Raw genomic sequence first — 65,140 nt, 5'->3', positions numbered from 1 at the left:
ACTGTACAAAGGTCACGTTGTGGTCCACCTGGCACCCTCCCCGCCCACGGTTCTGCGCCCTAGCTTTTTTCTCAATTGTGGGGCAGACACGAGAAAGTTTTTTCGGGCTGAGAACACCGCAGTAACACCATACCTGCCTGCCACACTCCTTAACCCGTGAAATAGCTGGTGTACATAAGGGATTACCGCGTACTTTTTTCGTTTACCTTCATCCTGGCACGTCTCCACTGGTTCTCCATTAGTTTTCACCCATTTCTTTAGCAGCTAAGTAACGGCTAGCAGTTCCCTGTCAGGGTAACGTGGCGCTTCAAGTCTGTGCGTTTGCAGAACGAAGCTATCACACACTGTGTGGAAGCAAGACTTTTTCAGGGCAGATTGCAGGCTCGACTTCAGAATCCCCTGCTTAAGTAACTTCGATTGCCTGAGCTATACTCTAAAAACGGTTCGCATGTGTGAGGCGTATAGGTCCAACAAACAGGCCAGGGTAGAAAACAAAATTTTAAATCCAGGTACTTTAATTGTCCATCCACCGGAACTAAGGACGTAAAGGACAAACCACACCCGGTTTTTTTTCAAAGACATCCAAGATTTTTTGTCTGCTGTCTTCAAATCCTTCCTTCCGTGTAAAGGTGAGGTAATCATCAACACAGCGGTACACTTTTTCTTGCAACCCTGCCAGTTTGCGGTCCAGAATCCTGTCCAAGGTACTCAAAAAGATATCACTTAGCACCGGTACAACACTTGCCCCAATGCATACCCCGACTTCTGGAGAAATTATGGCACTTCTCAACCCAAGTATGTTGAGCTCAAGTAAAATTCCAGCAGCTCCATGAGCTCCAGCACAGAAATCCCATTCTAATTCCTAAAGACCACCTCGTCAGTGTCATCCACAATACAGCTTTTAATACGAAAGTGTTCTATGCCGGGGTCCATCAAGATCTAACTGACATCACATCCGTCACGGAAATGACTTTGCCAGAAAAACTTTGATTGACGCGGCGGCACCGAGATTCGATCCATGAACTCTTCGGTCGCGACGGGAGGTACGAAACGCGCTCCCGACTACACTACGAGCGAACGCGTGAATAGGGCGACAAACGCGCCTTATCTAGGAGAGGCGCCCAGGAAGCCGACAGCTCAATGCCAGCGCCTACGTGTACGGGGGACGCGCAGCGTAAGCTGCGGAGAAGCCGAATTGCTGATGTCGCACTTGCGACGTGACGTGACACGGTCCGCTGGAGCGTGCGTTCACCAAACGGTTCGCTGATAACTCGTTTGGTTTCGTTCGCACGGACGGTTTGCGAGCGCCTGTGGTTTCAGGCGGATTTACGCAATGCTCCGACGCGTGCAATCCAGTGTCAAACGTTGATGCGTCTAACGGTGGCATACCAGCGAGATAAAAATAGCGGCGTGCAAGTTCATACCGACGCACAATAAACATTCAACTGCTCCAGTGAAGGCGCATTTCGCTTTCGTGTTTTACCGGTTCCTATGGAAGAGGGAACAACCACATTTTTACGAACTGCAAAAGTATTGCAAGGGGGAGGGAGTAAAACAGGTCCTGAACATCAACGCTAAATATCATAAATTTGGCGGATGGTGACCCTTCAGGAACGTGACAACAGCAGGAGAATTTGGAACAAGGAATGGGCCAAGCAACTTCAGCTTACTTAGGTGGAGCTGCAGATAGCCAGAAACAAACTACTGCTACGCACCCCTATGGGTGACTATGGCTCGGAATGTAACAGCAGGCTTATGCATTGGCAAATAGCAGCTGCATTAGCAAACCCTCTATCAGACTTGCTGATAGGGAGGTTGACGTTCTGGCCAGGGCAGTGTGATTGTGCAAGCGCAGGCGCGGCCTTGCTTTTTTTCTTTTTTTGCTATCAGTATGCGCAAATGAAGGCGCTATATGTTAATTTTCGTAAGTGTATATATCTCTTTTTCGGCGGATTAAAAAAAAATTCAGTTGCTAGTCAGTGCGTGTCCTGTCTGCCTTCTTTTTTCTAGTTCGTTGTCTTTGCGCTGTTTCGTCCATCATAGAGAAGCAACTCGGTGCACAGAACTATTGCTTAATTTGAGCAGCATTATTTAAATGTAGCTCTGACATGTCTGTGCAGTGGAAATGTTTTCTGGGTGATAGTGTAGTGTTTCCCGAAATTTTAACACCAGGTTTCTGATGGGGTTATGCAAACAATAAAAGAAATGACACCACGGACGTTCCCAAGCAGCCGAGGCCGATAGCCAATGATTGGAAACCCCATGAGTCCCCATTGGCTTCGGAGCCGTCGGCCACTCATCGGTAACTTGGCTGAAAGATTGAGTGAGCGCCAAGCAAACGGCGACCGGAAGTAACGTCACACGGAAGGCTCATCGGAAGCCGAGCTTCAGCTGACGGATAAAAGCGCATTTTGGCCTTGAGCTCGCCGAGCCCGTGACGGCGACGGTTAGAGCGGGTGAACAGGCCACAAAGCAGCAAAAAGTAGTTACCTAAAGAGCCACAACACCGGGCCATGAAACAAAGCGCACTTAAACTAAAGTGCAGCGTATTAAAAAAAGCGTGAGATAGTGTTACACGTTCAGTAAAAATGGGTCATTTGTGTGTCCTAACGCAACGGTGACCGTCGAACTACTTCAGCGTTGTGCCTTTGCACGTTCGTTGAACCCGCGGCGGGGCCGGTGGACGGACGCGTTGCTCCGACGGCTCTGTCTCTTTTGTGGCATTGAAACTGCAGTAGTACTCCTGTACGTGTCTGTCGAGGTGCGTTTTGGTGTCGGTGGCTCTGTGAAGTATACCTGACTGGTGGAATAACATCGTTTGCCTGCTGTGGCCGCCGCTGAAAACATAAGTCACCATTTCATTTTCCCTTGTGCGGTGCGGGAGAGCTCACGCTCGTTCCCGCTAAAACTTCAGCTGTCGTTTATAACAACTGGCGCCCGTGAGTGCTGCTTAGCGTTGTTGGTTCTTGCGAAGAAAAAAAGCGGTCACATACATGTACTTCAATTTGTGTGACGGCAGTTCTCGCTATCCTTTTTCCGGCTTTGTGTTTTCCGAACAAGCGGCCGTGCTCCCACTGCAGGTTCACGACGTTCAGCATGCGTTGAAGCAAGACTCGTGTGTAGTATAAGAGTTGCGGATGTTCTAAGCTGACTTACTTAAACTCTAGCTATAAATGAAGCTTCCGTTTCATTATTTGCATGAGCAAAGTAAAGATATTGTCGAGCGACAAAGTAATTACACTGCCGCTGGGCTTCTCCGTCGGTTCCGTTCGCATCTGGCGCGTCTGACGAGGCAGACATGTGAGCGACGGCGACAGCAAAATTAACACCATAACCAGTTTAATACTTTATTTGTGGCTTTGTTTTGTTACCCCTCAAAATATAACGCATTCAAAGGTCACAAGGTTTGTACTCAACCTCGAAGTTGGCATAGATGCCTTGCAAAAAAAAATAAAAACCTGAACGTTCGTGCGTTCCGAACTCATTGTGTAGTGCGTTGCCTTGTAGTCTCTGGGTCCCGCGTTGTTAGCGAACAAAACTTACGCTAATAAAACGTTGACGGCACAACATTTCAGTCGCGATTAAATGTTTATGGGGTACAGTAGCCACAACAAAATTTCGCGGAACCGCTGCCGTGTTGCTTTGTGTATTGGACTTTTTTAATTACCTTGCGTGACTGCAACAAGAGTGAAGCCCATTTTCGGTGAAATTCCGGACTGTTTTCTCAAGAACGAGCCTAGTAACTGCTACCGTAGAACGACGTATTGAGAAATGAATAGTGCAGTACGTTTTATGTTTCATAGCGAGTGTTAACAAGCTAGAACTTTAGGCACGGAAATATTTTTACGCGGACATGTGGTAAGGCTGGTGCAAAGTGCTGTATTTAGTAAGCAGCGTGCATTTAGCATTATAGTGAACTATTTTTTTTGCTTATTACAGGCGCTACGACGTAAAGGTGTTTCCCGTGGACAAGTGGCGGATGCAGCCGAGACAAGCTTTCCAAGCTGGCCTATTCTACAATAGGGCTGTTGAACAACATATCGTGATCTTGGCAGGTCGGAGAATTACCGGAGATAATGGTCCTGTTTTCATTTACCTGCATGCTTCTGTTTCGTAGGCATCTCAAGCAGTTAAACGAAGCATAATTGGTTCGCGCTTCATGAGCAGCGCTTTTTAAAATTTTTTCTCGACTAATGTGTGTGCTTGCTTTCGTGTTTGTGTACGTATTCTTGCCACTGTTAAGCCAGGTTTCTTGTAAATTTGATATGCATAATAAAAAACTACAGAGAGAGACTCGGCGTGTTGTGTTGCTCACTTGCTTTTGACAAGTCACGTAATTGCTTCGCAAAGTTGATGCAGTTTGTTTATTGTGTCTCGCGGTCCCATTTCTGTTTTAGAGATGCCATTGTACAAAGAATATTTAACGAGTGCGCTATAAATAAATAATGCGCACTCGTTAAATAATTTCCTGTCCAGTGGCATGTATAAAGCAGAAATCGGGCCGCGAGGCAACTCATAAAATAAGCATTGGTCATAAGGACTGGCCACAAAGCCAGAAATGTGCATGAAAATAGCCTGGGGTCCACCTATAGGCAATATCATGGCAACATACTTTGCCAAGCGTTGTCCAATATTGGCCTTCCAGAGCTTGGCCAATTGTTGGCTTGTCACCTTTTCCAAGCGCCAGCCAATGATGGCGGCCGAGGTATTGCCAAGCTCGGACACATTGGCCACTGATGATTTGCCATGCTTGGTATTGGCAATTTCTGCTGCTTGGGTTGTAGTAACGTTCATGCGAAACAAAACGTTGCGTTTTTGTGATGTTCAGGTGCCCCGTAGGGTCTATTAGCGACCTTCCGTCAAAAACAGACGCCCCAGAACCAAGCACATTGAGGCAGCACCGAGGCGAAAATTATTGCACCTATACTACCGCTACTCACATCGCCCCACCCGCACATGCACTACTCACACAGTCAGTATATTATCTCTATGACTCACAGGTACAGTACTCCGACTGCTCAGACTGCCTGATTTGTTCCCCGCAAAATATTTGGATCGTCAGGTGTTTATTGGTAGTGAAGTAATACCGTGTAATTATCTCACATCAAAGAATGCTTTTCCTGTGATGATAGTAATTGGAGCACAATTTCGCGAGAAATTTTTGTTTGAAGCATTGGCGGACCCCAAGTTTAAAGTCGCCCTTCAAACTTTGCGTGCTTCATTCGACCGCCCCCACGCTTTCGAAGCTCGAGCTTACTGCAATCAGTCCCCACGCATTGGCCATACCCATACTGAATACGCCGGTTTCGTCTCCCGAACACGATAAGCGGGACAGGCTAAACTCATTGCAACTGCAAGCAAACGTCTGAACACGAAACACAGCGTAGGGCATTTTAAGTCAAACACGCACAAACCGCAGTAAAAGCAAACATTGCAATTCAGGGCAGCGCTAGACGGTCCACGCTTGGCTAAAAGCGGGTGGCAGACGCCATAAAACGAGACGCCGCGGAGAGCTTCAAGGCCGGATCCGGGTGTTGAAGAGAGTACGGACCTTTACGGTGCCCTCACCTTCCCTACTAACCCTCCCCAATGCAAACACCGGCTTGTTGGCCTGGCCGCTAACGTCAATCTTTGTCTTCGGTATGCGTTTCGTGTCTGTAGTTTTTTTCAGTTGCAGCTGCAGCAGTTTGAAACGTGCCAGGAATAACTTCAGCACGCTCGCTTGCTAATAAACGAGGCGCGGGCGGCGTCCTTGGAATTATCAGTGACGTAAGACTGACGTGTACTTTGTCAAAGCCCGAGGGAAGTAGCGGCATACTCTGGGCGTAGTCTGTGACTCCGCTGTTGACTCAATAGGAGTAGGAGGGCGTTCCGCTAGTGCCGCTAGGCTCCAGACGGAAACTGCGTATGTTTATCGGAAGGCGCGTCGGAAGCGGATACTCGGTGTGCGGACCGCGTGCCTGGAGAAAAAGCAGTCGGTGTGGTGCGGCCTCTCTTCGCCGAGGTAGTTCGTTGGTTTATCGCGGCTGTGTGTCATTTTGCGACTATTGCTACGCGCTGGTGGTCTTTTGGGTAAGTGGTGAAAACGGTTATCTTGCAAGCCAGTCTGTAATGTAGATGGAGCAAGGTTCGCTAAATTTCGGGTGAGCGAGCATGCCTCAGATTTGATTGCTTTCTGTAATGTGTAGACTGCACTTCTCGGCGGTAATCTTGACGGTCCTCTGTGCCAGATATAACAAAATAAAAGACGATAGCTACACAGGTGTGGTCCAGTTAGCAACCACAGTCTTCCTCTTACGTTATTTTTAAAGAAAAAGCTCCCACTTTGAAATGCACTAAATTTAGATAAGAGCGCGGGGCTCAGTTATGATTTCCTTCTGCACTTCTCGGCCCAAATGGCGACGGTCTTCGCTGCCAGATATTATGAAATTAAGATACCTAGCAAGATTGGTTCCAGCTGTTGGTTCCAACCATGATTGGTTCCAAAAGATTAGTTCCAACCATGTTTGTACTTCCAACCCCTCATGTTACACCCCTCTGTGGGGTCTTTAGGGAACTAAAAGGAAGTGAAGTGAAGCTATTGGGCATAGCTTCCTTCTAATATTATTTTTGGTGCAATGAGCTTCGCTTTAGGCTAAACCAACTGACGTAGGACCATTATTTTTTACTTTGAAATCTTTTTGGTACGCGTTAAAAGCAAGCAAACTTTATTTGCGGCGCTTGCGCTTTCCAGAAGGTGGCAATATTGGAATTTTAGACTTGCGGGCCGCGGAATCCACAAAGCCGTCTCTAACGAGAGTCATCTATTTCAGTGAACATTTGGAATCCTACATCCTTTACTGCCTCCACACAGGGACGAATAGAGCGGTAGAGGGAGAGAGAGAAACACGGGAAGCAAACTCCGTGCCTTCTTTTAGTTGGGTAGTTCGTGCACGAACAACTTCCATTTCCTCGTGAAACTAAGAAAGGGCTCTAGGTTTAGGGTCGCCTGCGAACAGACTTATCAAGGTTTGTAATAATACAGAGAGCAGCATTGGCCAATTGTCGACTGGAAGCTTGCGGCCTACTTTCGCCTCCCAAGAGTTTTATGCGGAGAACATACGGGTTGCACTGGGTAGCGCCATAAACGTAACGAACTGCCGCGCAGTTCATCGTAATTACAGATTTCAACTAGTGTTGGCGATATGATAACTCCGTTTGGATGGAGATTCGAAGCAAAGGAATGATTTGCCTTCACACATTTGCCTTTTTGATTTCAGGTCTTACCTTCGGGGTTTCCAGCGAGAATAGGCGGCATGGGAGCTCGGAGCTCTTTTGAGCGACCGTTGGTTGCCTCCACCTTCTGGCTACTTGTGTGCGTTATCAGTGTCGTTCCTGCAGAAGGTGAGCGAATGCACTTCACGCGAAAGATAATGATTTGTGGATGGGGAACAAAGTTACGAAATATTGTAATTGAAGAAAATATCTAAGCGAGTGTCCGAAATTGCACATGGAGCACACTTCAGCTTTTATCATTGCCAATTTGGCCGCCAACCCACAATGTCTTGGAACCCACTTAGTCGTCAAAACATGGTCTTGTTGCACAGCAGAAGTGGGTAGCTCCACCAATTCGCCAAAAAACATGTTCGGGTGATTGTCTTGGGGCCACAAATTCTGTTTGATCGCATCACTTGCATGCGAACGCGCAGTTAAAACACTGATGACAATTTTTCAGTGCTAGCCCATATATGACATCACGCCTGCCCACAATGCATACTTGCGGTGCGAAATTTTGGCGTTTTCAGTATTTCTTGCCTTATTTTGTTAGAAAAAACTTTTTCGTCACCAGATTGGAGCTAAGTGCTTACCTCAATATTTTTGTTCTTGAAAGTGAACAAAGTTGTGGTTTGACTTCATAACCCCATTAAATTTCTCTCCCTGCTGCACTACGTATTGTATGGGCAATGCTCTTCGAGTTCCTAAAAATTTTACTTTAACGTAGTTATGACTTCCGGGCTTCTTTGGAACTCAATTTCATGTGTGATATGTCTTCGCTCGGTTTGTTCAGCTCGCTCTTGCAGGGCTCAAGTGGCGCACGTGCCCTGCGCGTGTGTCCTCCATTCCCCGGAAGATGTTATCTTGCATCGTGTGGAGCGTAGTTTACTGCTGATAGTGCCATGCTTTCGGTAGTTTGGCTGTTCCCTGCGGAGCGGGAATACCTGCAACAGATTTGTTTTATCCTCATCCGGTTATTCTCATCCGGTCTGCACCCATTTAGGACCATCGCCTCACGTGCGAGCGGCGCTTTCGGTAATGCTGCGCGAATTGTCTTCTGTTATGGGGACAGATTACTGATTCTTGAAAAGGGTATCCTGCGATACAAAATAATTGATTTGTGGTCTACACATTTAAGTAAAGAAATTCGACATTCGGCATTGAAATGGTTCAAACTACGACAGATACGTGCTGAATGTTTTAGTGGTAATCTTAAAATTAGCACAGGTCGCGTGAACTTCCTGTCTCTGACAGATGCCTTAGAGATGCACCAGAGTTTTTATATTTAAATGATGCTTTTAAATCAGATGACATACCGAAAAAAATATGCGCTTTTATTATTGTTATTAAATTTAAAGCTTTAGGAAAGAAGTGAACAAAATGCTTCTGAAAACAATGCTGTTGTGCTAACAATGAGCGGGTTAAATATTTATAATGCGTTAGCATAACGTGCTCAAAGCATCCGAGCATGTCTCGCGAAGGCGAAGCGTCCGAAATGCACATTCGCAGGAGGGTTCCGTGTCGTCACCGGAGGATCGCTGGCGCCAGAGATCGGGAGCCTCGAAGCAGAAGCATGCCGTATGCGAAAAGACTACGCGGGTGGCACGGCGTGTTTCTCGTTTGGGCACTTAATAGAAATGGCAAACCATGTGCAAAATATTTTAGCGAGTTGGACAAAGGGGCGCATAACGCAAAACGAAGCGTCCGGCCTACGTAGTAGCATGTGAAAGCATGAACAGTACGATACCCCCAATGGACGGCGAGGCCGAATGTTGAGCACGCCGCACTGACCAAGAACGTTTACGGTGTCAGCGAAAGCGTGATTAATCCGTGCTCACTTGCCTATAACGGATGTGAAACAGGCCGTATCAATTCACAGCGGAGTTTCTAAAGGAAAGGTGCTGAGCAACACTGCGTTTGTCGACGGGGGTCACCAAGAATATTCGCGTCGAGACAATTGGATCTTGCGGAAAAGCCAAGTTTCAGGGGAAGCCTCCGGGGCTCTTAATGAGATGTAGGTAATTTGAAAATAATCAGACCAGACGGGCAGCTTGGGCGAGTGTATTATTATGCCGAGCTTCATTAACTTCTCATGATTACTTAGTTCATAGTGAAGTTGTAGGCGTTAAGAATTCCGGCTGCTGTTAATTCATGACCGTCGACGCAGGGAGTATCGCTACAGAAAAGGGCTCTAATTCTTATTTTGTCGCAACTATAAAGAAACACATTATATGACTTTCATCGAGCAAAAAATACAACATAAAGATGAGGTTTATCCACTGTTCACATTTACCTCGTTCACAGTAAAGTGGTAGATATTGTGGGATTCCCACCAGCTGTCCATTCATTGGCTTTACAGAAGCGAAACGGGCAACACTATGTTCGTCCGTTTGTCCGGTAGATTAAAGCACTAGTCCGTCCGGGCTTGATTCAGGTAATTAAATATGGAGTATGCTGAACCGCATATTACAAACAACGTGGCGTTAATTTAGTGCACTTCTTGTGCTGAGCCCAGCTCTGGTGGTCATCCTTTTTTGCAGAGCACAAAAGCACTAAATTCTTTTGCGATGTTCTTCAATGCTCTTGTGAAATTATCGGCAGTATTTTGTTTCATTTAGTTGTCTCGGAAAAGAATAGTTGTTTGGTTGTTTGGGGCCATGATATGTGCGAAGAACCTTTTTCGCATATAGTTTGCTTCTGTTAACTATGAGCGAAGCCCGGGAACTCAGAATTTCGTATAATGCGGTAGGCAGTGCTTAAAGCGGCCATGCAGACAAAACACAGGCTGGGTTCACCTGAAACAGTGCCTCTTTAGAATCATACTGACACCCCTTTTAACATAAACTTCACTCGAATAAGCTACATACTTAGGAAAAAAGGGAATGACCATGCGACCAACTTGCTCATTTCCCGTAACAGAGCCTATGATGTCATATCCCCAGCTCTGCGGTTGGCTGAGGCCGGCAAAAGCCAACGCAGATTAGGCAGGGCTTGTGAGCTTGCCGATTGAGCTATTGGTGCTTACATTTAGGGCATACTCTTTTTATAGCAGTAAGAATGGCGGGGTGAACAACTGAAGTTGCGAACAAACGCGTATACACCGAAGCACTTATTGCGGCACTTTGCCGGCTGACACTGCCTAACACAGCCGCCGGACGGGTTGTACTTGTCTGGCTCAGCACTTACACACTGACATAAGCGGCACGGTCACTTACATGATCGTGTTTGTCGAGTCACAGGTTACGTTTTAGGAAAAGATTGGTGTGAACCCTAATAAAATACGGCGGGTAAAGAAGTCCAGCCAGAAGCCAAGTGCGAACACTGGCACTTCAACGGTCCCTAGGAATTTCGGTGGTCAACAAGATAACCAAACGGCCGTCTCTGAGATGGTAGCGGCCCTGGCCAGCAGGCTATCTTTAGTTTTAAGGCCTTGCTCTGAAACGTGATTGTCGACGTCACGAAAACACACGATTTAGCGGGAGAATTCATATATTGGTTTGAAATGTTTAATTTCTCAGTGAACGAAGCATCGTTTATTGTCGGACAAGTGCTGAGCGCACTATAAAACACTAAATCTTTCGAATAAAACAAACTTATATTTTGTCTGCATACCCGCCGCGGTGGCTCAGTGGCTAAGGCGTTGCGCTGCTGAGCACGAGGTCGCGGGTTCGATTCCCGGCCGCGGCGGCCGCTTTTCTGATGGAGGCGAAAAGCAAAAACGCCCGTGTGTACGAGATTTCGGCGCACGATAAAGATCCCCAGGTGGTCAAAATTAATCCGGAGCCCTCCACTACGGCGCGCCTCATCGCCTGCGTTGCGTCGGCGCGTTAAACCCCACAATCAATCAATCAATTTTGTCTGCATGTCCCTTTAAATATGCTTAGGCTGAGATATTGTGTGAGGCTACAAACGGAGCAATGTAGTGAAAAAAACACGGTTGAGTCGCACGGTCGGCAGAAAGCAACGACAACTACAACATGACTAGCTGTTCCCAGGTAGCGTTCACCGCGCAATGCAAAATTGGAATGCGGCGCCACGTATCACTAAGTTTGGAAATACCCTGACCACGCTAATCCACTCCCTTCGCCAACCCTGGAGCAATGGGAATGCTGGCGGACCAGTGCTGAGCTTGAGGATCAGAAAAACCTGACCTCCCGGGCTAGGGCAGCGGCTACGGCCTATGGCTCGCTGGACTAAGAAGATGCCACCCACCGTTGTATCTTTCTCGTTTTTTTTTTTTTGCTACAATAAACGGTATTAACCTAGAACAGCAAGTATAGCAACTTTCGAACTTGAAGCCTGTAAAGGAAACGTTCAAAGGACAAGTGCAAAGGAAAAGTTGTGAAGAAATACAGGGAGACAGGAAATAGGGCAGTGTATAGAGAGTAGCACACAAGAAGAAGTACAAGAAGGAGGATAGGGCAGTGCCTCTGCGTATGGGCGTATTGTGCTTTGTTGTATTGTTATCTGTTTTTGTTGCTTAAGGGATTACAATACTTATCTTCCAAGTTTGCGGCTTTCTGTTCTTCATTTGTGATTTACATCATATAGTCCTAATTCACGAGAAGGTTCGCCGAAACAAACGCGGTTTTACTATTTGTGGTGGTGTTAAAGTAACTCGAGACGTTGGTACATATAAGAGCCACCAGCATGACCGCTTATAACGTCAAAAATAAAAACTACATTGTTTCAGGCCGATTTCTTATTAGGTTTGTGAGACTGCCTTGACCCACACAACATATTTTTCTTTATTAGATATAGATGTGCCTCTCGAAGAACAGTGCACACGAATGGCCATCCATGGCTGCTACGTAATCTACGACGAATTGTTGTGGCATCTCGGACTCAGACCAGACCACGACCACCATTTGAACAATTCAGCGTTCCACATAGCCTGCAAGTAAGGCACCTCACATATTTTTAGGTTTTACCTTGTCGTACGCGATAGTGTGTACTTTAATAACGATAAAAGGGACTAGAGCCCTACACGGGCCTGATTTTAGGGCGCGGGCCCGGTCCGAGCCCGCTTTATGATGCCCGAGTTAGACCCGGGCCCATAACACGGGCAAGGGTCGTATTAGTGTCCCATCATGGTGGCGATTAGAGCAGTCATACTTGATTTTATCTAAGCGGCAGAACCGCTTCCGCTCACTGACTAGCCAGAGTCAGTGTTAATTATTAATAATAACTCTGGCTAGTCAGTGAGCGGAAGCGGTTTGGCCGGTTGGGTAAAATCAAGACAGGCAGGATCAGTTTGCAGTTGGGAAACGACACAAGCGAGAATCGCTGTACTGGATGGGAGCAGTCTCTCTTGATTTCTACCCAAACGGCCAAACCGCTTCCGCTCACTGACTAGACAGAGTCATTATTAATAATTAACAGTGACTGTGGTAAGTCGGTGAGCGGAAGCGTTTTCGGCCGGTTGGGTAAAATCAAGTACGACTGCTCCCATCGCCACCATGATGCGACACTAATTAGACCGTTGCTTAACACCAAGCCCGGGACCGGTCCGTGCCCGAGCGTCCATAAGTGAGGCTGGCCCGGGCTCGGTCCGGGCCCGTCGCCTCAAACCCAGGCCCGTCATTGGTCCGGCCATTTATTTTTAAGCCTAAGAAGGATGCGCGTGTGCATGACCAGGCCCGGGCTTAGACGCTGAAGGAAATTTATATTTGGTTGAGTGTATTTGTTGCGGGCAGCAGGTTGCAGCGATGGCGTAGAGGTAGAACACCCGCCTCGCGTGCAGAAGGACCGTGGTTCGAATCCCGGTGCCGGACAATGCCCACCGGATTAAAAAAAAAAATTCCGCGTACTGATGGAATTGCACAAAGGGGCTTGGGGTGCGGCCTGACCCCGGCGACCATTGCCGGTAATGCACTCCCTCACCAGAGCAGGATTGGCCACCCTGGTGTACTAACGGCCACAACCTCCCGTGAATACGCCAATTAACCCTCGGTCCTAAGTCCCCAGCGGCTGCGAAGCAACTGACCACGGCGGCGGTCAGACTTGTGACGCAGCAGAGGGTGCTAATAATCCCTGGATCAGGACAGGCCGCCAATGGAATCTGAACCTGGCAACGTTTAACGCGCGAAGCTTATCTAGCGAAGCAAGTCTCGCGATGTTGTTCGAGGAATTAGAGGGCATTAAATGGGATGTAATAGGACTTAGCGAGGTTAGGAGGGCAGGCGAAGCCTTTACGGTGCTGAGAAATGGACACGCCCTATGTTACCGTGGTCTAGAGGACAGAAGAGAACTGGGGGTGGGATTTCTAGTCAATAAAAGCATAGCTGGCAACATAGACGAATACCATAGCATTAACGAAAGGGCAGAAGGTCTTGTAATTATGCTGAATAAGAGGTACAAGCTCAAGGTGGTGCAGGGCTACGCGCCCACATCCAGCCACGACGACCAAGTAGTGGAACGCTTCTATGAAGATGTGGAATCGGCAATGGCAAAGTAAAAACACAGTATACCGTAGTTATGGGGGACTTCAATGCTAAAGTAGGCAAGAGGACTTCAATGCTAAAGTAGGCTGGAGACAAGGCAGTTGGGAACTATGGTCTGGGCTGTAGAAATAGCAGGGGGGACCTACTAGTTGAGTTTGCAGAACGGAATAACCTACGCATAATGAATACCTTCTTCTGTAAACGGGAGAGTCGGAAGTGGACCTGGAGGAGCCCGAATGGGGAGCACAAAAATGAAATAGACTTCATATTATGCGATAACCCTGGCGTCGTGCAGGATGTGGAAGTGCTCGGAAGGGTAAGGTTTAGTGACCACCGCATGGTAAGATCTCGAATTAGGCTAGATTTGAGGAGGGACCGCAACAAGCTAGTACGAAAGAAGCCGATAAATGAGCTAACAGTAAGACGTAAAGTAGAAGAATTCAGGATCGCGCTGCAGAACCGATTTTCCGCCCTTAACGAGGAAGCCGAGCTTACGACACAGGAAGCCAGCGACAACCTTACACGCATTATCACGGAGTGTGCAGTAGAAGTGGGGGCACTATGGCTAGACAGGATACTGGTAAACCCTCACAGGAGACGAAAGATCTAATCAGGAAACGGCAAACCATGAGAATCTCCACCGCAGCTGACAGAATAGAACTAGCCGAGCTCTCAGAGTTAATCAATAAGCGCAAGACAGCTGACATACGGAAGTGTAATATGGAGAGGATCGAATACGCTGTAAAGAACGGAGGTAGTCTGAAAGCAGTGAAGAGACGTCTTGGTGTGGGGAAAAATCAGATGTATGCACTTAAGGATAAGCAAGGCAATGTCATCACAAATAGGGATAAAATAGTCACAGTGGCCGAGGAGCTCTATAGGGATCTGTACAGCAGCCGGGACATACAGGATAATGCCGAACGAGACAGTAGCTCAGAGGAGATAGACATCCCACCAGTAACGACCGAAGAAGTAAGGAAGGCTTTGAAAGAAATCAAAGGGGGCAAAGCACCTGGTGAGGATCAGATAACTGCAGACTTCTTGAAGGATGGCGGAGAAATTGTACTTGAAAAACTGGCAGACCTGTATACGCAATGCCTAATGACCGCAATGGTACCGGAATCTTGGAAGAACGCGAACATCATCCTAATCCATAAGAAAGGCGACATGAAGGACTTGAAAAATTACAGGCCGATCAGCTTACTTTCAGTCGTCTACAAGGTATTTGCCAAGGTAATCGCTAACCGAATCTCTGCAACCTTAGATATCAGTCAACCTAAAGAACAAGCAGGGTTCCGTAAAGGTTATTCAACAATTCACACGATCAATCAGGTGATAGAGAAGTGCGCAGAGTATACTGAACCCCTATATATAGCCTTCATAAATTATGAGAAAGCATTTGACTAGGTCGAAACCCTAGCAGTCATTCAGGCATTACGGAACCAGGGGGTAGATGAGCATTATGTAAGAATACTAGAGGATATCTAAAATGGGTCTACAGCTACCATCATCCTCCATAGGGAGAGCAGTAAAATACCTATAAGGAAGGGTGTCAGACAAGGAGACAATCTCTCAAATGTTATTCACAGCATGCTTACAAGAAGTATTCAGAACGTTGGATTGGGAACAGGTGGGAGTAAGGGTTAATGGAGAATACCTCAGTAACCTCAGATTTGCTGATGACGTTGCCTTGCTAAGTAACTCGGGGGACCAATTGCAAAGCATGCTTTCCGCACTGGGCGAACAGAGTAGAACCGTGGGCCTGAAAATTAATATGCAGTAAACTAAAGTAATGATCAATAACCCCGGGACAGCACAGCAGTTTGAGATAGGTGGCGAGGCAGTGGAAGTGGTAAGCGAATATATCTACTTAGGCCAAGTTGTGACCCCAGATCCCAACCATGAGGCAGAGATAATTAGAAGGATAAGAATGGGGTGGGGTGCATATGGCAGACATTCTCAGATAATGAATAGCAGCCTACCATTGTCGCTGAAGAAGAAAGTGTATGACAGCTGCATCTTACCGGTACTCACCTACGGGGCAGAAACGTGGAGGCTCACTAAGAGGGTTCAACTTAAATTGAGAACGACTCAGCGGGCAATGGAGCGGAAAATGATAGGTGTAACATTAAGGGACAAGAAGAGAGCCGAGTGGGTCAGGGAGCAAACTGGTGTTAAATACATATTAGTAGAAATTAAGAAGGAATGGACGTGGGCAGGTCATGTAATGCGAAGGCAAGATAACTGCTGGTCATTAAGGGTAACAGAGTGGATCCCTAGAGAAGGCAAGCGTTGCAGGGGGCGGCAGAAAGTTAGATGGGCAGATGAGATCAGGAAGCTTGCGGGGATAAATTGGTCACAGTTGGCACAGGACCGAGGTAATTGGAGAATAATGGGAGAGGCCTTTGCCCTGCAGTGGGCGTAGATAGGCTGGTGATGATGATGATGATGATGATGATGATGATTTGTTGCGGGCAATCAGATGGAGCCTCTAGTCTGTACAGAACATCATGGATTGAAATACAAAAATTTAGGGTTAGGTAGTGCGCGTACATTAGCTTCCACCGTCTGCAGTTAAAGTCTCATTGGCGTAATAATAGCTTGTACTTTTGCATCACAGACACCATCCCCTTTGCAGATCATATCCTTGTCAACGTAACCTGCTTGTCTCGGCCACAAGCTAATGGGCTGAAATTTTTGGTGCCGCGTTTCAATCCACGAATATGTCAGTGGATTCTCAGGAATTGTTTCCTTAGCCCGCCAGTTCGATTCCTGGCGACGGAAGCCACATTTCGATGGGTGCAACATGTAAAACACACGCGTTCACAGACATTTGTGCAGAACTCCAGGTTGTCCGAATGAATGCCTTCCCCGATACGGCATTCCTTATAACCGTATCTATGGTATGTGATACCCCACAATGTAAAATGTTAGTGCAGTACATGAAATACCATTAAAAGTACAGTACAGTGACTATTAGACCTTGCGAAACGCATTTGAAAATTAATGCATAGAACTAACGTCAAGAGGCGCATGAAAATCTACTCACAACATTCCTTTTAATGCTGTTTTCTACTCTTTACGTCGGAAATGTTAATCGCGAGGCCCATTAATTCAAGCCCAAGCCCGGCGCAGTGCCACGGCCTCTGCCCGAGCCCGTCCCAGGCCCGCCGATAAACTAGTTCGGGCGGCAGTGACGTTTTGGCTGGTTTTACTTGTCCAGGGCCGAACACCTCGAAGGAATTACGCAGCGACGTTTGGGCCGGTGTCTATGCCGTCTACGGATGCGCACATCACCGGTCACCCCTTTCTGCTTGCTTGGTAGTTTAGGAGAGGGGGGAGACCAGAGGTTTTTTTTTTATCGTGAAGTTTTTGTGACAGTGTACAGCTTTTTAGTGCAGCCATACAGCTGCACATCAGCCAAATTGGAAATTTTGTCCTAGCTTATATTTTCTTCGATGAAGCCCAGGATATATGCTGAATGAATTCCGATGCCAAGAATTTGTCTATTTAAAGTTCAGATGGCATACATTTAACATTGAAATTATCAGAAAGCCAAAACGTATTGCCTTTTGCTGACGAAAAGATAACGCTAAAATAGTTCAGTCAGTGCAACTGGCCGAATAGTAGGTAGACATCCTGACTACTTAAAGCCTGTAGGTCGTCCACTTGGCTCATAACAAAACGCTTCGACTGATTCAATACATTTCCCCGCCAAATTTATTCTGCAATGGATTTGTTTTGTGCTTTTTTATGCAGTAATATAACAGAAAAAATACCATGCCACAAGTTAATCGCCAAATGCCCTCAAAAGGCTGAAATGGACATCACCCGACTGGAAAGAGGTTACCAAGTAATGCGTGAATTCATCTGCGACATTGAACTATTCAAGGGTAAGAAGTTTTACGTTATTTCGATTGGTATGAGTGTGGGCATAACGTCAATGTAGCCTATACCAAAAGCTTTCTTAACAAAATCGGTCTGGTGGCATCACCTCTGTGTCCCCTTTGCGGTGTACGAGAGGACAGTGGACACCTGTTCTGTGTTTGTCCACATTTAAGCTCGGCGCGAATAACAGCGCGAAGTTTACTACGGGTGAGAGCACTCAGCATGAATGACTTTTTGGGCCCCTGGAACAGCGAAGACGGTGCGGTGCGGGGTTTTAAAGCCGTTGTGCGTTTTCTTAGACTCTGGACTCGACTCCAGCTTGTGACTGCCAGTGCGGTTTTTTAATGTGTGCGTGTGTCCGTGCGGTGGATTTTCTTTCGCTTTTCCTTTTTTTATTTGTAATATTCGTGTTAGCATTTAACCCTCATCACATGTTCACCAACCATCTCAAGTAGCAAGACCAGCATTATGCAGGGCGGACCTCTTTGGTCTCATTAATGAATCCTGTCTATCTGTATCGTTCATACGCATTCACTCGTCTTATTTAACTCCCACACTAGCGATTAACACTATTGCAATTTCCCGCAAGAGCAAGCTGGAGCGCAGACTTCTCCGTCAAGGCCGTGAGGTATGTCGAGTGAAAGCTTTGTTACAGTGCGACCAGATAAAGCGGAGAATAAAAAGAACCCCTGGACGTTTAAATGCAAGGGCAGTTTTGCCTTGCCTCGGCTGCATACTTCCGCTACATAGTTCATGATATTTATATAGTAAAAAATGATGACCTTCCGGCCTAACGCTCCGTGAAGAACGTGGGGTTTTCTAAAGTTTTGGCTATGGTTGCGCCGACGTTTTGTGTTTAGGTGTAGAAAATCGCCATCAAGGTCGTTTGGTAAATCTGACGCAGCATACCTTGCGGCCTCATGGCTCAGCAACGTCGCTCATAAATGTTAAACTATGGGGAGAAACATGTGTCGCAGCACCTCGTATGCGAGGTTAGAGCCCCTTTAAATGCGGTGATTGCCACACAACAATGCCTTTCCAAGCGGCTCCTCGTTGGCAGATAAAAAAAAAACGTATTGAACACAACGTTTCAAACCCGAATAAACAAATGAGCACGCGTCCCAGCCAAGGGCGTGTGGCTGCATTTCAGGTTTCATAGTACCAAAGATCCTAACTGACGGCGTGCGAGCTGTGCGAAGGCGGGATAATTGAACTGACTTCAGCAAACCTCCACCTTGTTTACCGCGAGAGGAGCGAGACGGGAGGCGTGAGAGGTGGGCGGGGGAAGGGGGTGGGGAGAGAAGGGTTGGGTTTACGTGCAAGGACGGCAAAAAACTATTGTTCCTTGACAACATTTGCAGCAAAGTCAGAAGATACGCAGCCATTTTTTTTCTTTCCCTCCAATCTCTTTAAGCTCTTCAATCCTTTTCCTCCAGCCCAGAGAAGCAAACCCACACCTGGACCTCATCATCCTTCTTGCCTTTCTGTCTCTATTCTTCTCCTTCTCCTTATAGGTGATGTTCCGATTGCAATGCTTCGAACACATCTGTATGCTTGATACTTGAAGATTATCTATTTTTTGTAATTGCTGATTCACCCATGATTCCAATATTTCGTGCGCGTTCCGATATTCCCATTGTAAACAACTCGTGTGACCATGAAATTTAAGACCATATGCGGCATTCCTGTGTTACGCCATTGGCTGACCTGTACTTTTGTGAATGCATTACTGCTGTATTGATTGCTTTTAGCACCACTGTATTGATTGCTGTATTTATTGTATTGACTGTCTCTTTTTTTTGCTGAGCTATTCTGACGGTGCTGCGTGATGCCGCCTGTGGGAGCGTGGGGCTTCGTCAAGTTGCCCTTGAGGCAACTTTTTCCTGGCGCTTCCAGTGTCATATGACATCTGTCTGTAATATGACTCAAATACACTTCAACTTCAACTTAATGATGTGCATGCTGTCAAGATCGCTAATACGGAACAAAGGCTGCAAGTGCCTCGTTTGTGGTGAGTTTGGAGGCCTTTGTCCTGCAGCAGACTTAGTATGTCGTTGTTGTTGGTGCTGATGATAATGGGTGAACAGGCACTTTCGCTTCAAATCTTCCCTCTATTAAGCTCGGCGTGTGCAAAAATATCGAAGTGCACATTTGTCTTGCGCAGATTTTCAAAGAGCCAGGACCTGCGAGGACAACGATAAGATGGTCAAATGCGATCCTCCGCCTCCATCAGAACATGAGCCGAATTCCTACCATCCAAACAGCGAACGCTGCCGGTGAGTTCTTTGGAACTTTAATAGCTGCTGCATAACGATAACAATCCAGAAATTCTGAAACACGTTGTTAAAATTTCTTTGCTAGTTCAGAACTTCGAAAATAGTGCGCGGTGCTTTTGCTTAAAATGACAAAAGTTATAAAAATAAAAAAATGAAGGATCTTATATAAGATGAACGAATCCATAACGTACTTCTTCCTAAGCTGGAGGGAGAAAGAGCAACCGATTTTCTTTCTGGTTGGCCGAAACCGTGCTTGTTTTCCCTGACACCAAACATGTTTACGTGTTAAACAATCTGCGCTGGATGCAAGCTCTGTTCCCGGTGACAGACAACCAGTTTTGGTGGAGTTCATGTCCTCTACCTCGTATGAAAGCCAGCGTTTTATATAGTGGGGTAACCTCAAGGAATTTATAAATAAATTGGTGGATATAATCTTAATTTGGTACTAAACTTTGGGAAGTCTGTAAGGTGGCGCTATGTAGTCTTTAAATGTGACACTACCGTACACTACTCAAAAGTGTTAACAGTAACGAAGAAGCGAGTGCCGGCCTATGCACGGAGCGGCCGATTACGCTAGCCACCTGCGTATCTTCGGCGGATGATAATCGGAGCTCACCAGGCTGACTTTCTGCACTCGGCAGCTCCAACCACGGTGTAAGAATATTCTTACACCGTGCTCCAACGCATGCCCACAACCTCGCTGATTACCTAGGGCGCTATACCTCGCTGCCACTTTGTGCATACGCCGGAACCTCATTCTTTGTGGTTGTTCACACTTTTGATGACTGTAGGTATACACACAGCTCTGCCGATTTCAATGCGACATTCAAAAACCGCACAAAGAAATAAGAAAGAGTACACTTTATGATTATTTTAACTGGGGACAGGTTTTTAACTACCGCCTTTTATCTCACGAACAGTCAGATATATGTTGCTGCGCGGTTAAGTATCATGGTGGCCAGCATTGGTTTTGGCGGTTATACGCAAAGCTGGTGCGGCTAAAAATTCCGCTTTCAAACGTTCCAGGTGTCTTAGAAAACTGTTTCGCTATTAAACATATACCCCACAAGAATTTGTTGTCTGTCCCGTTAATGTAAATGAGAAGCTAGAAATGCACTACCGGAGAAAGGGCAGCGCCCATGTAGAGTATTTCCCCATGCGAGATCACGTTTGAATGCTGCAAATAATTGGAGATTAAGTGTGCAACCGTGTCAGGTCCTGCAAGCGCAAATGAAGAAACAACGAAACTAAGAAAACGTAATCGACATTACGCAAGATGAGCTACACACAATGCCATTATCGCATACGTTTGTTGCTTGCTAAAGAAAGAGACTAGCCCAACACGAAGACAGGTGCTTAATGACGGGAAGGGTAATTTAATAAGAATAAAGAAGTTGCAACTTAATGATGATTGCTGTTTGTATTGTGATACGTTTTTCATGTGATGAGGAGGGATGAATTAAGAACATTTGGTGGCAAGAGTGGTTTCCGACAACTCCAGGTAGGCAGCTGGAAGTCGACGGGAGGCGAGATTCTATTACCTTGTGGATACAAGCCCGCCACGTCCTGGACGCACCCAGCTACATATCGGTTCACTCAGAACGCACTTTTTATCGTTTTTAGAAACTGTAAATGAGGCCCGCTGTTCAGCCGCAGTAGCCTATGGGTGAATCGCTGCTTTTCACGCCAATAATTGGAGTGAAACGCCAGCAGTGCCGAAAAGTTGCAAAAGTTCCGTGATTTTTGTACTATAAAATGTCGTTCTGCTCAGTTGTGTGCTTTATTGTCGCAAACTAGGTTGGTTTCGTTGAATTACGGTTGATTTGGGGGTGGGTGCGGCATATCAACACGTGTAATTATATTTCTGCGTAGCAGCGGAAGTGTTTGGTTTGTATCTAGTTTGGAACGGAATATCTCCAACGGGAGAGGCCTTTATCCTCCAGGCCTTTATCTGACCACTGGCACATCCCCAAACCACGAACAAATCAGGGACCCCAGATGTTAAAATACTCTTTCCCACACATACTAAATAAGTTCAAGCTTACAGAACAGTACTGGCGTCTCATTTCAGGTAGTGATATATTAAGAATGTTTATACAGTGAGAAGTTGCATCGAGTCCTTGTAAATGCATGCAAATTCCAACAGTGTGCTCCTTTCTGGTATCGTGTCTTACTGTGGTATAAATCGCCTTGTCGACATTTTTTCGCCTTATAATGATTTTATGCTCTTGTAAACACCCAAGTGTGCATGTAAAGTGTACTTGAAAAATAAGCACTGGGGTGTTATTTTCTTTTTTTGCAATCATACGTGAAGACCGTATGGGGCTGGTTGTGCCATTGTTCTGCTGCCTTTTACGCATGGGAGGTGGGGCTAGTCAAGCTGCTATAGCGCAGCTTTTTTCCCACTTTCCATGCCACAACTTTCTTCTAATTTGTGTAAACCACAGCGTATCGTTGTGGGGAAATAAACTTTAAGCTACAAAATTCAAATTTCTTAAAGGTCATCAAACAGGCTGCTGCTGCTGCTGCTGCTTTTGATGACGATGAGGATGATATATTGAGGACCATGATGAAGGGTTTTCATTCGTATTCTGAATTTTTGCTTTTCCGGGATCCTACGCATGGCGTAACTTAGTGGAAACTCATATTGACCCAAAATTGACCCCCTATATTTGTGAATTCCACTGAAAGACTATTCTTCCACTTTGCGCGTACGCAGATTTTATTCGCACATGGATATTTACGGCCCAAGACAAATTTACTCCATGTCCGTTTTTCAGAATCACCATACGTCGGTGGGAATGCCGCGAAGAGGCCCTTCGTCCCGAATGCTCGGTTCCTCTGACCAGAGCGAAGGCGGCGTACTCGAAAGCTCGGGAAGCGGTGGCGTTCCTGACCGGCTGCGATTACACTTCGTCGGCGGCTCCTTCCCTTGTGTCCAAAAGCTTCTTAATGTGCATAATCACCGTTTCCTTCCTGCGCTGGATGTACTCTTCATGATAATGCAACGAAGAGACTTTACCGTCGCTCGGAGTCTGCACCAGGAACCCGAGTTTGCTTCAGGCTTTCATCATTGAGCTGGCGATACGTCTACAGAAGAACAGTGGCGCTACCTGGTGGTAATGCAGTCAGTGGGGTAGTACCACTTGCTGTTTGCTGCAGTAATAAGCACTACAGGCCTCCGTTGGGTGCAGAGGCGTTAAACGTACGGAGGGCCTCTTTCTTGGGAAAGAAAGTCATGTACAAAATGGTGCGCAAAATGTGCCACGTATCGTAGTGACTGCGTCGCACATTGATTTTTATTCTTCACGCCGTTGTCGGTTACACTTAATGAAAACAGAAAATAAAGGCGCGTAAGAAAATGGTGTTAGGGGAATCAGAATGGCTGTCTCATCTGTTTAATGCCTGGGCTGTACGGCAACTTCCGATTGGAAGCTGAACGCTCAGTTGCAAATGCGCCTTGTGTAATTACGATGGGGCATTTAATAGACAAATAGGTTCAACGGCCTTCGGAAGGCTTTTGAAATGGCCTTGTAGCACGGGTATTAGACATAACTTTTGTATGGCTCTTCAATTCCGCCGTTGAAAATGTGCTGCTTTTTTGCGTGGATTTCAAGCAATGTAAAACCTGTTTGCTGCTTGGAAATAAACTCTTCACTCGTAAAGTAGGATTGTATACATTTTTGAAAATCATTTATGCGATTGAGGTGGCTGTATTGAGCCGGAAGAATTTTGGCGCAGAAATTTAGCCACCCGTCTTGAAATTCTTGAGATGTCTTCAGCTATTACCCAGTCAGTTTATTAATATAAGAGTACCGAGTGTTGTGCAAGTGGCGTGCAATTTAAGATGTTGCCTGAGGTTAAGCTGCCAAGTAAAGGAACGTTCGAAGTACACTGAGTAGCATTTGTGTTGCTTCGCTTCGCTCGCGTTTCCTATCAGAGAATGTGGCGTCAGAATGACTCCTGCGGAGCATTTCTGCGTACGTACATACGCACGTGCGCTGCTGACACCCTCGAACATAGCGCAGTTTCCTCCGAAATACGTGCCCAGTGAGGCGCAACGAATGACTACTTTTAATGCAGTGAACTATCTTGGGAGTTACGAGGCTGCACAAGTATCTTATGAATGACTTATCGCGACCACAAGCTGCTTTCATGAAATAGGGTTTCATCATAGATGACGCCAGCCTAGCTCAAAGAAAAATTTCTGAGTACGTCGGTACGTCTCCATGCATGCTCATCGCCATTCTCCTTTCCAGGACCAGCCAAACGCGCGTCAGTTGACGATCTTGACACACACTCTCGAAGTTTGTACAGGTTGTATCCATGCTTTGCTGGCCCTAATCTGGCCGGCCACCACATCTACCGCATAGCTAAATAATATAATGCACCCAGAACACTACACTGAATAGCGCTTCGGTTCGAGGTCACGCAGGGTGTTCCCGGTAGTCAGGGAAGCCAAATGAAGTACGTCCATCTTTGTACATTGGGCGTGCACAGTGGGAACTTAGTCAAAGCAGCGACTATACGCCTAAAGACATTGCTTTCTACGCGACATCCTTCGCAATGATCCTAATCTTGAACATGCTCTTTTGTCTTTGTGAAGAATGTGAAATTGTGTGCGGAAACTGAAGCGTGCCGTTATTCCACCTGGCTGTGACGGAGGAGAGCAGGCAGATTGAGAGATTGGACAACTGCTTAGGGAGACCGGTTTACCTCCTCCACGTTCGTCTAGGTGGGCAAAGGTGAGCGCAAGAAAGATTCTGCACGACACGACACAAACTATCCCCGACTGAGTAAGTTCTCTGGACATGCGGCTCGACAAGACTGTTTTTCACACCTCCGGCCTGATTCATGTCTGTTGCGGCTTGTCACTGAACGTCGTTTATGCGCTAATTTATGACCTGTGGGAGCCTCTGCTCAACTTCTGCAGACCTTTTGGTGGCGCACGAAAGATGCTTTTTCCAAGGAAATTTGCAAGAGTTTCACCGTCATAACCTTACCTCGCCATTTTTACGACACTCCTAAATCCTGGATTGTGAAATGAGAACGAGCCAATACAGTTTGGAAGTAATGAAGGTGTTTCCAGTCGATAAAGAGTCACAGGTATCTACCTGACGCTCGCTTTGTGATACGGGGGATCACGAGCTCCTCAATTACACGCAGATACACAAACACCAGTTGAAATGTGTTTGTTAGAGCAATAGATGGTAATGGGGCTGCGGGCTGCTCTACCGCACTTTTAGATTCACTCGTAGGATACTGTGACGGTTCCACATTTAGTTGAATACAGTGGAGCGCCATCGTCCATTTTCAACAACCGGATTATGGCTTCTCTCTCAAAGTTGGTTAGACTGAGCCTGCTGCGGCAGGAGGGAAAATGAAATTGTTTTTAAACCGGCATTGGTTTAGACAAAATGGAAGAAACATAGAATGGGGAAAATTATTAAGGTAGCAGTATTTGTTTGTGATAGAGGTGACAAGAAAAACGTTTCGTAACGAAGAACAAGTATCTTTCACTCGGTCTGAGTGCGTGGAAGGCTCAGTGAGGACTGCAGAGTCTTGCACCTTATCTCAAATGATTAATACCGACAAGGCATTTAACATTTGGGATGAGCATTTCCCTGCCTGCATACCACCGCAGAAAAAGGGGTTCCAATGGTAGTGCTGATGTGGTTGCCTGCGAGTCTTCGTACTTGGCCAATATTGTATTCCCCTGCCGCCGAAGTGCGCTGTAAGCCTGTTTCCACCGGGCAACGAAGTAATCCCCTAAGTCGTATCTAGGGCGAACGGATCAGTAAATAGGAGCAGTGGCCTTGCAGAGTGGTGTCCAGAGTACAGGTAAAAGTCAAGGACGTTCTGGAGGTGCAGCGGGAGGCGACGGGGTGGTATGCCCATTTCGGCCAGCTTAGGATCCTTGCGGTGTACGTATACAGACTGCAGCTCGGGCGAAGCTAGGGTAAGCTGGTCTCGAAAATTAAGCCGATAGGAGGCGAAGCGTCGTTGCAATTCCAATCAAACACGAATACGATGCATGGCTTCACGGGAGAGGATCCTTGCCAAACACAAAGAAAGAAGAATATCCGTAAAAAGTGCCCTCTAAGCCGCTGCTTACACCACCCCCGCTTCGATGAAGCAGATCCTACAACCGTCGCCAAACAGGCCAACGCCAACAGTTTTAAGGCCAGAACCACGAGGATTTCCGGCACTCTTACCTGCAGTAAGCGTTTCCGCAAGCAAAAAAGGTAAGCACCTTTCGTCAATATCTCTACCACTGGTTCGCTTGCTTCTCGTTTTTCTTGCGGTGGGAGCAGTAGTAATGTTTTATTTAGGCAGGAAAAATGAAGGGAGCTCACACTAACGCGTAAGACTTGAATGTAGCGAAGCTGTACGCAATGTTCACGGCCATCACGACGGTTTAAGACTACGTTTGCAGCCGAATTGCTTGTTCTTCACCACCGCAATGTTGTTTACACTTTCTGTGCTTCTGTAACGACAAAGAAGAAGCAAATCGAAGAAGCAGAACGAACGAACAGAACGCGCACACCTAAACTAGGCGCCCACAGGTGCCACGTGTAACCTATCACGAGTTCGGCGTCGAGTATTTGGCGTGATTCCCCTCCGAAGAGCCACAGCCGAGTGCATAAGCCGTTTGTCTTTGGGATACTAACTCACGGTCATGGCCGAGTGGGTAAGACGACTGACTGTAACACCTTTCATCTACCAAACACAGGTTGGAAGCCTGCGGGTGCCGATGCATTTTTTCTTTATACTGAGTTTTCGGAAACGCCGAATAAACATTTTTCTAAACAGCTTTGCTGTTAAAACTGTCACAATCCGCCTTTCCGAGTGTAGGGAATAAGCCGGGCGCGTGCGATCTTTGCTTTATTACAACATGAGACCGCAGGGAGCTTGTAGATGGAAGTCCAAAAAAAGGGATGTTTCCGTGACATCTTCTGCTGCTAGCATGTGACTCCGCAGTTGAAAGCAAATAAAAATCTGTCGCCAGGAGAGAGCTATACACTAACATCGGAAGTTCAGGAAAAGCTGCTCTCGCTCTTCTCTCGTTGGAGCGAACATGGCGGTCGGCACCGCAGGAGATCGAAGTGGGCTGCTTGCGTTGGGCAGTGTTGGTTCTCGACTTTGACGGGACGATGGTGACTTTTAAGGTGATCTCAGCATATATTTCTTTGGGAAGGTAGGTTCTTACCTCGCACGGAGTGAGCTGCACTATTGAGAAAATAAAATCCGCCTTCGATCAAATTGCCTTGAGTAAAATACCGGCGGATATTAAAGGGGCTATGAAGACAGTACAAGCTTGGTTCATTACAAAGACTGCTTTATCACAATAACAATGGTAGCAGTTTTATCGCGAATTCCCTAAAATAGCGCAGATATTAAAGAAAACTTGTGGAGCAGTGGCGACGCCCTAGACAATTTCCGGCAACTTTTCTATGACGTCACAGATGTGATTGCCGGCCGCCAACCATACCCATTTTAAGACACATCACAGGCCTATTGTAGTGGGGCGAACATACCGGACTTTTCGTATCCCCGTCTATATAATCAAGATGCTATTCTTTTGCGTCGTCTTCGGTATGGGCTATCTCGACCCCTGTCGACTTTACTTTGTAGGCTGTGGTTGGGAGTGGACTGGGAAACCTCGCAAAATTGGTTTCACATACTAGCCACAAGTTTCCTCATAGGTGATTTTTTTCTGGAGGCGACCTCCAAAAAGAAGGCCATCCAGCTGACAGGATGTTTTGTTGGTTTCGTTTATCTTTTCCAGAAAGTGGCTATTTGATTTTGTTTGCAAAGCACCTGGTGAGGATCAGATAACATCAGACCTCTTGAAGGATGGCGGAGAAATTGTACTTGAAAAACTGGCAAACCTGTACACGCAATGCCTAATGACCGCAATGGTACCGGAATCTTGGAAGAACGCGAACATCATCCTAATCCATAAGAAAGGCGACATGAAGGACTTGAAAAATTACAGGCCGATCAGCTTACTGGCAGTCGTCTACAAGGTATTTACCAAGGTAATCGCTAACCGAATTTCTGCAACCTTAGATTTCAGTCAACCTAAAGAACAAGCAGGGTTCCGTAAAGGTTATTCAACAATGGACCATATTCACACGATTAATCAGGGGATAGAGAAGTGCGCTGAGTATACTGAACCCCTATTTATAGCCTTCATAGATTATGAGAAAGCATTTAACTCGGTCGAAACCCTAGCAGTCATTCAGGCATTACGGAACCAGGGGGTAGATGGGCATTATGTAAGAATACTAGAGGATATCTACAATGGGTCTACAGCTACCATCATCCTCCATAGGGAGAGCAGTAAAATACTTATAAGGAAGGGTGTCAGACAACGAGACACAATCTCTCCAATGTTATTCACAGCATGTTTACAAGAAGTATTCAGAACATTGGGTTGGGAACAGGTGGGAGTAAGTGTTAATGGAGAATACCTCAGTAACCTCAGATTTACTGATGACGTTGCCTTGCTAAGTAACTCGGGGGACGAATTGCAAAGCATCCTTTCCGCACTGGGCGAAAAGAGTAGAACCGTGGGCCTGAAAATTAATATGCAGAAAACTAAAGTAATGATCAATAACCTCGGGACAGCACAGCGGTTTGAGATAGGTGGCGAGGCAGTGGAAGTGGTAAGCGAATATATCTACTTAGGCCAAGTTGTGACCCCAGATCCCAACCATGAGGCAGAGATAATTGGAAGGATCAGAATGGGGTGGGGTGCATATGGCAGACATTCTCAGATAATGAATAGCAGACTAGCATTGTGGCTGAAGAAGAAAGTGTATGACAGCTGCATCTTACCGGTACTCACCTACGGGGCAGAAACTTGGAGGCTCACTAAGAGGGTTCAACTTAAATTGAGAACGACTCAGCGGGCAATGGAGCGGAAAATGATAGGTGTAACATTAAGGGACAAGCAGAGAGCGGAGTGGGTCAGGAAGCAAACTGGTGTTAAAGACCTATTAGTAGAAATTAAGAAGAAGAAATGGACGTGGGCAGGGCATGTAATGCGAAGGCAAGATAACCGCTGGTCATTAAGGGTAACAGAGTGGATCCCTAGAGAAGGCAAGCGTTGCAGGGGGCGGCAGAAAGTTAGATGGGCAGATGAGATCAAGAAGTTTGCGGGGATAAATTGGTCACAGTTGGCACAGGACCGAGGTAATTGGAGAATAATGGGATAGGCCTTTGCCCTGCAGTGGGCGTAGATAGGCTGGTGATGATGATGATGATGACTGGCGGGTCGTGGAATGACTTAAGCAGACTGAAATTCGCAATCCACCTTAGCAAGCATGTAGGTTTCCTTTGTCGTTTTATTGCCTGGACGTACTCAAACACGCATGTACAAATACACAGGCACCGGTAACACCATAAAGAGAGGGAGAGAGGTTGAGAAAAAATTACGCCCACCTCCCCTCGCGGGAACCCTGATATGATGCGACGCTGAAGAGGGTTCCGTTGGGTGTTTCTGTTGGGTCGATGAGTCAAATTGCGTGACACGCGTAGTGAACGTGAATTGCGTTTCAATCACATCGTTGGGTTCCACGTGAGGGGATGCGGGCGTAATTTTGAGCATGAGAGACGTTGTTGTTGTAGTCGTTAAGACGGAGGATTTATTAAAGGAACCGTCGCATCAAGCAATCGTCGGTACTGCGAGAGAGCAAGCGCAAGCGCGGGTGACCGTCGACTGAGAGACCGGCCGGAGCGCGGCAGTGCACCGGAAGGAGAGGAGACCGCGGAGAGAGAGAGCATTGAACATGCGCACAGCGCGCAGCGCCGCCCACCGACGGAGAGAGAGTGCGCTGCGCGACGCGCCCGCAGATGTTGGGCTATCGGAGAGCTATCGCTATCGGAGAGCGGAGAGGGGGTAGCGGAGGAGAGACGCAGCTGTGCGGACGCGGACGACAACTACGACGGACGCAGGACAGGGCCGCCGGCAAGAGATGCTCCTCTTAGCGTCGCATCTAAAAAAGTAGTCAGAAAGCAGAGAAAGAACGAGTTGGACAGAAGTCTCGCTGCGTTAGTTCACCCAGGTGGATTAGTTTACGATGAGTAAAGTATGTTTGTTGGTGCAGGCAGCGAACAGTCATGCTGAGGCTGGGAACAACTGTAACAGGACGGCTTTAAAGGGACCCTGCAGCACTCTTTGAGCAGTGCAAGTAAACCTGCGCGACGTTTTGATTACACTGTCAGGAATACCTGAGCCAATATTATACGTCCACGTGAAGCGGTGGGCGCGCAAATCGCGGTGAAAGACTCCGAAAACAAACTTCAGTTTCCCTCAATATGCACCCCTAGGATGGCCTAAACGACGTCATTGAGGTTATAGCTGCGTATTGGCTGTGGCTGGTGAGCTTCGCGGCTTATTTCTCGCATTTCCTGTGACGATCCGCCGTTGTCGGCGCTGTGTACCAACCTCTTCTATACATGAGCCTGTACGCACAGTTTTGACGTTTCTTTTGAGTTTTCAGTGCGCGTGGAGTTTGAGTGACGAACTTAATACTCCCCTTTCAGCCAGATCGCATGACAACAAACGTTTATTTCTTGAAAAACGCCCCGCCACCCTGAGCGCGCGCTTGCGAACAGGCAGCCATGCTTGCTTTTTTTGTGGCACCAAACCGGAAATAGACCCCTCCATGTTGGGAGAAAAGGAGAAAACTCCCCGGCATGTCATATATCGAAGGGCGCCGGAGAAGACGCCGCGAGCTGCCCCCATCTCCGGGAAAGAGCGCGCAGCTTTCGTCGCGTTGTCCGCGGTCAAATTGAGAGGAAAAAATTACTCGCGATTTCTCATCGAGCGTGCTTTTGGGGATAGTGAACGGATTTTCATATTTCTTGCGGGAGGATCGAGGTTGCCGGGACAGTAGACTTTACCTTAAAATGCATTCCGAGTAGTCGATGGTAAGTGTTGCAGGGTCCCTTTTAAGTAGGCAGAAGCAGTCCTCAACCCACGACACCATGCTCGCCGCCCACTGCCTCTTCCAAAGGTCTGCTCTTCAGGCGTGCTTTCACACCTGAGTAAATTGCTGTAATAATTGTTCTGAAGGGAAGTTGTTTTTGCTGCTAAAACTTTTTTCAATGGTTCCTTTTGGTGTACACCCGTCATTGAGGATGTAAATAAATAAATAAATGCGGTCTTTGCAGTTTATGAGATCACGCGAACGCGCTCGGTCAATCTGACTGCCTCTGGTCGATCACAGTCATGCATCTTTCGCGTCTGGTCATGAACAGATATTCCGCGCGCCGTTCACGTTCATACACTTGAGCAGCCGCAGTTACGATCCTGGGTGGTCTCATGCTCACGTAGCCTGCACTGCATCAGGTGTAAGAGCATGTGGCGCAATGGCATGATCTCTTCTCTGTAAGGGCTTAGCTGTGTGAAAAGGCGCATAGCGAGCAGATCGCATTGGTGTTGTGACGTAGCTATGGGTGCTCCGCGGAAAGATGCCATGAGGACTTTGACTGACATGTCCCAGGGCCCACACACCGCAACGTCGCCCTCTACCCCACCACATCTCCACCTAGAAGGCCTGAGTTGTTCACCTCGGCAAGACTACCTCGTCGTGGACAATCCTTCTTGACCACATGGTGTGAAACTAGGGGGAAGATCGTTTGACTTCAACCTGCGGCCACGGACATGGGTTGTGAAATAAATGTTCGCTCTTTCTTTCGCCCAGAGACGAGCGCGATTAGCACGAGTAATGAAGGGAGTATAAGCAGTTTTTGAATTAGGTGTTAGAATATTTCGGCGACATTTATGACTAATTGCGGCTTCAACAACATTGAATTCGAGGAAGCATACTTTCTGATCCAGGAAACAAAGTCAGCGTGTCTGTTTTGATGCCATTTCTGAAGCCATCATAACAAATATCTGTGGAGCGCAGATATATTTGTTATGAACAAAGGCTGATGTAAAGGCGAGTATTTTAGTAGTGCACATATCGCATTGAAGATGAAAAGGAAATAAAAGAACTCGGAGGAATGGGCATGGCATAAATGTAGTTTAGCTTGGCTAAACATTCATTTCATGGGGAATCACTGGTTCACAAAATTTTGATGACACGCTAGAGAAATATGTTATCGTCACAGAATCTTGGCGAAGTGCACTTTGGTTTGATTTTCTCACGGCTTTCAGGGATCGCTTCCAGTTTTTTCCAGCACGCCTACTGCCAGAGCGAAAAAAACTAAAACATGGCGATCCTGTACAACGCGTTAGCAGTAACAATACACGACCGAGGTTCCATTAACAGCTGGCAGAAGCCAAAAGGCTCATGTACGGCCTGTCGCCAGTTGGCTCACAACGTCTGAACTGTTCGGACGCCACAAAAGTCACGTGTTTGTCAGGTGGCGTAAAGAATTAACCGTCCATTTAAAGAAACCGACGATTTAACAAAGACTCCTGGCATTGCATTGTAAAAGCATTCAAGGTACAGCACACTGCGCAGAGCCGACCTCACGTCATTGTGCTCTGCGGGCGTCGCGCAGCTGTTGGTCTGCAACCGCCTTGGTGGAGACGACGCCTTACGTACACAATGCAGGCCAATGACGGTCCTGCTGGCAGACCGTTGTCGCTTAAGTGGCTTACTGCAGCAGAGGCTTCACATGAATGTCCACTTGCAATGCAGAAATAGTTCGCCGTAGGGGTCAGGAATCCCAACCGCGGGCCGAGATTGTTCGAGGATGCCAGTTCCTTTGGAGGCTGCATAGTTGAGGCAAGGGTTTCACATGTCGCTTCACATGTTTTCCGACACTTAGAATCAAATAATTTCTTCTTTCAGAACCAACACGGATTCCGAAAGGGTTTTTCTTGCGAAACACAGCTGCTAGAACTAACAACTGAGCTGCATTCCAATATGAACAATAACCTTCAGACTGACCGTATCTTTCTCGATTTTTCTAAAGCTTTCGATCGTGTAGCCCATTGCCGTCTGATTTCTAAATTATCTGCCCTCCGATTAGACTCTCTAACCCTATCTTGGCTTCGTAACTTTCTTTCACTTCGTCAGCAGTTTACTGTAATTAACAATTCGCCTTCCCCTCTTTTCCATGTAACCTCTGGCGTACCACAAGGGTGCGTCCTCGGTCCCCTATTGTTCTTAATCTATATCAATGATTTGCCAAATAACATATCATCCTGCATGCGAATTTTCGCAGATGATTGCATAATATATCGTCCTATATCATCCCCCGACGACCAATTAACTCTACAAAGCGACCTTCACCGCATTAATGACTGGTGTAACAAATGGTTAATGTCCCTGAACACGGAAAAATGTAAAATAATCTCCTTTACGCGCAAGCAAAACGTTTACACCTTCCGCTACACTATCAATAATTCCGCACTGTCACAGGCATCTTCCTATAAGTACCTTGGTGTCCATTTCACACCCAATCTCTCCTGGTCTCACCACATCACGACCATTTGCGCGAAAGCTTCCAAGTCTTTAGGATATCTACGCCGTAATTTACATAGCTGTCCCACTCACGTCCGTCAACTAGCCTATCAAACCTTTGTCCGCCCACAGCTTGAATTTGCCGCTCCTATCTGGTCCCCTTATCACAACTACTTAATTAACATGCTTGAAGCGATTCAGAATAGGGCGGCCCGTTTCATTTCACGCAATCATGACTATCACAGCAGCATAACGCAAATTAAAAACAACCTTTCTCTTCAACCCCTGAGCACTCGTCGCGACATTTCCCTTCTCTGCCTCTTTCACAAATACGTGTACACCAACAGACCCTTTCCACTTCACCTCGATGTTCCTTCCATTACTTCACGTAGGTTGCATAATCACTTCAGTTCCACGCGATTATACGGGGCAACTGATGCGTTCAACTCATCTGCCCTTCCTCGCGCCATACGTTTGTGGAATGGTCTTCCAGATAACATCGCATCTGTATCAGACAATAATTCTTTCCGTCAGTTGCTGCTTACTCTCTTTTCGCAATAAGGTCTTACCACTGTTCTGCTCATTCTTTTTTTCTTTTTTTTTCCTGTCATGCCCTGTATCCCCCCCTGTGCACCCCCCAAAAAAATGTACCTGAAGACCACAGAACCTGTTGTCTCTGTTGCACAGCTAGTGCTTTCTTATATTTTTCTTTTCTTTTTTCAGTGTCGCATTTCGTGCCCGAATATGATTGTTGCATACTGGAAATGTTTTCGGCGTATGGGCATAGGTTGTGCCTTTTTTCTGGTGATTTTTCTATTGTGTGTTCTGCAAATTATAAACTCTCATTGGTGCGCATTGGGTCGGTAAAGCCAGCTATCTTTGGTTGATGTCGCCTTCATATACCATAATGATTGTATCGGTTCACTTTGTCGCGTGTGCACTATGAAAACGTCTTTTCTTTTTCTTCTTGTTATCGTCTGCTAACTTCAACTTATTGCAAACCTCGTCGCAATTCATTGTGCTGCTATGCTTTGTAACGCGTTAATCAATTTTGTTTAATCTGTAACACTTCACCAATTACCCCCCTTACTCAATGCCCTGTAAAGGGGCCTGTAAGGAATTTTAAATAAATAAATAAAAAAAAACGAGGGTATACGATACGCTTTGTTAGCACTCGTTTCATGTGAAATGCGTACCGAAGTTGGATAAACTCGGTGCACATGATGTCTTTTAAAATGAGGAAGCTATACCGGAATTTTGTGGCTCTATACAGTTTTGTAGCTTTAATTCAGAAATTTGTAGTTTGATGACGATGTGTATATGATTTTACGCACATTTACAACAACGGACTGTTTATGAATCGGATAGATGCACGTATCTTTTTGAGCGCACAGATATTTGTTGTGAAGAAAGCCTGAAGTAAATGCGAGTGTTTTAAGAGTGTATATTTCGCATTGAAGGTGGAAGAAATTAAAAGTACCCGAAGGAATGGGCATGGTATCGAGCGCATTTGATAATGAATCGATGGGACGAATTCGCGCTTGTTGAGCTCAGGAGGCATACGGTGATTGCTGTGGAACTTTTGGGAAGGTGGGATAGTTACTCTCTATGTGGAAAATGACTGAATTCGAGTTTTTGTCTGATTTTCACTTCGAATGAGAAGTGCGTCGGAAGTTTATCCACTGCCTTAGCAGCACTATTTGTGCGAGACAACCTATATATTCAGACCAAGGGCAGGACAGCGTATGTAGAATGCCAAAGCTTCAGTTGCTTGTGTGAATTATGATGGACTTTGAGATACCTCAGCAGTACTTCAACGCATGGTGAGCAGATTTTTTGGGGACAAAGGGGAGGAGGGGGGAGTAGTAAGTACAGCAGAGGGTTTAACTTTGGAGGTACTGAGGGGCTAGCAAAGATTTCTGTCGTGGCAAAGTAGCCAGGATTTAGGTTAATTTCAACATTTGTGAAAAAATAATACAGGTGAATTGTAGCCGTGCTTAGAGCCGCAGAAACAAAATGTATAATGTAAGCCCACCGGCACGCAGACCTTTAACGTCGGAAAGGAACGCTGAAACAGTCGGGTGAATTTATTTATTTATTTATTATTTTATTTATTTTAACATACTGCCAATCCCATTTGGGATTTTTGCAGGAGGGGCAATACATCGTTGCAAATACACAAATTTCAAGCATGGTTTTCGTTCATACAGGACGAGAACAGTATAGACATCTGAGAGAGGTTTTCTACATGACAAGCGAAGGTTGCATATTACATATGAAATCTGAAATCTCGTGCATCAAACGTCACCAGTTCATGGAAAAACAAAGCAGCAAAACATAGTCAAATTCAGTGCAGGATGAAACACAGACAGAATTTGGAGGTAATATGTTACAGCAGCGATTGAAGAACGAGCGAAACCAAACATTTTATGAAACCAAGCCAAACATATTACTGAAGAGCTACTCAGTAACAGTGAAAATCATAAGTGACCCAGAGAGCCTAGGAAAACCGTGTAGACTCATTTAATGAAATTTTGGGCGTCATTTTGGTTAATTTGTTTCATGGAGGTGGTTTTCAATTAGAGTTAGGAATCGTTCTATAGATACGCTACTCGTAATCGATGAATGCATACTGTTCCACTCTCTTACAGCTAGTGGGAAGAAAGAATATTTAAGGCAATCAGTGCGATAATTGTATTCTTTAAATGTTAAAGTCTGATTATGCCGCGTGGGCCTCGCTATATTGGTAGTGAGATACTTTGAAGTATCAAGGTTTAGGTTTTTATGAAAGAGTTGATGTAAGAATTTTAAACGCGCTAGTTTTGAACGATTCTGTAGGGTTAGCATACCGGCGTTCCTCAGCAGTTCTGTTGGTGAAGCATTTGTGTCATACCGATTGTAAATGTACCTAACCGCTTTTCGTTGTATTCGCTCTAATTTATTTATGTGTATTTTAGCATGCGGGAACCAGATAATGTTAGAGTATTCGAGTAAAGATCTCACAAAGGCGTTGTAGGCTAATTTCTTTGTTTCTGGCGGTCCTGATCGAAGGCGTCTTCTGAGGGAAAACAGCCTTCCTAGTGCAGCCGATGCGATATGATTTATGTGGGCATCCCATCTGAAGTCTTGCGTAAATATCACTCCCAAGTATTTGTGCTGGTGCACCCGGATTATAGGACTATTATTTATGTTGTAAACGTGTTCGTACCTGTTCTTCCTTCTTGTTATTGATAAATGAGCGCATTTTTTTACATTGAGGGACATTTGCCAGTCATTACACCAGTAATAAACAGAGTTTAGTGCAGATTGTAGTATCAGATGGTCTTCTATGGTGTTAATTTCCCGGTAAATTACGCAATCGTCAGCAAATAATCGAATGTTGGCTGAAATACTAGAAGGCAAGTCATTTATATAAATAAGGAATAAGATTGGGGCCAGGACGCAACCCTGGGGAACTCCGGATGTGACATGTGTTAATGGTGAACATTTTCCATTGTATTCTACGTACTGAAAACGGTTGATTAAGTAGTTTTTTATCCAGCGAACCATGACATCGTCGTTGATAACCGCCTCTAGTTTTTTTATTAGCTTATTGTGTGGTACCCGATCGAATTCCTTTGAAAGGTCCAAGAAGATTACGTCGACGTGATTTTGGTTGTCTATGCTTACAGATATATCATGTGTTAGTTCAACAAGTTGAGTTATTGTCGATAGACCCTGACGAAAACCGTGTTGGCAAGGTGATAATATATGTTCACGTTCTAGGGGTGTAGTTATGTGCTTTAAGATTATGTGCTCAAGCAGCTTGCTTACTGTGCAAGTTAAAGAAATTGGTCTGAAGTTTGACTCGGCGTCATAGCGGCCTACTTTGGGTACGGGAACAATTTTGGCCGTTTTCCAGTCTTTCGGTAATGTAGCTGTTGACAGTGACTTGTTGAAAATCAAGACCAGATATTTTGCTACCAGTTCGGCATATCTTTTTAAGAAAGCGTTTGGAATATTGTCGGGACCGTTACTCTTTTTTGTGTCAACGTTCAGCAAAAGGTTTAACACACCTGCTTCCGTTATAGATAGTTGATCTAAATGGCGTAGATTTTGGGAATCTATGTGTGGCATATTATTGTCATCGACAGTGAAGACGGATTTAAAGTAATCATTTAGCGAGTCAGCAGTGACAGAATCTTTGTCTTGGGTTTTTACATTTTTTCTGGACTTTTTGGGGCTTAAGTAGTTCCAAAACTTTCTAGGAGAGCTTTTCAGAAAGCCCGGGAGTACTTGGTTGAAGTAATTGTTTTTGGCTACCTTTATTTTCGACTTCATGTCGTGAAGTGCGTCAGTAAGCTTGCTTCGCGCAGATTCTTCAGACTTTGCTTTCAAAGATTTTCTCAATCGTTTTACTTTACGTTTAGCGTGTATTATGTCGCGCGTTATCCACGGGTTATGTTTTCGGGATTTTTTAACTTTATTGGGAACGTATTTATCTATGCAGTGGAAAATTATTTCTTTAAATTTCTGCCATAGCGCTTCGATATCAGCAACGCTGTCGGTTGAAAGTTCTTCGAACCAGGAGAATTCAAAATCAAGGTGGTCTACTATCGCAGTGTCGTCCGCGGAGTTAAAGTCAAGAAACGTTATTTTAGGTTGGGAGTAAAGTGGCCTGTCCTGAACGGGGAGGGTACATATGGTGAGTTTGTGGTCTGATATGCCATCAACAATTTCAATCTTCGCCTCATCCGAAGGAAAGTGCTCGCTAAGGAATATTAAATCTAATATATTCGAAGAAGACCCCTGAATTCGAGTCGCTTGGGTGACAATTTGAACAAGGTTAAAAGAAAACACAATATCAAGCATAATCTCTGAGCACGTGGAAGAATATTGCATTGTCTGCCAGTTGGCATCTGGTAGATTAAAATCTCCCAATAATATCAGCCGCGAACCTAAAACGTGTCGTTGCATGTATTCTTGTAGTGACTGCATGACGTCACAGTCACTTGTTGGACTGCGATAGAAGCATCCCACAGTAACAGCGCATGATCCAAACATTAGCCTGACGAAAATAGCCTCCACACTGTCAACCTCGGGAAGAACTGTGTAGCTGATTTCTTTCTTTACCATAACGGCCACTCCCCCGCCTCGCGTCGGCCGGTCCTTCCGTATTACTGCATAATTTGGGGGCGCTATTTCATCGTTCATGACATCGGTGGTTAACTATGTTTCGGTCAGGCTAATGAAATCTGGGTCAAGTCCGAGCAGTAGGGATTCCAGCGATTCCAGTTTGTTAAGTATGCTACGAGCGTTTACGTTCACGAAGCTTATTTCTGATGTCGCGGCCTGCGAGTGCGTGTTGTTGGTGTATCGTCTTGGGAGTTTTTTGTTGTTGGCGGATGATTCCGGTGATCTTTGATAGGTACTTTGTCATTTTTTTCATTGTCCCAGATAAACGTTTCTTTGTTAATGTACAATTTATCGTATGACAAAGTCACCTTGTCACCCGCATCTTTATTTGCTCTTGCACTATTCCACAGCTTCCTCCTGATCTCTCTTACTCGGGGTGAAAAGTCTTCACTTATAGCAAAGTCTGTTTTTTTCAGTTTGTGACAGTTCTTGAACACTTTTGCCTTATCTCGGGAATTTAACAGTTTCAGGATTACTGGTCTATTTTTTCCTTCGGCAGCTCGCCCTAGGCGGTGCATCCGTTCAATGGCTACAGGCTCTATCTCTAGAATGTTCTTCAGAATTTTTTCATTTATTGTGTCCTCAAGAGATTCATTATTTTCGTTTTTGTCCTCCTCAATGCCGTAGAATATTAGATTAGATCTCCTTGAGCGATTTTCCAGGTCATCTAATTTCAACTCAAGAGCTGTTATTTCCTTCTGCAGGTTAGATACCTGGTCCATACACGTTGATATCTTGCTGTCGAGTACGGTCAGGTTTTCCAATTTCGCGTCAATGGAAGCTAACCGTCCCTCTTTGATCTCTTTTATGTCGTTAGCTATAAGTTCTATCTGCTTCGCTATCTTAGCTAAGTCAGGTCCCGGGTTAGTCTCGACGTCACCACTTAAAAGCAGTAAATCTAAAGCGTACAACAGCATGTCGGAAAGCATACGACAAAGCAGCCTTGGGCACGGCAGCACAATCAAGCAAGGATCGCTAGATCGGAAGCATTTTCCGTAGCGTTTGCTCACCTGGACGAAAAAGACGAACGGATTACTGATCTGCATGCCTGCAGTGCTGCCGTGCCCTGTGAGGCTTGGGTGACGCTGTCCTGGTTTTATACCCGAAGGCGCCCGCAAGGCCGCCAGGGCAGCGTTGTAACCCGCGCAGTCGTGCTGTGTTGTCCCTGTAGGTCGGTGAAGCCAGCAGGTGTCGACGATGATTCCCAGTGTCAAAGCAGCATTTGCGTCGTAGTCGTGAGTCAGTCTTATCGGGTTGACTTTTGGCGCCTGCGCAGATCCTCCATAGGCCGCTCGTAGCGGCAGCAAGGCGACGATAATCTGGACGAAAAAGACGAACGGATTACTGATCTGCATGCCTGCAGTGCTGCCGTGCCCTGTCTTTGTTTAAAATTTGAAGTGGTTAAAATTTGAATGTGTTTAAAATTTGAAGTGGTTCAGGTAATTAGGGTGCTTTATGAGAAAATATATTTAGTCTTTTCAGAGTGGGATAGGCGCGTTATAACTGACAACGCCGTCGAGTTTGATGCTTTTCGTTGTTGATATGCGCTTCATGGTGCAGATGTGCGTGAATTGTCACTTTTAACAGGGGAGCTGTTCTACAAGCCATAAGTTCGGTGTTGCAGGAACAAAAATGACAAAGAAAATGTGGAGCACAGCTCGTGCTTCCCGGCGACCACCGAGCGTTCCCGGCACGCGTAGTGGCTTTAGAAAAAAAAAACATGGCAAGAACCACTAGAAGGAAGAAAATGCCGAGATCTCTCGAGTGCGCCCCTCGCGGCGACACTGAGTCCCCTGCTCGAGCGATGATTTTGTCAAAAATAAAGGAAGCTCGAACTAACGCGTAAGACGTGAAAGTAGCGAAGCTGTACGCAACCTTATCGACCATCACGACGGTTTAAGTCCACGATTGCAGCCGATTTGCTTCTTTGCTGCTGCCCCAACGACCTTTACTCCATCATTCTTGCTATTAGTCTGAGCTTCCTCCATTTTTTTGGGAAGTGATAATCATTGGACATCACCTTGGAGGGGCGCACGCTATGACCAGTCTTATACGTTTCAGGAAATTGTTGCTATGATAACGTCGAAGGCTGTAGTTATTCTTTCTTTTTTGCCAATCTTGGTCAATCTCCCCAGTGGGTAAGCTTGGCTTCCAAACGTGCGCCGACGACGCTGGGCGGTAACTGCGAGGCACGCACACACGAGCTCTCGGCATTTTCCCGGTTATTTTAGGCTGTGTCCAGAGTGCTGTCCCACGGTTTTATAAGCACTCCGGTATATCGACGTCCACCGGCGTTTTATGACAAAATTGCCCCGTTTGGCAGTACATCGTTTCTAGACAACGTAAAGCTGGGCAACCTAACCTAAACATAACATAAGCTAACCTAACGCACGCAAAGAAATCATTTAAAACACCAAAACTAACCTAAGGCACAGAAATTATACATCAAATAAATAATGAAAAAAAACAACAACCGAGGCCACCGACTCAGGGATCAATAAGCTAAGACGGATCCTCTACACTACAACGACCGACTCATCGGGTGGTGCTAGCTTAGTGTTAAATATTAGAATGTCGTCGGACGGCACTCTAGCCATGCCTTCAACGATCAGCTAGAGTGCCGTCGGACGGCACTCTAGACACTCCGGTTATTTTAGCCGCCTAGCGGTCGCCGCAGTCCTGGACAATCTCCCTAACAACGGTGCGCTTGGCTTGACAAACGTGCGCAGGTGACGACTGGCGGTCGTCGCGAGGCACGCACACATGAGCGCTAGGCATTTTCTTGGTTTTGTTAACTGCCGGCGGTCGCCGGGAGGCCGTCGCTCACGTGCGCGCGCTCCGCAGTTTCGTGGTATTTTAAATTGTAGACACGAAAAATTCCGATTTGCTCATTAAAAGAAAACTACTCCAGCGCTGTCATGAAGCCCTACCGCGCACGTAATGCGTGGCATGAGAAACACCACGTTATAGATGCATATGCTAGCACAGTGCAAAGCATCGACGGAAAATGTAAATAAACAATTTCTAACTCGTAGAAATGCGTGGTGACGTGTTCTTCAGTGCTTACGTGTAAAGAAATCCTGCTGCTTCGCTATGGTACAAGCCATGCGCTACTTAGTGGAAGCTTCGGCAGTTGAGGTATTGGAAGTGTACAATGCTGAGGATGACTTTACAGCCACCACTCGCCGCGAAGAAGAGGACGACCTCTTCGATGCACATGACGACGATTACTAGCACCGCAACTATGCAAATAAACGATGATACTGAAACTTAACAGTGTGTCCGGCAACGCTCACCTACAACAGCTTCTCCATTCAAATCTTGCGCGTGAGTGGCCCGGTCACGTGCGCGCGCTCGGCAATTTCTTGGTGTTTTCAACTGCGGACACAAAAGAATTACTCATTTGCTAAAAAGCTTCATTGGTAAAAACAAAAACTCTAGCGCTGTTGTCAAGCGCTACTGTGCATGTAATGCTGGGCATAAGAAACACGACGATATCAATGCATATGACGATGACTGCTACTAGCGCAGTGCAAAGGAACGACGGAACATGTAAATAAATCATTTCTTCTAACTTCTGCAAACGCGTTGTGATGTGTCCTTTAAGATCACGTAGAAAGAACTACTGCAGCTTGGTAATGTTTCAAGCCTAGCGCGACATAGTGGAACTTTCGCCAGTAGTCTACCATGCTGAAGATGACTTTGCATCCACCACTCACCGCGATCGAGACGATGACCTCTTCGGTGCATATGACGACGATTACTAGCAAAGCAAATATGCAAATAAACAATGATAGTGAAACGTAACTATGTGTCCGGGAATTCTCACCTACAACAGCGTCACCATTCAAGTCTTGCGCGTGAGTGGAAGCCTCCCTGAATTTTTTTTTTGACGATACGTTTAAAGCGCATGTTTTAGAGTTCTATACACGCGCTATACGTAGTGGGCACATGTGTTCCCACTGTTGTGAAACAGCTAAATACGGAACACTTTTAATGTAATTAGCATAAAATGTGCGGTATTTTATTACTGACGTGCATAAAGTCTAAAATTGGGGCCCCCATTCCAGCCGGAGGAAATAAATTTCAAGTCGAAAGCCTGATATGCATGCTCTGCGGACCGCCGAGATTGATTTCCCCGGCTTACGAACGATGTAGACGTGGGACGCAGTTAAACAATTTACCATGGCTTAAAGGGACCCTGAAACACATTTTTAAACTTTTTTTGAAATCTTAAAAGCTTGCAGAACGTAGTCACCTAGCACACCCAGTACTTGGACTAGGTGGTCGCAGTACCTCAGCCAAAAATTACTGCTCTATGCCCATCCGAAACTTGTAAACTCGCTCAAAAGATTTTTCTCTCTTTCCCGGTCTTGACGTTCTTCTACGGCTCGAATTACGTCCCTAATGCCATGTAGCGGCTGTCGGCCGGGTTTCCTTCAGTTGCAACAATGAACGTTTTTTTTTCTTTATTGCAATATTTCAGTACAAAACAAGCACCATCAAACAAAACACTACAACGATAAAACTGCTAGTCTTCACCTTGCCAGCAGAAAAACGCTTACAATTGTTTGAGGTTGGTCAGTGTTTCCATCACAGGCAACCACTCTGGAGGCTCAGGCTGAGCCCTCCACACTTCAATAATCATACGCATTGAATCACCGAAGTATTCTCTTGACCATTTAGCGTCAACGTCCCCATGGCGTATGGCCATGCGGGACTTCCAAATTGCATGTAGGGCCAGGACCCAAGGTACTTCGTCACTCTCAATCGGCAAAAACCTAATACCGTGAGCGGCCAGGGGGAAATCTTTTTTGAGGGTCCGCTGAAGCACGTCCCAAAAGAAGACCCCGTCCCAGCAGTCCAAAAACACGTGTCCTAAAGTCTGAGGTTTTCTGCACGGGTAGCAGTCAACCCCAACCGGCAAAAACATTCTCTTTTTCTTCTGCCACGTTTACACATCAAGGACGCCCGAGTGAAGTTTAAAGAAAAACGTCTTAACCCATGGTACAATCGCCATACGTTTCACACGCTTAAAGACATCATGTCCTGGCCCTACACGGTACAGCGATCTATACAAAGGAACGGGAAGTACGGAATCAACGGGGTAATTATACAATCTTTTACGCGTCACACTAGATAAGTACTCTAGCGTGAAGCGTGCACGCAAAAACTTGGTGGCTTGTACCACCTCACGGGAGTAGCCTTTCAGTGCGCCAAAAGAAAAAGAAGCTGACGTTACAACAAAATCAGGAAGCGCTCTGGCCAACTTCACCTGACACACAGTGCGCAAAAAGGGGTCCTTCACATCCCGAAGAAATAAAATAGACATTCCTTTCTCGCGCAACCATGTTTTCACTGGGAGTGTTGTTGTATGCAGCTTAAATAAACAAGACCGTAGCGACAGACCTATTCCACATTTATGAGCAACGCAAACCTATGAGTCAGCCATGATAGGAACAAACGACAAAACCTCGAATCAAAGATGGATTCCATTCTACGCATTCTTCAGCAACAACATGGTGGCACAACCGCTTAAAGTGCTACAATGGAATTGCCGAGGCCTACCGAAAAAAAAACATCCCCCTCGCGAGGGGCACGATCAAATGCAGAGCATTTCCGCGGGGGCGCGCCTGCAAGTCGTATGGATTACGTATTGGTTGTTGTTGTTGTAATTGTTGTCTTCCAGCGTAGACATTGTCGATGAAGTCGATGGTGAAACGTGAAACGTGCCGTGAACCCCCTGCCGCGGCTATGACGCAACGTGGTGCGGCTATGACGCAACGTGGTGCGGCTATGACGCAACGTGGCGCGGCTATGACGCAACACAATCCACTTTAATCCAATCCAAATCCAAACCAATCTAATCCAAGCCAAGCCAAGCCAAGCCAATCCAAGCCAATCCAATCGAATCCAATCCAATGCCCCTCGCGAGATAGTGTTATAGCGCCGAAATCGCGCCACCACACGTACGCGTGATGTTGACGTCACGATCACGCCACAGATGTTTGCGACCGGAGCGCGCGCGAACGACATATGTGGTTTAAGCGCGAACCAACCGCGGCGAGAGAGCGCGATGTGAGCGCCCCCACCTGTTCTTGCGCGCGAACCAACTGTTGCTCAGCGCGAACCCAACGCGGCGAAAGAGGGTGTTGCGCACTTACCCACCTGTTGTGCGCCCGAACCGAACGCGGCGAGAGAGGGTGTTGCGAGCGGAGAGAAGGCGAGGAGGACGCGGGGGAGAGGGCGCACCTGTGGCCGACGGTTGAATGAGTCAAGGATATAAGGCGCGTTCGTAACCTTCCGTTCTGTGTCGGCTTTGTGGCCCAGTGGGTAGAGCACCATGTGCCTTGCGTTCCGCCCGCAGAGTCGTGGGATCGAAACCTGGCGCCGGTAAGTATGATTTTTTTATATAGTGTAGGGGGAGCGATGCGGACTACGGACGTCAACGCGGGTGACATCGTGAGTTACTGAAATGCTCTGCATTTAAGACGATTTACCACTTGACGCAAAAACAGGTGCGATAATGACAGACCACCAAGACGGACGCGCCGAAACAGGTTCGTGCGGCTGGTTCTCTCCCATGACGACTCCCAAATCAACACAGCAAAAAGTCGGTGCAAGGCCTGTACGTGCGCCCGCGTACAATGCAACGCCTGTAGAACGTACCACAGTTTGCTAATTAAAAACACATTACACACTGAGGCCCTCGCAAATATTGAAAGTCCGCTACCCTTCCATTTCTCGGCCTTTTCACGCAGTTCGACTGTTTGACTGCGCCAATAAGGGTTGCTGTCTACATAGTTCTCGAAGGGTGCTCCCAAGTACTTCACCGGCGTCTTCTGCCAGCTGATACACTCGAAAACACTAGGCGTTCTGTCCCAGTGGCCATGCCAGAAGCCTAGACATTTCTGCCAATTTACACCACTGGCACTCTACTTAAAAAAAAATTTCAAGGTGTTTACAGCAATGGTTATGCTTCTCCTATCAACAAATAAAGAACACTGTAGTCAGCGTAAGCTCAAAAGCCTCAAAAACGAAGCAGAATTGGAAGGCGTATCTGGTGCGACGAGCAAATCATGCAGTGCTGCGCCGTGCTGGCGATAACTATAGTTTTCGCAGTGGTTCCAGACGTGATGGAAAGAGAGAAAGCGCTTGTCGAAAGTGTTGCAGGGTCCCTTTAAAGGAGCCATGAAGAGAAAATACAACTGCGTTTAATTTGAAAGAACTAGGATTCAGTATCTCGCTCAGCTCCATTACAGTCAAAAAAGATGTTTTTTAACGAAACAAAAGCAAGAAGTACTTAAAAACTTCCATATTTTGCGCCACAGTGACGTGTTATGAGCAAGAATGACGTCATACAGGCCAACAATAAAACACAATTTGCAGTGCGGTAACTGCACGTTAGCAATCAAGTGATGTGGTCCGATGGAACTAGAGGCCCCATTACAGACGTCCAGTCATGTGTCGTCGCGACAGGTCAGTTAGGCGGCCGCCAATAGCACAAGCAAGGTTCCGTGACGTCATAGAAAAGTTGCGGGAAATTGGCTAGGGGGTCGCGACTGCTTCACACGTTTTCTTTAATATCTCCGTTATTTGTTCGAAGATTGCGATGATATTGGTATCATTGTTATCGGGACTAAGCAGTCTTTGTAATAAACCCATCTTGTATTTTGTCTTCATGGCTCCTTTAAAGCGGTTACACCAGCTCTGTCGAGGAAAATCTAGGTTTTCGCGCTGATACACGGCAGTGAAAGCGCCCACATTTTTCATCACAAGAGCGAAAACAGATCGCTCGGCGGAGGAGGAGTGAACGCGCAGAGAACTTGGACGCAGCAGCGCGTGCTGGTATCGTTTCTGATAAAACGCGTCTTTACTCTTTCCCCCATCCTCCTCTCCACTACCCCCGCCCCGCCATTGCAAAAAAAAAAAAAGACGAGCGGTTAGCCACTTTCCCTGCGCTACCGCATGAGGCGCTGCCATGACCTTGGCTGAGCCTTAGTTGTAGATTGACGCTATGAGAATCGATCCGTTCTCTGGGTTTGTGCCATGAATAATATCGAGAGATATGCACATGTTATTGAACGTTTAAAGGCCCCTTAAAAGGCGTAGCGATCGGCATACCTGTGACGGCAGCAGCCGTCGCCGTGACTACCTGTTGGATAGTCAGGTCGGACCTGCCCAGCTCCCCAGCGGAGTGCCCAACGTACGGTAATTAGGATCTCTTTTGAACAGAGCTTTCGCTTTAAAATGAGCGTGTAATGCTGGGGATTTGGGTGAAGTCCCAAATTTTTGGGTTCGCGAGTCGATTATATCTTGTATTCACTGGCGAGACACACATGCAGGCAACCATGTGATTTTGTGATTACGCCGTCACTGGTTACGTCGGGCTACGCGGGATGACGGCACTTGTCGGTGATAAGCACATGACATGTATTAGACGTTCCAAATTCTCCCCAACGGTTGCAAAGTAATGCCGGCGAGTCCGATGTCAGCGCGATTAATAACATCTCTGTTGACACCCACGTTGAGAACCGGGTTGAAATGAAACAGACGACGCACGCCGCTGTTTTTTTTTGTTCGGCGTGCGGGCGCAGTGGCACAAGCCGAGCCATGTCCGTGGCGCAGCGGCCATGTCCGTTGCCGTTTCCAGTGTTGCCAGGTGAAGAGATTGATAGCTAAACGTTTCAATGAACACCACCTATAGGCGTTCGCAAAACTGAGAAGTGCGAGTACTGGAAGGCGTTAAAACACCGCTCAAGCTGTTTTGCCGTCGTTCTATTGTTACAATTGGAATGAAGGAAGGGTATTGTTAAGGCGATACACGAAAACGTTTGCTGGCAGTTTTTCTGCTCCGTTTAAAATGCGTCTAAATTTTCCACTGTAGCGCTCAAAGTTACCCCTGAAGTAAAAATCACTTGGTCCCTGGAACTTTCGAAGTTAGCACCTACGCGGCACCATGCTTCTAGCTCTTTCAAAAGCCAAGTCAACTGTTCCTAGGAACTGTTCAGTTGAACTTTTCGTCTACTGTAAGGTACACATGCGGGAAAGGAGTGTATAATGCGCTTTAAAATGTAGCTGTAGATTGTCATGACCGCAACTGCCGGTAGCGGTGTAAATATGTGCTCTAAGCGTTAGGCCTACATCGCCAGCCTAGACACTTAGACCTATTTTGATCGTTTACAATTGCCGGCACAGGCACTGCTTCACAGCCGCATTAAGCAAGACTACGCCAATGGTGGCGTGCGCTCATGTGTGTCCTGGCCTAGACGAGTGCGTTTTCTCGTAGGCGACCAGAAGATGGGAAATGGGAAAACCCAGGCGGGTAAAATAGGCTCGGAGAAATGGCTAAGCGCGAACGACCATTGGAGAACCAGACGGGCAGTTCGCCAGCCTTTAAAAATGGCGTTTCGGTACTACGTCCTTCTGAAAAGAGTTAACGCGTTGCCCGACGCAAGGTTCTTCAGCCTAGGTGCAGAGTTGAACGCCCTACACACAGAACACAAATAAGCCGAAATGGGAGTAAATAGCTTGCGGCATAACTCAGTGCCAATTCGGAGTTTTCAAACCTCTGTCCAATGGAAGTAGCGCCTTACTCCCATTATTTTTGCAGTTTTTTTAATAGCATATGGGAGTTTCATTTTATGGCACAATGGGAGTTTACAGGGGGACCGTTGGGAGTGTATTATCTCCTCCAACTGGGAGTTTTCAGAGGGCACGTTGGGAGCTGTGTTGCCCTGAATTCGAAGTACTCTTTTTCTGTTTTTGGGCGTTTGATGTAAGCGCTGTAGAGGAATTTATTACTGTATTTGGGAGTTCTTATTGAGCTTACAGGCCGCAGTTTCATTTTTCGTTTAGGATTACGTAATTTGTAGTCTTTTTCCGCTTCAAGCATTGATTGACAAAACGTGAAAAGTTTGTTTTCTGCACACAGTCAATTTATTGCACAGCAATTACATAAATACGGTATATGTGTGAACACGTTATTAACACAATGAAAACTCTAAATCAACAAAACAGCTACATCGAGAATACAAGATATCTTGGTAAGAACTTTATCTGCTACAAAACTCTTCAACGAAAAAAATGTAAGCCATATTTGCGAACAATGAGGTCAGCATGTCGTCGATGCGCTGTTTGCTTGCACTTGCCTCTCAAACGCTGAAGTTGCCGCGCCTCCTGGCCCGTTCCTCAGGAAGCCACAGTAGCACATGCATTATAGGGATAACAAAACCCTTTAAATCTGCGGTAACAAATGCAGAAGCATATTGGGCATCCGACCTGAAAAAAAAATAAAGAAACGGCATTGTAATGACGCCGCACTTCACACTGTTGTGTCCAATTTTCCGTAATGTCTGAATATCGATTTAAAGCTACGCTAAATTACACTTCCGTCCGAGACACCTGCGCTCACTAGTTGGTCAAAAGGAAGTCTTTTCGAAAGGGAGTGCGACCGTTGTGGTGACGAACTTCTCAAAATGCTTCCTTTCCCTCTTTGCCTCCCGTGTAGTGTTCTGGGAGCGAGCTTTAGGTTTGATCACCCGCAATTCCCCTCTGTCCCCTCACTCAAAGTTAAGGAAAAATTTCCATCGGTGTAACGCCTCCAAAAAATAAAATAAAATAATAGGCAGTCTCCGTGGACTCTACACAATGTTCCCTCGCATGGCGTTTGCTGGTGATACAGCCAAACCAGGTTATAGCGAACTGCAATATGCGCTGCCATTCGTTCGATATATCCAATAGTTCGATATAGCGAAACCCGCCCATAACGAGTTCTTTGTTACGAGTTCGAAATACGCGGGACGCCCCCCTCTCCCTCCCCGCATGCGCAAACCAAAACAATTGAATATGACGTTACCACACGCAAAACAATCAATTTATTGCAAGCAATAAGGCTACTTTCCGCCTCAAGTGTCTACTTCGCAAGAAAGAGGTGATTTATGTTTTTACTTTCATTTTGGCGTCGTCAACTAGCACAGCATTCGAGTACGTGTCCTTCAATATCCAAGCAAGCGGAGCATATCAACTGCCGAAAGCGCTTCATTAAGAGGCGGGCGGCTTTCACCCGCGACATCCTCGGCCTCTTTGGTGCTTTCGGCAGCGCCAGCTGCCATGACACCGGCGACGGTGTCTGCGTCAGAGGGGCTCACAGTGACGGCAACCTGACCGTCGACGACACTCACGAAATCCCCGAAGGAATTCTATGGCACCGCTTTGTTGTGCGGAGTTGCAATCGTGAACCATTTTCAACTAGCCTGGCTTACCACTCTCCTTCAGTTACGGGAAGTGTTATACGTCACGTCGCTCCATGTGAGGCCCAACGTCTCAACCGCGGCCAATCAACATGTCAATTACCGCGGTGTGACCATGCGTTTCGGCGGCAATCCTACGTTCGCCGAGTTAGATATATCCGATGTGAACTTCGTTATAAGGAATATGTTTCGCGTGAATTTACGAAGCGGATTTGCTTTTGTTCGGGATATAGCATAATTCGCTCTATCCAGGTTCGTTATAATCGGGTTTGACTGTAAAGCGTCAAGAGATAATGTAGAAGCCGCGTACATTTTCCGCCACATTGAAGATCGTGTAAGCCACCCATCCTTAGCAGGTATCATTGCTTTCCTCTTGCGTATAAAATTACTGATATAAGTGCCGTGGAATTGTTTTTTCTGTGTAAGTGCCGTGGAATTGTTTCTTCCACTGTGGTGCACAGCGGTGTGAGGTATAAAGAGTCTGTCTTTAAATTAACAAAAAAAACCCACCTCCCCTCGCGGGAACCCCTGTGTAGATGCGACGCATAGGGGGTTCACGTTGCAGCGTTGGACAGCGGAGGAACGGCGCTGGAACGATGGAGCGGAGCGGCGCAGGCACCGCGTTTTATAGCGCGCATAACGGTGAGGGGACGCGCCGGCGCCAGTGCACCTGCCGCGGCTATGACGCAACACAATCCAACACAATCCACTTTAATCCAATCCAATCCAAATCCAATCCAAGGCAAGCCAAGCCAAGCCAAGCCAATCCAATCCAATCCCATGCCCCTCGCGAGAGAGTGTTCGCTATCGGAGAGAAGAGGGGGTGAGCGGCGGAGAGCGCAGCTGGCGGGGCGAGGAGAAAGGAGAGGGGCGGACGCCGACAACAACGCCGACGCCGGATGCAGGGACAAGGCGGGTGAATGAGATGCGTGGCATCTAAAATTACAGTTGTTAAAAGCGCCTGCCTGTGTGTCCTTGCTTTTCCCCGGTTGGGTGCGCTTTTTCTCGACATGCATCCATTCCAACTGGGATGGCGCGAACTTACGTACCTCCATAGTGTGGGTGAGGTGAGGCGACGTAAGGAACGCGCCCTTACTAGATGTTTGAAGTAAGCTCTATATAGAGCCGGTTAAGTGGCCAGGGGCGAACGGACAGATGTTTCTGTCGTAAAGGAACTGCGTCAAGTGACAGTGATTCTTTGGTCCCTTTAGGAAGGAAGCGGCGGGGAAGGACGGCGGCAAGCGACAGCTGGCTCTCCCTTGAAAGCGATTATGTTGGCAACTAGAGTGAGGATCTCGTATTAATTACTATTTTAAACAGTTATCGTAGTAACATTGTTCCCACCAGTACATAAAATTGTGTAAATGAGTGAAAAGAAAGCGTCGTGCCACTTAGACTCAACCTTGCCAAGGGCAACACGTCGCAATGGCCCCGGATTTACTGGATCGGTGTGCCGAAAATCACGACACCGATCATTCTAACTTTGGATTTAAGGAACGCGCCGTTACCTTCTATCTAGTATTGTGCCGGAATTGCGTGATTTAGTCATTTGGGATCGCGGGGAAAATTTGTACCGAAAGTGAACTCCTATTTATTAACAAATATATTGCAAATTCAGCCTATACACCTGAAAACACTTCTGAAGTGCTATACCTTCACCTGCCGCCTCGATGTCCTTACTGCCATACCACCACTCCATCAGACCTCACACACCTAGTTTGGCGGTGCCCAGCTTTCGCCAGGCACCGAACATTCAAATCACGCCAACCACATCCCGATCCACAACAAACTGATGCACAACTATTATCTGAAATAGCAGTTTAATAAATTAAAAGCGGTCTAGCACGGGTTGTTCGAGTGGGTCCTCCCCCGAACGAACTGGCACACCTGCACAAACTCTTGACTCTATTGCGATCCCTATAGTTGCGATCACCATGAACTGGCCCATTAATTGTAGGTTCCAAGAACTGGCCCAGTTATTGACTCTACTCAGAACGACGAGCATTTGTTTATTTCCTCCCTCCGCATTGCTTTCGTCCATCATGACCAGTGGTCGTCCTTTTCTAATAAAGGTTCTCTCTCTCTCTCGCCGCGACTCAAGCCTAGCGATAGTTATTGTGTCGCCATGTCGATTCCCCTCGAAATCCTGTCGAGACACCCTGTGAACGTGGAAAACCATTGCGTTGAGCACCCGATTGCCAATGTGAAGTTGCAGCAACAATTATACATTGAGCTCTGTACTTACATATTCACAGTTGCTGCAAAATAAACAATAAACTTGGATGGATGGCACCTTAGTTATAATATTACTTTTCATCTTTGGCCCGAGCATTATTTTCCCCGTATTCTTCTGTACCAACGCTTTCGAATATCCAGACAATGGGGGTATGGGGAGTTGGCCGTGATAACTCAATACCATTAATACGCACCGAATTTGTAACCGAAGTAGTCAAATTTTGTATATATATAAGTAAAAGTGAAGAATGTGGCTTTATTTAACGGATTAGAGTCGTGGACCATGAACGTTTTTGAATAGCTATGGTTTTATCGCGTGTCAGAAGGATTGCGGCTTTAAAATCGGTATAAGTTGATAAGAAGTATTTTTACCCGTTATTGGAGCGACAACAAGCGTGATCGGCACTGTTACAACTTTTATTGCAGTATGGCAGCACTACAAAACAAGTGATCAGTAGAGCACTGATTTTTAGGCCTTAAAAACGGGCGTTTTAGGCGCGTAAAATAGGTGGGCAACTCGACGTTTTAGGCCTTCACGGTCGTAAATATAGGTACCTTAAAATGTTATATAAAAGTAAAGGGGTAAAACGAAGACGTGCGCCGCGTGTATGTACGATAGCTAAACCAAGAATTATATTCCTTACGACGGAACAAAGACGCCAACAGTTGAACATAGCCGTTCAATTCTCCCATAAATCGCCTGGACTGTTGGCAGAATTCAACTAGCGAACTGCTCACATTAGAGTTATATAGCCACTCTCGCTTGCTTGAGCAGCGCATATAGCGTAACCGGCATAAAAAAGAATACTTTGGAGCTGGAAATACGAATTAAAAAGAGCAACTTTATGTGTGCCAAGGAATTAAATTACGATACAACAACATACACAAATACAGTGAAATCTCGTTGATACGTTTTTACGGGAACCAGAAAATAAAACGTGTTATCCAAATAGTCTAAAAAAGAAGGGAAATATGCATGCTCCGTCAGTAACTCGCTTTTATGGAGCAAGATTGAAGTAAGTGCTCAATTTGTTCAACACTTTCTTCTTTTAAATGTCCAGGAGTAAATTCTTTTAAAACGTTCAAAAAGAGGCTGCTGGTATGTCGTGCCGTAAATCGGTGAAGGAAGCTTCCGAATGCTTGAACGTTTTGAATACCCTAGGAGAGCGCGACATTGTCATATGTTTCGCATAGGACTGACCCGTCGAAGTTCACTCCTGTCGCCTTAACTTCTTCGAACTATGTAAGCAGGATGTTTTCCTTTTAATCATGCTTCGCACCTCGCGTTTGTTTTACACCCGGTCCAAAAACTTGCAACTTCTTTAGAAGTCAGTCTTGCTGACAGACAATAGTGTTGAGCGTTGGAACTAGGAAAGCGAGCTCGCTTGCCAGTTGCACGCACTTCCTATTCGGGATCTTTTCGAATTGGCGTGCAATTGCCACTTGTGCCTTGCATTTCTCTAACTTTGTCACAAGCCGGTAAACACGGCCACGCAGAGCAACAAGGCAAAAAAAAAAAACAAACAAATCACTGCGCTGGAAGCACGGTCCATGGGAGAGGTCGGGAACGGAAGTCGCGCCTGCCGGAAGCATCGGGCGCCTTCTTCCTTGAGTATGATACGATTTGCTACATGGAGGGGCTCATCGCCTGACTTATCATCAGCCGAGCACGGAGCGACCACATATCGCAGCAATGTTGTTGCCACAGAACCGGCGCTTCCGCTCCCTCGGCGTCTCTGCAACGCGCAGGTCGTGGCTTGTTAGAATGCGATTTGAGTGAGTATACCGAGGAATAAGCGCAAGATTACTAGAAATGTCGGTCAAGATCCGCTTTCGCGTTCGTATTATGCAATTTTCGGCAAAAATTTGATCGAAATAAACGCAAAAAAACGCATTATTTCTAAGGGACGTTGGCCGGGAACGCAAAAAAAAATGTATTAGGCCGAAAAACGAAATATGCCGAATCGTATCAACGAGATTCCGCAGGAGTAAACTCGCGAGGCGACGATTTAGCACGAAATTAGCAAGCTCTTAGATGAGGGCTGTTAGGCACAACTCTATCAATTTTCTCATATACATTGATATTATCCGAACTGTTTACGCAAGAGGCACAAATCTGGCAATTCTAACTCCAGAAATTTTATAATATACATTTCAGGCAAGAGGCACAAATCGGGCAATTTTCTCATATACATTGATATTATCCGAACTATTCAGTGAAGAGGCACAACTCCAGCAATTTTCTCATATACATTGATATTGTACGGAGTGTTCAGGCAAGAGGCACAAATCTAGCAATTTTGTCACATACATTGATATTATCCGAACTGTTCAAGCAGGACGTCCCAACATGGCCAAATACACTTCCGCCCATTTAAAGCACATTTTCAAAAGGTGTTTAGCAGTCGAACAATTTCGTGCTGTCAAAGCGTGTCTTAGAACTCGTCGGCAGTGTGAATTTTATGGCGTAAGAAAATGCAGCGGAGCAGTGATTCTTTGTCAATGGCTTTTCAAAATACCAATGATCTGCAAACAAAGGCGTGTTCGATGCTCAACCGTTGCGTTGAACATAGAGTTGGATTGGCGTATACTTCTAAAAACGGGGAGGCGACAGCTCATGCTCGAAGAGATCGGTTTGGAGAGAACGCTAAACGTAACGTAAGAATCACTGTGAAAATTCTGGAAACAATGGCAACTACCACCATATCCACATCTTCGGATTCAAAAGAGTTGCTTTTGTCACTGCCTCCCGTTTCACCGCTGCTGGCGGTTGCTTTCCGGCAGTTGGTTGAACAAGAGGACTAGGTTGAACCAAACCGAGCACTGAACAGTCAATCCAAGCTTCTGAGTAACATGAATAAAGATATCAAACTGCACTAGAAAGGGAAAGGAGATGTTAAATAGTGTTCATAGAGGCACCTATTTTAAAAATACAATTATAGGCACTTACCCGCATTTAGGCAGAAACGCCAAAAGAGGCATTTATAGGAAATATAAAACACCAAAAAAGCCCTTTCTAGCCTCTAATTCGCGCTCATGTATGAAACTGGCGTGATAGGAGCGCAAGGAACAAAAGAGGCATTTGCCTTAAATCCGGTCTCTAATAATGAGCAAAGAGTTTTATACAATGTACACTATTGAGGAATCTGGCGCTATCGTCTACGCGGCTCACATCAAGGCCATCTGTGTAGTCAAGGGACGCCATTACATCATGCGCTAGCCTTAGTTTCTTCATTGGCTTGGACTGAAACGCTTTAGTGGCCATATATTCGAACACAGTGCGACAAAATTGCAAAGAATGTTGTGGTATTATATAAGTGGAAAATAAAACAGGGTGGTTTAAAGCTAAGGAAAACGGAAGTAAAGCGTATTTTTGCAGGAACGGTTGTGCCTACTATTCCGCAGGCCAGGCTGGTAGTTCACAACGATGTTAACATTTTGTGGGAAACTCCTTAGATACTCGCATTTTATCAATTTTACCATCATGTGAGATAATAAAATGTTTGAAGAGTTTGGAAAGCTTTTTGAGTGTGCCTATGAAAACGTCGTCTTCGTGGTGAATCGGTGCACCGACCGTCATTTACAGTTTAACAAAACTTGTTGCTGAGCAAGTTGGTTCATACTTGAAGAAAAAAAATTACCATCTTCTCACGTGGGAACGCCGAGAAGATGCAAAGCAGTGCAAACTCGTTCAAACTCGAGATGCTTTGCATCTCGTCAGGGTTCCCACGTGGGAAGATGGTGCAATTTTTTTGCTTTTCGCCTGCATCAGAAAAGCGGCCGCCGCGGACGGGAATCGAACCCGCGACCTCGTGCTCAGCAGCGCAACGCCTTAGCCACTGAGCCACCGCGGCGGGTCTCTGCCAGAATCGTTGGCGTGCATTGTCAGCTCATCGGACGGCGCAGACCGAAGCAGCAACTGAAGGGAGCAGCGGTGCGGACCTGGTTTATCTGAAGTGGCGAGGAGAAGGGGAGAGGAGGAGCAACGCGCGCAGCTGTTGGGGAGAGGAGAGAGTGACGTTATCACAGCTGGCATGGAGAGGGGGAGAGGAGGAGCAGCGCACACAGGTGGTGTGGAGAGGAGGAGGGGAGAGAGTGACGTTATCATAGCTGGAGTGGAGAGGAGGAGAGGTGCGGACGGACCCCGGAAGGACAACGGACATAGCCCCGAGCAAGAGATGCTTTGCATCTAAAAGAAAACGTGGCGTTAAACAGTCGCGGACGAAGAAAAGATAGGACAGATACAGGCGTCCGTATCCGCCGTATCTTGCCTTCGTCGAAGTACATTTTGTTTCTTTTGTTCGTCAGCTACAACTTTCGCGGCGGCATATTACCCGCTCAGGTATACGTCCTTCGACAGCGGCATTACCAACGCCAGGTACGATCACGCACTGCCTGCCTGGTCACCGAACACGGCTACCACAGAACAAGGAGGTTTCGGCTTCCTCGTAGCTTGTAGACGTGTTAAGGCATAGTGAAGAAAGCGAATCCCCAAATCCGCTTAAGAATCAAATTGTCATGCTAAGCCCAAACAAAAAAGGGGGGTCTTCCCATAACCCACCACGACGACATGAACTCCCAGGTGCCTTTCCCTCTCTAGTATACTTACTAAGAAACTCTATGGTGGTGAGTACCCGGTGAGTCGCGGGGTGGCTGAACACACTCCCATTTTGTCGGCAGCCCCTGCCAGCCACGTTGTTAATCCGACACCGGATTTTTTGTTCCTTGTTGATAAGGCTACCGCTTGCGCGAGAGAGCCGCTGCACCGGATATGTTATCAACGGTGCACCGGCTCAGGAAATGACGTTGACCACGTGTGCCCGATATAACTTCTGTGGCGTTTCTCCACAGAAAACTGCCTGTGCAATTCGTAATTCCGCAGTGGTCTCCGAGGGCAGTCCGCAAGAGAAAATGCGAAAGATCGGAAGCAACATGGCGTTTTCTTTCCACGTGCTCTGTCTGGTGATTTGCGTTGGATTATCTTCGGCTATCCTTGACGCGAACGGACAAGGTAAGAAGGCTTGGTACAATGTTTCGAGCCAACTGTAAATTTCCCAGTTTACGCTTATCTTACGGCCTGAAAAAAATGTTATGTCTTATTTTGTGGTGTCAGCGATTGGTTATCAGCTTCGTTTTCAAGACGAAGCCACTATATCGTGAAAAATGGGCATAAAACTAGCGTTGCCCATGGGGCCACTTGTATTGGACATAGAAAAGCAGTGAGGAAGGCTGTAGCGTTTAACTCTGCGTAGACGGAGAAGGTGCACTCATATCGTTTTAAGTATGTTTGCAGCTCCAATAGGTGCATTGATAACGTAATGGTCCCCAAGCTGACAACACAATTGTCCCCAAGCTGTCGCATAATCAAATTAGCCTGAACGTGGTTATATATAATTAAAACGAAAGGGGAATGTAATTGTCCTTTGATATCGATTTCTCTAGAGAATGCTTATCAAAAGTTACCGCTCACGAAATATTTAGAGTCACTTTCGGTGATTGATTGAATGATTGCAGGGTTTAACACACCGACGCAACGCAGGCGATGAGGCGCGCCGTAGTGGAGGGCTCCGGATTAATTTTGACCACCTGAAGATCTTTAACGTGCGCCGAAATCTCGCACACAGGGGCATTTATGCTTTTCGCCTCCATCAGAAAAGCGGCTGCCGTGGCCGGGAATCGAACCCGCGACCTCTTGCTCAGCAGCACAACGCCTTAGACACTGAGCCACCGCGGCGGGTTACTTTCGGTGACGGAAGAGTTCCGATTGGGCATAATTTTCGAGGTTCAGAAAAGAATGCAAACAAAAACTAAGAGCAAAATCTCTCAAAGAAACGCTTATGGGTCTTTCAAGAATATTATTATGAAATAAACCATTGACGTACGCAGCACATGAAGTAACTGCTATTAGCCCAAGTCAAAGTATTGTGTATCATTAAGCGTACTCTCGTGGCAGATGCAATTATAGCGAGCTGTTGGCTGCTGCATAGCATATGCCGCACATAGTTGCACATTTGTGGTTAAAATGGGCATAGCACTTGTTCGCTTTTAAATCTCACGGTCATCCTCCGAGGCAAAGACTACACGCTTTGCACAAAAAAGTTTACCCAGACGAAATTAACCGTTCTTATCACATCTGCGCGCTGCTACTCAGGGCTGGGTTAGCTCGCCAAGCCTCCACACAAAAGAAAAAGTGCTCCCTGTAGTTTCATTCAAAAAGATAAAAAACTGGCATCGTATGCCTTCGAGTAACCCCAAAACGTTCGATCTATAAAAGGTAAAGAGAAAATTTATTGATTAACCGTTCTGCTGCCATCCGCGCTAGGCTTTCCTAGTGGTAAGCCGTTCAACAGCCACTGTGTTGACGGTAGGAAAGCCTTTTGTACACGTTCAGACTGAAGCTCCATAATAGCTTTTAACAACTGCCGTTTACTGCTTTGAATTTTCTGGGCTATTGCAATCAGAAGAAACCATGTGAGCAAAAACACGTTGTACTGTTTTTTTATATAAAAGAATGTCTAAATACACTGGGTTTAAATGTTGCTCAGGAGCAAATGGAAGAAATTAAGTGCGTTGTGAATATTTTAAAAACTCGTAGTTCTTGCTGAGCATCCGTCTCCAGATATACTGGATGCGATGGAAGAAAGCGTTGTGGTACAATGCCGTCCCTGCCGGAGAAGAAATAAACAAGGTGAACAGCAAGTGCGGTGGCGTATTCAAATAGGCATAAAAATGTATGCTGACGCGTGAGGACGCAAGTTTCAGATACGACACAATTTTTGTGGGACCAACTTACAGTCAGAAACAAGCTTGCAAAGAATCGAGCCCCTGCGCATTGGTAAAAAAAAACGTGGGCCGCGTACAGTCGTATGGGGACAAATTACCAGCGAAGATGTTTATGCTGAATGCGGGACGTGCACGCATGCGTTGCATACAGAGTGAAATCATGAGTTTGTTTGATGTTTCGGAACATTTTAAAGATCCCCAGGTGGTCAAAATAATCCGGAGCATTCAACTACCGTGCGCCTCGTTGCCTGTGCAGCGCCGGCGCGTTAAACCCCATAATCAACATTAAAGAAATCATGAGTTAATTTGCATAGATAACCCACATACATGCGACGGCACAAGTGGCTCTGCGATCACCGCATTTCACATGCATCTGCGTCTGTGCCGGCACCTCCGACATACGTGACGTCAAAGACAATGGCAGGCCGCGTGTACATGGCAGTTGCTACGCTCCCCTCCCTATCTCCCGCGCCCAGTCACCGCTGCAGAACCTGCTCAACACTCACTCCTCTACTCTTTATTCGCAACCTTAATTCTACTTCACGATGCAGACGTAAACCCCAATGATGCCTGGGAGCATACGGGGCCTAAAGCTAAACAGCCGCTCTTTAATAAATCGACGCGCGCATCAGACGCGTAGAAAATCAAGGCGTTCGGCTAGTTGGTGATCATCTCAGGGTGCTTTCCTTGTCAGCAACCGGAAATAAGGTAATGAGCGCACTCCAATACAGTAGAAGTGTCGCGGTGCTCAACTCAGTTCTAACCAAAAAAACATTTGCACGTGCGCAGCATTACATAAAATTACGTGAGGATTCGCGTACTTTTCGTGCTTTAAGTTCGCCACTTTAGGTTTGGCTGTATTTAGGGAAGTGTACTAAGCAGTGGATCACATCCGTGCCGTCAATCTAGCAATAGAAAAATCCGCAGAGTACACTACACCCCTTTACATAGCAGTTAAAGAATATGAAAACGCGTTTGACTCTGCACACAGCGCAACAGTGCTGGAAGCATTGAAAGGCCACGGAGTAGAGGAGAGGAAGCCTACATAAGTTTTCTAGACGAACCATAAAAAGTATGTGCGGGGAGGGTAATCTTTCAAAAGCAAAGCGACAGATTCCCAATCCGAAATAGCGTACAACAAGGGGATGCTGTTTCGCCAAAACTGTTCACATCAGGTCTAATGGGGGTGTTCTACCGAGAAAGCTTGACTGGGAGAAAACACAGGATTACGGGTACAAGTAGAATACTTGAGCCATTTTAGGTTTGAAGACGGCATATTCTTGCTAAGCGAGTTTTCAGAAAACCCGCAAAAATGCTTGGGGAGCTACACTCAGAAAACATGGGCGTAAAACTAAAAATAAATATGAATAAAGGGAAACTAACAATAAATAAGCATGCTAAAATCGCCGTTTTCAGCATATGTAGACAAAAGAAAAACGCTAGAACAAGTAGAAGAATGTAACTACCGACGACAGATATGTAGTGCTGGCCCCAACCATGAGAGAGAACTCCGGCGCAGAGGAGGTATGGGCTGGGGTGCACTAGGCAGGCACTCCCAAATAATGTACGCGAATAGAGCGTTAAATTTCGCCTATATATGAAGAGAAGTGTTCGGTTGTAGTGAAGGTCCTTCTTGAATTGAAGTACCGTGAAAGATCAGACAAATGAAGTAGAAAAAAGAGAGATGAGACAAATGTTCAGTGACACTTTATTTTGGAATTATATTACCAACGTGCAGAAAACAGTGATTTTCCGGTTTTTCTGTACAACAAAACCATCTAGAATACGATCTGCTTTAAAAATAAAGAAATGCAAACGAAAAAACTAAAGAAAAAAACGTGTATGCAGTAAAGGAGCCTGTCGATGTAATTCGTGCTTTTCATAAGTATCACCAAGCTTGAGCCTCCAAACACACAAAGAAGCTGAAATTCCCCTTCGGAACTTTTAAGAAATTGCATTCACTGCCTTGTACCCTCACAGCATGAACCATCTAACGCCCTGCGTTGTCACAAAAATGCAGAATTGGTGAAGTTAACAAATAAGTGTTGTAACTGCGTAAACAGGGATAATGGGCTGTAGAGAATATTCAATTCCCGCAAAATTAAAAACAAGAAGACCTAAAAATGGATAACATTGAGTGTGCTCAAAGATAAATATTTGGTACACTACTGTAGCAAAAAGAGCGCGGAAATAAAAAAAACCTGCAAAAAGGCAAAAAGGAAACACGAGAAATCTGGCGGAAACGAGCCAGCCATGTAACGCCCTTCACCCGGAGAGAAATGTATATGTGGTGAAGTTAACACATTTATTTGTTATTTCAGCGAAAATGGACATATTTGGATAGAGAAATAAAAGCAAGCAAAAACAGAAAAGAGAAAAATAAAACTACACTAAACAAAATAACAAAACCAGAAATACTTATCTTACACACCGCCCTCACAGAACGAAGGCAAGCGTAAAAAAGCCACAGAAAGACAAGCGGAAACACGAATAAAACTCCCACCTCCCCTCGCGGGAACCCCTGTGTAGATGCGACGCATAGGGGATTCACGTTGCAGCGTTGGACAGCGGAGTAACGGCGCTGGAACGATGGAGCGGAGCGGCGCAGGCACCGCGTTTTATAGCGCGCATAACGGTGAGGGGACGCGCCGGCGCCAGTGCGTCTGCCGCGGCCCTGACGCAACACAATCCAACACAATCCACTTTAATCCAATCCATTCCAATCCAATCCAATCCAATCCAAGCCAAGCCAAGCCAAGCCCAGCAAAGCCAATCAAATCCAATCCAATCCAATCCAATCCAATCCAAGCCAAGCCAATCCAAGCTAATCCAATCGAATCCAATCCAATGCCCCTCGCGAGTGTTCGCTATCGGAGAGGAGAGGGGGTGAGCGGCGGAGAGCGCAGCTGGCGCGGCGAGGAGAATGGGGGAGGGTGGACGCCGACAACGCCGGATGGATGCAGGGACAAGGCGATTGAATGAGATGCGTTCGCATCTAAAAAATGGCTAGAATGGACCGACTGTGCGACGTCCTGCATTGCGCCAGGATAAATAACCCGTGTTGTTAAGACTGAATCCTTTTAATAGCGCCAACGGAGATAATCGGTCCATGAGAAGTTTAAAATTGATAGCAAATACAGACAATGCAAACGGAAAATAAATGGCAGAAATGAACTATGAAATATAAAAAGTATGTGTCACATACACAGCCTTGACAAGAAAAAGGTAAAAGATAATAAAGGCCCGAGAAACAGAGCAATATAATTGAAAATTATGAAAACGGAGCAAACGAGTGAAGCCCTACATTTGCACCAAAGTTGTAATTGGTGAAGTTAACACGTTTAATTTGTTTAATAGCATAAGTAAAAATAATTGGTCCAAAAGAATTTAAAATCTGTAGAAATTCAGAAAACGGGGAAAGAGAACGAAATATAAAATGAAATTAATAATCTGCATTCCACACGTTCCCTTCACAGAACCAGGGCGAAAAAATTACTCCCACCTCCCCTCGCGGGAACTCCTGTGTAGATGCGACGCATAGGGGGTTCCGTTGTTGTTTCCGTTAGGTTGATTCTCCCATCGCATGAAACGTGGAACCCCCTGCCGCGGCTATGAAGCAACGTGGCGCGGCCATGACGCTACACAATCCAACACAATCCACTTTAATTCAATCCAATCCAAATCCAATCCAATTCAAGCCAAGCCAATCCAATCCAATGACCCTCGCGAGAGAGTGTTCGCTATCGGAGAGGAGAGGGGGTGAGCGGCGGAGAGCGCAGCTCGCGCGGCGAGGAGAATGGGGGAGGGGTGTGGACGGACAACAACAACGCCGTATGGAGGGACAAGGCAAATAAATGAGATGCAGTCGCATCTAAATAAGAAAAGCTCCCCGCCATAAACAAACAAGCAGAAATACTAATGAAGATTTCAAAGCGCCGCAACCGTGCAACCCCATACATTTGCAAAGAAAAGCTTAGTTGGCCGGAGAGAGAGAGAGCAATAATAATTTATTGGAGAGTTTATCGTCAACCTAGAAAGAAGCTGGCTACTCGAATCAGAGTAATTAAAAGGTAAAATGGTTGTCCTAATGAACCACAAGTTTAGAAGAAGTACATTGAAGGGGCAACGGCTGAAAGAACCGAAGCGCACTCAATAAAATACTTGCATGTATATTAGAACGTCTTCATACCGCAGTAATATGAACATGTGGAATCGGCAATAGCTAAAGCAACCGTAGTTATGGGAGACTTCAATGCCAAAGTAGGCAAGAAACAGGATGGTGACAAGGCAGCTGGGAACTACGGTCACGGTTGTAGGAATAAGAGAGGGGAGGAATAACAGAGGTTATACGAACAACAGAATATATACCACCCCGGAGTGGTATATTCATGTACAAAGAAGTTGCATCTAAATTTACCAGGAAGGCGCCATTGTGGATTTTTATGCTGTTGATTTCCCGTCGAAAGTGGTTAGTATCGCGAAGGTACGACAAATGGGGAGATGGTATTTTTCTAATTGGGCACTTTATTTAGTTTGCTATTGGTTCAGTGGGAGGGCCTCTTCGCGAAATTATCGGTCTGCCAGGGCTCCTCTCCTTGATGGATTTGAGTTAGCTATATATGCTAACTCAAATCCATCAAGGAGAGGAGTTATATATACTTTCCTTGAGTTGCGTGTGTTGCTTGCTGCAAGTGCCTGTATATCATAAATTTCTGCAATTTTGACAAGATTTTTTAGTGAGGTTGTTATTATTTCTGAATGTTCAACAGTTCAATCTGCGTCATGCCTTTGGTAGAAGTATGCGTTATTTAACTGACGGTGGCCCCCTTTATGCAGTCGGGTTTATTAGGTACTACAATCCCTCCCCCTTTATCGCCTGGTATATATATCCAAGAGGAGCATAGGGACGTAGTTAGACATTTTTTTTTTATTTTTTACAACGATTGGTGAAGTTAATATTTTAAACTTACGAAGGAAAGAAAGCAAAAAAAAAAAAAACAAACACTCGTGTCCAGAGTGGGGACTGAACCCACGCCTCTCGATTAGATGTCGGGGGAATCTTTGCGATTACCTTCATTATGCGCGCCACACGCTACATTAAGCATAGTTCAATACATTGTGTTGGGACGCTACTTTGACCCGTACAATATATTTTTCCTACTTATTAGATGCTCGTTCCGAAGAACAGTGCACACATGCAGCAATATATCGCTGTTACTTACGCTCCGACCAAGTGTTGCGAGGAAAAGAGCTGAAGCCGGACCAGGATGGCAATTTCAACAATACAGCATTCTACACAACCTGCAGGTACGAAATTTACGTGTCTCAAGGTTCACCCCTTTCATCATATATGGTATGGACACCTACAATGCAAACAAGACAATGTTTGCGGTTTGCCGACGTCTCTCAATTATCAATCACCAAGGTTTTAAAAAAGAGCAACGGAGTTGCTCGAAGAAAACCTAGTGCATAATGTTTTCATTAAAGTGGAGTAGCAGTCCGCGATTTTTCGTTGACGATGTTTGATTAGGTCATTGTAATGAATTACCCAGCTCTAGAATTTCTCTTGCAATCGTTTAAAGCGCCAATGAGGTACTTGTACCAAGGGAATCTAACGGCGGTATTTTCAGCGATGTACTAATTGAGTGCTCATTTAGTCGGACTGATAAAAAAATTCCCCCAAAATATAAGAGAAATACCGCTTGACGACGCTCCCGCCCACGTCATAAACCAACGTCTTCAAAGAGGCTCTTTCTGACCTAGCCATAATGAAACAAAGAAAAGAAAGAAAGTGGAAATTGCGAACACGTTGTTGCCTTATCGGCCACATACGCCCCGCGAAAGTTGCTGTTGCTGCTCCCTTCATGCCATTATCAAGGTGATGCGCTGTCACCCCGCGCGTGTGCCAGGCAAATCAGTTGCTTCTAATCAGCTTATTTGAGGGTGCTGGCTTATGACGCGGGCGGGAGCGTCGTCATGCGCTATTTTTTATATATGACCGTGCACTTTGTACGTCGCTGAAAATACCGTAGTTAGATGCCCCCCGTGGGTACCTACGAGTGGCTCATTGACACTTCTTTAATGATTAGGACAGCAATTCTAGAGATGGATAATTGATTACAATGACTTGATTAAACATCATGAACAAAGAAATCACTGGTGCCTACTCCACTGTACTGAAACATTATGGACTAGATTTTCTTAGAGTAGTACCATTGCTCTTTTTTTAAATCATGATGCATGATAGTTGGGACACTCTATATATCACAAAACGCATGCAGATATCTAAATCTTAGGGATGTGCTCCAGAAAGGAGTGACATGGGCTTCGGATAAAGCGTTGGCGCAATGAAACCACGCCGGTAATGAGCAACCACCGCCTCCAAGTCGTGGCCGATGTTA

The 65,140-nt window shown here is 46.1% G+C and overlaps 1 protein-coding gene across 1 annotated transcript; it reads left to right on the top strand.

Moving 5' to 3' along the window:
- Positions 1–6,118: 6,118 nt before the first annotated feature.
- Positions 6,119–23,529, top strand: LOC144158669 (uncharacterized). The gene is made up of 6 exons (XM_077689702.1): positions 6,119–6,143; positions 7,260–7,383; positions 12,010–12,154; positions 17,457–17,590; positions 19,750–19,861; positions 22,642–23,529. The coding sequence occupies exons 2-6, from the start codon at positions 7,296–7,298 to the stop codon at positions 22,859–22,861; spliced, it is 699 nt and encodes a 232-aa protein (XP_077545828.1). The 5' UTR covers positions 6,119–6,143; positions 7,260–7,295; the 3' UTR covers positions 22,862–23,529.
- Positions 23,530–65,140: the final 41,611 nt, after the last annotated feature.

This window comes from Haemaphysalis longicornis, unplaced genomic scaffold (assembly GCF_048455015.1).
Source record: "Haemaphysalis longicornis isolate Haplotype H1 unplaced genomic scaffold, Haemaphysalis longicornis Haplotype H1 scaffold_10, whole genome shotgun sequence".
Taxonomy (NCBI): Eukaryota; Metazoa; Arthropoda; class Arachnida; order Ixodida; family Ixodidae; genus Haemaphysalis; species Haemaphysalis longicornis.
Note: the sequence above shows the minus strand (reverse complement) of the source record. Positions and strands in the feature narration are given on the sequence as shown.

Bases quoted from the DNA above. Each gene is read 5' to 3' on its own strand.
- LOC144158669 (XM_077689702.1), top strand. From the start codon at position 7,296: ATGGGAGCTCGGAGCTCTTTTGAGCGACCGTTGGTTGCCTCCACCTTC. The intron at 17,591-19,749 runs GTAAGAAGTTTT...TGTCTTGCGCAG, and splicing joins CGACATTGAACTATTCAAGG to ATTTTCAAAGAGCCAGGACC. The intron at 19,862-22,641 runs GTGAGTTCTTTG...TCCGTTTTTCAG, and splicing joins CCAAACAGCGAACGCTGCCG to AATCACCATACGTCGGTGGG.